Genomic DNA, 62,871 nt, shown 5'->3' with positions numbered 1-62,871 from the left:
GGCAAACTTTTTGGCCCAAGGGCCACATCGGGGTTATGCAACTGTATGGAGAGCCGGGTAGGGAAGGCTGTGACTCCCCTAACAGCCTGGCCCCTGCCCCCTATCTGCCCCCTCCCACATCCTGCCCCCTGACTGCCCCCCTCAGAACCAACGATACATCCAACCCCCCCTGCTCCTTGACCCCGACCACCACCCCCCAGGACCCCACCCCCCATCCAACCTCCCCTGCTCCCTGTCCCCTAACTGTCCCCACCGAACCCCTGACCCAGCCAACCCCCTTGCTCCCCGTCCCCTGACTGCCCTGACCCCTAGCCACACCCCTTCCCCCTGACAGGCTCCCCGGGTCTCCCACGCCTATCCAGCCCTGTTCCCCATCCCCTGACCGCCCCCAGCCCAGAACCTCCTCCCCATCCAACCACTCCCTGCCCCCTTACCCAACCCCCCAGCTCCCTGCCCCCTTACCATGCCGCTCAGAGCAGCAGGAGCTTGCAGCCCCGCCCGGCGCCAGCCACGCCGCCCGGCAGGAGCAGTGGGCCAGAGCACTGGTGGCGCGGCGAAATGAGGCTGTGGGGGAGGGGCGACAGCAGGGGAGGGGCCGGGGACTAGCCTCCCCGGGTGCAGGACGGATGTGGCCCCGGGGGCTGTAGTTTGCTCACCTCTGGTCTTAGTTAACATTAGAATCTGTTCAGATCGCTCTCTTCCTTCTGGTGAGAAACAGAGGCTGTGGGGCTTGGTTTAGACTTTTTAAAAATTCTGCCAGGTGCCTAGTGAATATTAATCAGACACTTTGTCTTTTAATGTCTTTTTCCATGAACAGACTGTGCCATCTCCAAACCTGACGTCCTATCACCGACTGATCAGGAGGAAGAACCAGGTGTCGGGGTGCAGGGAAATCTGGAGGAGAGAGGAATCCCTGTGGGTCCCAGCACTGGTGAGTAATAGATCTGAAACGGACAGTGCTTTGTCAATTGACTAATTATATCTTCAGATTAAAAGATCACTAGCCAACAGTTTGCTTTCTTCAGCCTTTGTAAACTTACCAGTCGAAGGACTAAACTCTCTCGAAGAACTTGCATGGTGCCCCTCACTGTGTGTTTACCTGGTATCTCACCTTCCACTTCAACTTTCTTTTTGTGTAAACATATATATGATGTGGTTTCAGTGCTCCTGGAAGAGGCTAGATTGACAGCCCAGGACTCCACATTTGTCCTGTTTATTCATTTTATTTACGTAGCTAAAAATCGAATAAACCCTTTGGTAGCTCCTGCTGTTTCCGACAGGATCCCCTTGCCCGTGGATTTCTGTTGCCCTTGTCTCTGAGAGTTGTCACTCTTGGAATCTCCGCCGATCTCATTCCCAGCCGACTGTGAATCTAACCCTCTGAGTCCTCAGCATTCTGGGCATTCCACACGTCTGGTCCCTACAGTTTCCCTTTGTCCTATCTGGAGCCTTCTTAATGTCCCTGCCCATGTCCATTCAGTGCAGGCCTCACCCCAGCAAAGGTCTGAGATCCAGTTTTAATTTCTCAGAGACAGTTTAAAAAACAAAGCAATGTTTCTCCTATGTGTGAACAACAGTGTTTTACATTTATTAAGGGCCTTTCATCCAACAGCCGTCACAAACTACATGTGCACAGCACCACTGAAATGCAGCCACCTCTGGGATGGAATGCCATAACGACCACGTTGCATGCTTGACAGAAGTAGTAGAGAGAGGATACTTGGGCTAAGGATGAGTACTCCTGAGGAATGTGTCTGAGCTCCTACCATCTTCAGAGAGCACCTCTATTTTTAAGGTCTTCTCTGAAATACCTTCCGCAGAACCCACCCACCCACGTACATTGTAAACAGCATGAGGCTCCATTTCTCTATGTGAGAAGGATTAAGAGCTCAACTGACTCTCCTGGGATTTGAACCTGTGGTTCCAGAGTGTTTGGGTATTTCAGATCTGATTCTAAGCCAGGGGTCGGCAACCTTTCAGAAGTGCTGTGCCGAGTTTTCATTTATTCACTCTAATTTAAGGTTCCGTGTGCCAGTAATACATTTTAACATTTGTAGAAGGTCTCTTTCTATAAGTCTGTAATATATAACTAAACTATTGTATGTAAAGTAAATAAGGTTTTTAAAATGTTTAAGGAGCGTCATTTAAAATTAAATTAAAATGCAGAGCCCCCCGGACCGGTGGTCAGGACCTGGGCAGTGAGAGTGCCACTGAAAATCAGCTTGCGTGCCGCCTTCGGCACCCGTGCCATAGGTTGCCTACCCCTGTTCTAAGCCATCGCCTCTCATATGAGCTCACAGGAATGAGTGTGATAGAAGGAGCTAGTTAACATGGCCAAAAAGGCATGAATAAAAAAGTTTCCAAAGCTGAAGGAATGTACCTGATACCAAAGCATCCCATGGTTTGCAGTCAGTTTTGAAATCTGTTATAAAGTGTGCAGTGGTTTCTGTGGCTTAGTGGATCAGATTCAGGACTGGGACTCGGGAGGCTGGAATTCTCTTCCTGGTACACCACTGCCTTCCTTTGTGGCCTGAGGCAAGCCAGGTCATCCTCCTGGTGCCTTCGAAGTGGATGTGTATGAGAGGATAATAATGTGTACCCATCTTGGTACAGCACTTTGAGCCTTCTGCATGAAAAATAATATGCAAGTATTACTTTTAGTCTGGAGAGGAGAAGACTGAGAGGGGACATGATAACAGTTTTCAAGTACATAAAAGGTTGTTACAAGGAGGAGGGAGAAGAATTGTTCTTCTTAACCTCTGAGGACAGGACAAGAAGCAATGGGCTTAAATTGCAGCAAGGGAGGTTTAGGTTGGACATTAGGAAAAACTTCCTGTCAGGGTGGTTAAGCACTGGAATAAATTGCCTAGGGAGGTTGTGGAATCTCAGTCATCGGAGATTTTTAAGAGCAGGTTGGACAAACACCTGTCAGGGATGGTCTAGATAATACTTAGCCCTGCCGTGAGGGCAGGGGACTGGACCAGAGACCTCTCGAGGTCCCTTCCAGTTCTGTGATTCTGTGAAGCATTATAATTGCATTAGAAAGGTATATGCAAATCTGTGTTTGCACAGAACCTAGCAGGATGGGCTGCTAGGTGTTACAGCAATAAAATAACTCTGTTTACATGAACAGACTCTCCAGTTTCGACACCTGACGTTTTATCCCAGGTTAAACAAGAGGAGGGATCGTGCAGCAGAGATCAGCAAGAATTGGAAGAGAGAGAAATCCCTGCGGATCCCAGCCTGTGTGAGTTACAGAGTAACAGACTTCGTAAACTGGGACAGAAGTTAAATGAGAGTCTCCAGCAAATCTGTTATGGGTATCACACTGAGCAGGTGTGCGTGTGGGGGTGGGGGGAGATAGTTAGCACTTCCACAGCTCTTCTTTTATCCATAGGGACTTGGAAAAGGTGGGAAAATGCCATTATTCCCATTTTACAGACTGGGAGACTGAAGCACAAAAGGGACTTGCCCGAGGACATGCAGAGTCAGTGCTCAGTAGACTGGGGTCTCTGCCAGCTCCGAAATGTCAGCCCTGTGCCTTAGCCTGACCCGTGTGACGTTATTGATCAGTGCTGGGCTCTGGACTGGAGAAGGGGAGAGCTGAAACAGTCACTGTAGTATATCAGCTGCCCCTGTGAATCTGGCTGGTTGGGTAATTCAGCACGCGTTTGGGTTCGGGCAGCAGGTCGTGGCAGCGTTGGGCCAGCTGCCAGCCCAAGCCCCTGGAGTAACTTCATTAGCTGTCAGGAAGTAGGAAGCTCTTGTATTTGCTATGCCCAGCACAGGGGACGTGATCACATGTATTAAGCGAATGCATTCCCAGTGGTTTCTTACAGCCCAGCTAGATGAAATGGGGAAAAATAAAACCAGTGCTGGATTCTGTTCTGTTTTGTTGCAGCAGGTGATGGGCTTGTGATCAAAACAGAGGAGGGGCCTGTCGGGGAAGGCCACAACAGCCCAGAGCCACGTGGAGTGCAATTGGGGACATGCAGAGAGAGCGAGGGGCGGGCTCCCGAGTGGGGAGCACCCTGTGAGAGTCTGCCTGGCCCAGTGATGCATCTGAGGAGCGACCTGGGGCAGCCCAACGAATGCAGCGGGGGCCAGAATGAAATTGCTGAGCCCCAGGGCGGCAGCGCCGTCCCCCGGCTCAGCCAGCCTGCGGAGAGGCCCTTTCATTGCCTGCAGTGTGGCAAGAGCTTCACCCGGAAAGACACCCTGCTGTCCCACCAGCGCACCCACACCGGGGAGCGGCCCTACGCCTGCGCCCAGTGTGGCAAGACCTTTGCACAGCAGTCCAAACTCAGCAGCCACCGCCGCACCCACACGGGCGAGCGCCCCTACGCCTGCACCCAGTGTGCCAAGACCTTTGGCCGCAAGGAGCACTACACCCAGCACCAGAGGACCCACACGGAGGAGCGGCCCTTCATCTGCAGCCAGTGCGGGAAGAGCTTCCGCAGGTACTTCAACCTGACAGTGCACCAGCGCACCCACACCGGGGAGCGCCCCTACCCGTGCGCCCAGTGCGGCCGCCGCTTCAGCCGCAAGGAGCACTTCCTGCTGCACCAGCGCATCCACACCGGGGAGCGCCCCTACCAGTGCAGCCAGTGCAACAAAAGCTTCATCCACCAGTCGCGGCTCAACTACCACGCCCGCATCCACTCGGGGGAGCGGCCCTATGCCTGCGCCCAGTGTGCCAAGCGCTTTGCCGAACCCTCCAAGCTGGCAGTGCATTACCGAGTTCACACGGGCGAGCAGCCCTACTCCTGCCTCCAGTGTGGCAAGAGCTTCGGCTTGAAGAAAAGCCTCGTCGTCCACCAGCGGAGCCATGCCCAGGAGCGGCCCTACCAGTGCTCCGAATGCGGTATCCACTTCATCTGCCAGTCCTACCTCGTCCGGCACCAGCTGGTCCACACCGGGGAGCGCCCCTACAAATGCACCGAGTGCGGCAAAAGCTACAGCCGCAAGGAGCACCTGCAGAACCATCGGCGTATCCACACCGGGGAGCGGCCCTTCCAGTGTACCGCTTGCGGGAAGAGCTTCATCCAGAAACATCATCTCCTGAAGCACCAGCGCATCCACACTGGGGAGCGCCCCTACCAGTGCGGGGAGTGCGGGAGGAGCTTCCGCTGCAAGGAGTCCCTGAAGGATCACGCCAGAGTTCACGGCACAGAGCTGGGTCACCCGCAGGCTGCGCCCAATCCCAGACAGGTACTGAAGATGGGCACTGTGGGGTGAGAATAAATGCTGGTGCTGATGGCATCCCAGTGAACAGGCATTGAGAACAGCAACACGGGAACGCAACAGGAAACGGACAAACCCCAAGCACCTGTCTGTCCCTACGCACCAGGGGAAATTGCACAGTCCACGAGAACCTGTGTGCACTCCCGCCTGTCACAGCCGTGCGACCTGACAAAGAGCACTAGCCACGTGGGTGTGAGGGAGCGTGGCCACATCTTTAAACCAAAAAGCAAGAGCAATTTACCCGCAGGCTGTTTGTGCAGAGGAAGTATTGGCCAAGGGAATGTGGGCTGCCAGTCTGCCTTTCGATACAGGAAAACAACAACTCTTGCTTTACGTTTATAGTTGCATCCCCAGTATCTGAGTTAGAATTGGGAGCCATAGCGTGAAAGCCACATCCCTAAAGAGAACCATGCGGTGGGGTGAGGGAAACGGCTGTGGGGCATGAGGAAGACACGCTGAAGGGAAGAGAAGCTGAGGCACTCACCGAATGAGTGGGGCCAAATGAATCAGTAAATGACGGTGTAAGTTGTATGTTCCAGGCCTGGTGAGCCCATAGTTGCTTGTGAGAGATGAGAAGATGCCAGCAGTCAGTGGTTAGCAAATGGGGGTAACTGGCAAAATGATGTACTTTGGGGGGTTCCCCTGCAATACAGCCTGAGTGGAGATCTTGGCAGGTAAAAACCCTTTCAAGTTACCTTTTAAAAAATGTGTCTCTGTAATTTCAAGCCTGGCCATGTGTTCCCTTAATGGGCTGGGAACTCAAACCCTGTTGTTTTTATTTAATAATAATAATAATGTAATACGTTTAAATTGGGAAACACCCCTAATCACAGCCAAAAAATGGCTGCCTGAGCTCCCAGCCTGTCTATGGAGAAAGCTGTATATAAAACAAGAATAAGGTTTGAAATTTGTATCTACCTTGACACTAGCATGAAAGGCAAAAACAACAGCAAAAAGCCCTATCACTACAAACTCTGGGATTCTGCTGTTCCTACTATCCTTGTGAGTGCTGGAGAACCTGCTCCGGAGCCAGCACTTCGGGTCATCTATTTGCAGAAACGGCATCGTCCTTTATCTCTGGTTTAAAAAGTGGTGTGTTGTCACCATATGGCTTAACGTGTACGGTATGTGTGTGATCTAGAATGGTAATATTACCTCTATGTATGTGTTAAAAATAGTTTTCTAATAATGTTCTTTCACCTTAATAATAAACATTATTTTTAGCAAAGCGGTTCTGTTCCAGCGTTTGGGTCTTCAGCCTCTAGATGGCGCTGTTGGTGCTTAGGTTCTGTGATGAATATTTTTGCTTTGCTGTGTCTGAGCAGTGAGGGGCCCAAGGCAGCTTTGATAGGTGAGGTCAGAGCACAGGCCTGGGAGCAGGGAATTCCTGTCCTCGTGCGGACTCGTTCCCTCTGTGACTTTGGGTAAATCATTTCTCTCTCGCTCCCTCATTTTAACCACTGGGAAACAGAGAATTAGTTTCTGGCCCGCTGTGACGGTTAGTTTGTCGGGTGCTATACAGCCGTGGTTCTCAACCCCTGGGGGTACCTGAACTCATCTAGAGATTTGCCTGGTTTTACAGCAGGTTACATAAAAAGCACTAGTGAAGTCAGTACAAACTAAAACTTCATACAGACAATGACTTGTTTATACTGCTCTATATACTAGACATTGAAATATAAGTACAATATTTATATTCCAGCTGATTTATTTTATAATTATATGGTAAAAATAAGAAAGTCAGCAATTGTTCAGTAATGTGCTGTGACACGTTTGTGTTTTTATGTCTGATTTCGTAAGCAAGTGGTTTTTAAGTGAGGTGAAACTTGGGGCCCACAAGACAGATCCGACTCCTGAAAGGTTTTCTGGAAAGGTTGAGAGCCACTGCTCTAGAGCAACTGAGTAGTAAAACGATCCATCCCTGGAGGGCTGAGCACCCTGAGGATTTGATTCTGATCTTGTGGGTCTTAGGCCAGTGTAGTTTCACGGATTTTGGTGGCATTACCCCTGACTGACACTGGTGTGAGAGACAGGGATCAGGCCACCAGCTTTTATGTAGCTCTTTGCATATTTAAAGCGCTGTACAGACGCTAAGCTACTTCATCCTGGGGCCACTCCTGGAAGGTAGGTGGCTGAGTGTCATTATCCTCATTTTACAGATGGGTGAACTGTGACTGGCCTAAGTGAATCAGTGGAAAAGCCAGGATTCCCCCTCCCAACATTTCCATGGAACAGAGACTTCCTTCTGAGGCAGATACTGGCCCTGTCTCACTTTGTCACACCAGTGTGACTCCACTGGGTGAATTACACCAGCATAGCCTGTGAGGGAGTGTTGAATCAGGTCCACTAGCTACACACCATTATTCTGCTCATAGTGAGAAACTGAGGCACAGGTATCTCCGCTGGCTAGGGATTTATACCATCCTCAACCTCAGGAATCCTAGCACCTGCGGTCAGTGATTTGTCTGCTCCTGTTTTCATCAGAAAGCTCCGCTGTGAGAATGGGCAGCATCCCCCTTTCCCCTCCTCCCCCCGGGGATATGGTGGCTTAGGGCTGCACGAGCGAAATAGAAGACGTGACAGAGCAGTGAGTTATTCCCTGATTGCCAGTCATGTCGGTGCTTCAGTCCAGGCTGTTTATAACAGGAGCTGGGGATTGCTAGAATTCCTGGGCACCCCCCTTCATGGTCAGACAAGTGTATTGGAATAAATGGTTGGTGCTGGGTCTCCCAGGGTATGTCTACTTTGCAATAAAATGGGTTGGCCTGTGTCAGCTGACTCGGGCTTGCGAGGCTATAAAATCGCCATGTTGCCAACTGGGCTCCAGGATGCGGTGAGGGGCCCGGAGCCCAGTCAGCTGCCATGGGCCAGACCAGGGCATTTTATTGCAGTGCAGATGTACCCTGAGGGTCTGATCCTGGAAAGAGCTGGCTGCCCCCAACTCAGTAGGGATGGCGTGAGCACTGATGGGAGCGGGATCAAAGCTTGGCCCTAAGTATCAGTTATTTGTGTATATATTGATTTGCCTTCTTGTTGAGCCTGTCTCCAGGGGCTCCCCGGCCCAGCTTTTCTCTGCAGCCCCAGGGGCTAGAAACCCCCCGTTTCTTTTTCAATGAAAACAGCCTGAGGACGGCAGGAGCTGGGGCTTTGAGAGGAGCCCCCCAGGCCGGGGCTAACAGCCGGAGCGCTGCGCAGGGTGACCAGACAGCAAGTGTGAAAGCTCAGGCCGGGGATGGAGGGAATAGGAGCCGATATAAGAACAAGCCCCGGCTCTAGGGCCTGTCCCGGTAACATCAGGACACCCGGGCTGTGCGCGGGGACGAGGGGCTCTGCCCCCCGAGAGGAGACGGGGGCGGCGCTGCTGTGACTGTCGGTCCCAGGAGAGCGGGGGGCCGAGGGAGCCCCCCAGGCTGGCGGGGCCAGGCGGGTCCCTCCCCCCGCGGATAAAGGACAAGCCCCCGCTGCCGGGAGGCGGGCTCGGAGCTCGCTGCGCCCGTGCCCGGTAGGCGGCACTGCTCGGGCTCGCCGCCCCTGGCGCGCCGGCCGCCCGCGCTCTTCGCAGGACCAACGAGGCGGCGGCGGCGGCGGCGGGTCCCTCCCTCCCTCCGTCCCAGGCTGCACTCGGGCCGCTCCCTCCCCAGCATGGCAGCGGGACCCAGCCCACGCCCCTAGCGAGCCCCGGGCCGGGCCGCTTCCCCCGAGAGCCACCCAGCGCGGGGCCATGGCCGAGTGGGCGCCCGCCCAGGTAAGGCCACGCGGGGCCCGGCCCGGGGCTCGCAGCTCCCGGCAGGACGGGCTGGCCCCGGGGTCGCCCCCCCAGCATTGCCCGGGAGAGCGACCCGGCCCGGCCCCCCCGCTTCCCGCAGCGCCTCGGGGGGCAGAACAGCGGCGGGGGGGGCAGTGGGGTGAGGCCTCTCGGCTTTGGAGGGGCCCTGCCCCGCTCCTTGCCCACGCGGAACAGCGGCCGCGAGGGGCTGACTCGACCCTGCCGGGATCTGAACCTTGGGATCCAGGGTCGCTGGGGACTTCTGGGCCGGCCGGGGCCGCAGCTGAGGCCTGGGAAAGGGCCACGGGGGCAGGAAAGTGGTTTTCAGCTGAGCTGGGGAATCATCAGCGCTACAGACTCGTGCCCAGGTGGCTCGTTCCCTGAAGCACGAGTCCTGGTACATTTCCAGCCTTCTCGGGAGGCTTTTATGCTTCATGGGACTGTCCAGTCCTTTGTTCGTCCTCATGGAGCTCTTGGCTTCACACCCATGTTGTGGCAGGGAGTTCCGCCGGCTTGCGCAATTTTGCTCGCTTAACATAATTCACTTTTCACTTGAATTGACTGTCCCCGTGTTCTTATGATCTGAGAGAAGGTGACTAGGGGTTCCGGAGTGACTGTCTCGAGACCATTCGCTAGTCCGTAGACCTGTATCGTCTCCCGCTCTGCCTATACCAAGCAGCCCCAAGCGTTCCAATCTCTTCCCATAAGGAAGTCTCTTTCAGGCCTCTAATCGTTTGTTGTCCATCTCTAATCCCCTTCTGCTCTGCTTGTTTTCACTGAGAAAGTGACCAGGACCGACCCCAGGAGTCCAGCTGCGGGGGTCCCATTGACTAGTATGATGGTGTGAAAACTAGAGCTGGCGGAAAACACAAATTCAATTTCGCAAAAAAAAAAAAAATTGCGCTTTCAGAATTTATTTTCATTCTGCATCAGAAGGAAACCGGGACCTTTCGAAATGTTCTATGAAAAAACATGAATGAGAGAGTCCCTCTAGAATAGCCAATAGCCCCGTGGTGGGATGTCAGAGACCCCCGTTCAAATCCCTGTTCTAACCATTGGGGTGAGATGCTCTCTGGTTTTGACCAGAAATTCCATCCTAGACCTGGGAAAGCTTCTGGACAAAAGTTTCCTCAAAACAGATCCATTTCTGTGAAAAATTTCAGGTTAGACAAATCAGCATTTTCCAGCGGGAGGAAAATGTTTGTTGATAAATTCCCAGCCCACTAGAACAACAACCTGCTCAGTATTGTTTTGTGTCCTGCTCCTCATGCATCTGACATCGTGCTTGCGTTTTCTGACCACAGCTACATGTTGTTTTGCTAGACTGAACTTTGAATTTCACACAGCGTGCTCAGGAAGCTCAAAATACATCCTCCAGCGTGGGTGACGTTGCGTTTTTCAGCAAGGAATATCGTCTGCCCTTGTGCTGCCCATCCGCCTAGCCTGGAAAGGTCCCTCTTGAGTCTTCTATAGTCCTGACTAACCTGAATTTCTTTTGCCATCATCAGACCTTTGCCCCCTTCTTCCTAGTTAGTAAATATCTTAGTCACTGATCCTAGTGCAGATCCTTGGGGCACCTCACTCTTCACCATTTGCCATGATGGAAAATTAGCCATTCATGCCTAGTCAGGGCCGCCCAGAGAGGGGGCAAGTGGGGCAATTTGCCCCAGGCCCCACAGGGGCCCCGTGAACCCTGGCCCGGTGGCCGTCGGGGTCTTCGGCGGCATTTCGACGGCGAGGGGCCCTTCAGTCGCTACGGGTCTTCGGCAGCATTGCGGTGGTGGGTGGCCCTTCAGTCACTCTGGGTCTTTGGCGGCATTTTGGCGGCGGGTGGCCCTTCAGTGCTGCCGAAGACGTGGAGCGACTGAAGAGCCCCCCGCCATCGAAATGCCCCATGAGCCCTGGCCCGGCAGCAGTCCGGGTCTTCAGCGGCATTTCGGCAGCGGGGGGCCCTTCAGTTGCTCCGGGTCTTCGGCAGCATTGCGGCGGTGGGGGGCCTTTCAGTCGCTCCGGGATTTTGGCGGTGGCCCTTCAGTCGCTCCAGGTCTTTGGCGGCATTTCGGCAGCGGGGGGCCTTTCAGTCGCTCCGGGATTTTGGCGGTGGGGGGGCCCTTCAGTCGCTCTGGGTCTTCGGCAGCATTTCGGCGGTGGGGGGCCCTTCAGTGTGCCGAAGACCCGGAGCGACTGAAGGGCCCCCCACCGCCAAAATGCCGCCGAAGACCCGGACTGCTGCTGGGTGAGTACAAGTGCCACGGCTCTCCTGCTTTGCCCGAGGCCCCTGAATCCTCTGGGCAGCCCTGCTCCTAGTGGCGGTGAAAGGTCAGCCCAAAGCCAGTTAGAGTCCCCAGACTATGGCTTCTACTTTCCTGCTAAACTCTTTGGATCTGTGTTGCCCTCATCCTCCCAACCTGCGCCCTCCTCATTTGATTCGTCGTCTGTTGTGTCCTGTCTCTGCCCTGTAGATTGTGAGCTCACTGGAGCAAAGTCTCTCATTTTTCTGTGCAGCATCTGCCACTGCAGAACCTTGATCCGCGGTTCGGCTTCCTAACTCCCACTGGGATAACAATGACTGGAAAGACTCCCGTTGGTTTCAGCGGGCTTTGGATCAGATCCTAACTGGTGTTACTGGGAGCCAATGGCTATTCCAGCTGCCCCACTGGTGAGCATGGTATAAATCCCTAGCTAGGCTCCACTGAAATAACTGAGCGCAGGACAGGGACAATGTAACATCAGGGAGGTGTTTGTCTGGATGTCTCTCAAGTGCTGCTGCTTTGTTTGTTGTGACTGAAGCTAATTTCTGTTGTCTCCCCTGCACATGCTCCCTTGGCCTGTCGCGCTCTCTTCTCCCCACGCTGGCCTGGCCTGGCCTGGCTGGACATTCCTCTGCAGGGTAGAACGGTGTTGTGGGAGGAGGAATTAGCTACAATAAGAACTGACCTAATTTGCCTCTTTTCCTTGTGGCCTGTGGATTTTCGCCAGTCTCTGCACTTTCTTTCCAGTTGGGGTTGGAAGCCCAAGCAGTGAAGTACAGGGAGGGGGGAAGGGTGGCCTTGCATTTCTAGATTGGCTGGAAACAGGATGCGCTGGAATTCACAGCCGAGAGCTTGAGTTCCTTATTGATCCAGGCCAATTCCCAGCCAGTGAGGTTCAGACCAACACTGGGGTGTTTGGATCCTGAGCCGCATCCTCCCTGTCCCTTTAGCGTTTTGCCACTGAATAAACACGACTTCAGCCGCTGTCGCTCTCTCTCCCTGCAAACAGATTCAGGAATGGAACGTCGAGGCGCAGCATCTGCTGCCTTTGCAGCCGCCGCTGGTCCCCGAGCGCGCTCACATGAGAGAAGCACAGCTGCACACGGCAGAGGCCTCGCTCTGGACTGTGGTGGCTACAGTGCAGGCCATGGAGCGGAAGATCGATCTGCTGGCCACGCGCCTGCTGAGCCTGGAGGGGAGATCTGGGACGGCCGAGAAGAAATTAATAGACTGTGAAAAAACAGCAATGGAGTTCAATAACCAGCTGGAGAGTAAGTGGGCCGTGCTGGGAACTCTGATCCAGGAGTACGGGCTGCTGCAGAGGAGGCTGGAGAACGTGGAGAACCTGCTGAAGAACAGGAACTTCTGGGTCCTGAGACTCCCCCCTGGCACTAAAGGGGAGGTCCCCAAGGTAATGCACTCCCAGCTGGTGCTGAAATGTTCTGTACTATCCCCATGATGTGTAGGTCCTTGTGTTTACTGCTATGGAATGGCTTGGAATGAGGAGGAGTGGGAATGCTGCACAATACGGTGGGTCAGTGTAAGTCCCCTTTCTTTCCTGTGAATCTTTGCATGAAATGGACGTTGGGGGAAGGTGTTGGCTGGGTGGCACTGGAGACCGAAGTCTTCCCGAGCTTCCCTCCATTGCCTCACTGCAACCCTCTCCTGGAAGAACCATTGAACTAGGGCAGTTCAGTCTCCATGGCCCATTCGGTCTTTGGCCTGTTTGCTGAGACTGCCAACAAAGATGTCAGTTGGCACCAAAAGGGATGCTGACTTGGGCTGTGTGGACACTGTTCCCTGGGCGTTGGACTGAGACTGCCAGCTTACACAGGTAGATTTTTAGGGCCCATTGCGATTGTCTGGTGTGAACTCCTGCCTAACGCAGGCCAGTGCTACTGACCTCCCACACGCTTGTGATTGCAGATGCCGGTGACGTTCGTCGACGTGGCTGTCTATTTCTCCGCGGAGGAGTGGAAGAATTTGGAAGACTGGCAGAAGGAGCTGTACAATAACCTGATGAAGGAGAACTATGAATCCTTGAGCTCGCTGGGTAAACATGCGTTTTCACTTGCTTACCGGATGGTGTGTGTGACACCTGTGCAGCCCCAGCCCCCGCTCCAGGCAGAACCCCAGGCCTTTTCATTTCAGCTGGAGCAGTGGCTATACCCTCCCGAAGGCTAGAAATTAGACCTCAGATCCACACGTCCTCCCATTTAATGGGAGAGACTCACCTACCCTGTCGTGGGTCCAACCTGTCCGTCTCCAGGGTTTGTTATATCTGGAGTCGCGCTTGCTGACATCAGGCCTAAAATTGGCCCAGTGCTGATCTTTACTTGTGCACGTTCAGCATGGCCCTGATGAAAAATCTGCTTCGTTAATGCGGAGCCAGGTGAGTAAATGGTACCGGTGGGTGTTGCTTGCCCTGCCTTGGACTGGTTTAAGCTTCTGTAGTTTTATGAATAGGTGAGCGACTTATCATTTGTACTTTGTGAGCTTCTCTCTATGTGGAGATCTCTGAATTTAGAGCACAGCTTACCTTCCGCTGAATGCTTTCCTGGCCCACAGGCTCTTTGCCAATAGCTTTTGCTGCAAAGTTCCCCCCGTCGCCTCCAGTGATGAAAGGGGGTTGGCTTGAAATAAATGAAAAGTCTCTAACAATCGCATGCTGTAAAATGAACCACTGGGTTCCCCCGATATCTTTTCTGTGGACAGACCGTACCCGTTCCAAAGCGGACCCCGAGGCCCGGATTGAACGAAGGGAAGAGGCATGTGTCCAAGATCAGCAGGACTTAAAGGAGAGAGAAATCCCTCCAGAGCCCTGCACAGGTGAGGAATGAGATTCGAGCAAATCAGGGGCAGGGAGTGAAATGCGAATTGCAGCTGATGTGGCCGTATCCCGGTCATGGTATCACTCAGGGTTTTCCTCCAGTCCTGACTTCGTCCACTTCGGCTCTGTTTGGTCTTTTAACCATTCAGGACATCTGGCCGTTGGTGAACCCTTTTACTTGGCTACACTCCTCTGCCTCTCACTGCTCGCTCCTTATCTCTGGTGATGGCTGTACCTCGGGCGCTAGAGCACTTCTCTTGAGGCTTAACTCCTGCTCCGCTTCGCCAGGGGATGTTGTGAAGGCAAAACTGGGTTCAGAAAAGAACTGGATACACTCATGGAGGTCTGGCAGTGGCCATTAGCCAGGAGGGTCCTATGATCTGGGTGTCCCTAAACGTCTGGCTGTCAGAAGTTGAGAGTGGGAGACAGGTGGATCGAGCCTTGTTTTGTTCACTGCTCCTGAAGCTCTGGTATTGGCCACGGTTGGAGGCAGGACGCTGGGCTAGATGGCCCATTGGTCTGACCCAATACATCAGCTCTTACGTAACGGGAAAGCAGTACATTCTAGCTGGTGCGCGTTGAGGCTCGGCGTGAGGGCTCCTGGGTTCTGCTCCTAATTTTGCCACTGACTTGCTGTGGGATATTGAATTTTCAAAAGTGGCCTGATTTTGGGGGTCCCCATTTTTTAGTGCCCAGCTTGAGACCCCTCATACCTGGTTTTCAGAGATGCCGATCACCTGGAGCTCCCATTGACTTCAGATTAATGGATGCTCAGCACCTGGATAATTAATTACTTTAAAGTTAGGCCCCTATTGGAAAGTATAGGTGTAGCCGCTCTGTGCCTCAGTTTCCCCACCTGTGGAAGTGATCAGTGCTTAATACTGAACTACCTCACAGGGAGATTTTGGAGCTTAATGAATTAATATTTCTAAAGCACCTCAGCAGGTCCCGTGTTCCATATAGCTAATGTGAAACAGAACCCAGGAGCAGACTGGAACTGAGGAAGGTCTCACTCTCTGTCGTTACATATATTTACATAAGAATGATCAGACTGCGTCAGACCAATGGTCCATGCAGCCCATTCTCCTGACTCTGACAGTGGCCAGTGCCAGGTGCTTCAGAGGGAAGGAACAAAGCAGGCAATCATCAAGTGATCCATCCTTTGTCGTCCAGTCCCAGCTTCTGGCAGTCAGAGGCGTAGGGACACCCAGAGCGTGGGGCTGTGCCCCCTGATCATCTTGTAATCGCCATTGACGGACCTATCCTCAATCAACGTATCTCATTCTTTTTTTAACCCAGTTACGCTTTTTCCCTTCCCAACATCCCCTGGCGATGCGCTCCACGGGCTGACTGTGCGTGGTGGGAAGGAGTACGGCCTTCCGTTTGTTTTCAGCCTGCTGCCTGTTCATGTATCGGGTGACCCCTAGTTCTTGTGTTACGTGAAGGGGTAAATAACACGTCCCTGTTCGCGTTCTCCACACCAGCCATCGATGTTCTAGATGTCTGTCACAGCCTCCCTTAGTCGTCTCTTCTGAACAGTCCCAGGCTTTGTAGTCTCTCCTATGGAAGCTGTTCCACACCCCTAATCATGTTTGTTGCCCTTTTCTGTCCTTTCTCCAATTCTCATATTCCTTTTTTGAGGTGGGGCGACCAGAACTGCACCCTGTATTCAGTTCATAGTTGGTCACTTTTTTGAGGCCTCCTGGAGAAAGGGGACTTGTAGGGTACGTCTACATTGCAATAAAACACCGTCAGCTGGCCCGGGCTGCAGGGCTATAAAACTGTAGTGTAGACCTCTGGGCTCTGGGACCGTGGGAGGGAGAGGATCCCAGGCCCTAGGCCAGGTCAGCTGACATTGGGCCAGCTGCGTGTGTGTTACTGCAGAGTAGACACACTCTTAGGAAGGGATTCACCCCTGACTGTAATGTTCCCGCTGATGGCACTTCTACGCATAGCAAGATGATGTGTACCGTATTCACCCCTCGGCCAGGAGCCTGGCTAACACATGCGTGTCTGTTCAGAACATGCCCGGAAACGACATTGCTTTGAGATGGGTGTGAACGATTCAGTGGCTGATACGCGAACAGCTTCTAACTCTCTATCCCTCGAACAGAATCCCTGATGTCAACGCCTGACATCCTGTCCCGGATCAAACAAGAGGAGGGGCCTTTTGTCGGGGAGCAGCAATTCTCGGAGGAGAGAGGAATCCCCACGGACCCCTGCGCAGGTGACTCTTCGATTCAAACAACTTGCAAATAATGAGTGCGGCAAAGAGCAGGAAATTGGGCGTAGCTTCCTCTCAGAAGTCTGCTAGCTCTGTAGCTTTGCTCATCCATTTCATGGGTCTTGTCCTGACACTGACGTGTTGTACGACCTTGGGCAAGTCACTTGAGGCCCAAATTTAGCAACCTCTGACTTTTTTGGAGGGGAAGGGTGAGGAGGCCTCCATTTCCTCCTATTGCCAGCTTCTTCTGATTCTAATCCCTCCTTTTGGTGAGCAGTGTGACCTCCAGGGCACCGTACAGACCTGAATTGCCTCATGCACCTGTTTGCATCCCTTCTGGCTCCCCCCAACGCAGAGCCTGCCCATCAGTTTGAGAGCAGAGTGTTCCGTGGGTATTAGAACATAATGTGTTTCCACTTTCTCCCTCAGGAGCAGACGCTCTGATTTCTGCCCATGACTTTTTATCCTGGATTAAACAAGAGGAGGAGCCCTGTGTCCGGGATTCGTGGGAGCTGGCTGAAAGAGAAATCCTCACTGGCCCTGGCCCTGGCACAGGTGAGCAATGGCTTAAAAGAAGCCAGAACCAGTGAGTAAAGCGCAAAAGTCAGCAGTCCAGGTGCCCTTTGGGAGCTCTGCGGATGGGAAGGTTTGTTCTGTCTTCGTGGCAGACACCAGTTTGTAGATTTTAAGGCCGGAAGGGACTAGTGTGATTGGGTCGTCTGATCTCGTGTATAAGGCCAGTCAAAGAATCTCCCTCCAAGTGATCCTTGCAGAAGCTTCCTGCTAGGTCTAGCGCTGGGCAGCTTCTCTCTTCCTTCGTGCACACAGCCTTTCGCAGAGTCTTCAGCTGGCTGTGGCAGAAGCGGCGTCAGGCTGGGTCTACATCTGAATGTTCTGCAGGCATAGCTGTGTTGGTGAGAAGTGTGAAAAATCCCCCTCCACACACACAACCAACAGAGCTGTGCTATCAAAAGCCCCGTGTAGACACGGTTATGCCGACAAAAAGTCTCTTTGCTGGCATAGCTCATGTCATTTGAGGAACGGGGATCAGCACTACAGCAAAAGGACTCTGGCTGGTATAAGCTACATCTGCACAAAGAGGGTTTGCTGCTCAAGCCGGACAGGGATCCTTTCCTAGCACAGGGACGGACTCCAGGAGCTCAGCGGGTTTAGCTCAGCAAAGAGGACGTGAAGGGGATGACTTGATGACAGGCCGTAAGTACCTACCTGGGGAACAATATCCAGACTCGCAGAGACAGCAGGTCTAACACAACCCAGTGGCTGGAAGCTGAAACTAGACAAGTTCAGACAGGCAACGAGGTGCAGTTGTTAACAGTCAGGGTGGGTTGTGCAGGGGCGGCTCCAGGCCCCAGCACGCCAAGCGTGTGCTTGGGGCGGCAAGCCGCGGGGGGGCGCTCTGCCGGCGCCGCGGGGATGGCAGGCAGGGTGCCTTCGGCGGCTTGCCTGCGGGAGGTCCGCTGGTCCCGCGGCTCCTGGACCTTCCGCAGGCGCGGCTGTGGGAGGTCCCCCGAAGCCGCGGGACCAGCAGACCTCCCGCAGGCGCGCCGCTGGAGGCAGCCTGCCTGCCGTGCTTGGGGCGGCAGAATGCCCAGAGCCGCCCCTGGGGTTGTGGGTGGGTTTTACCAGGGGTTGTGGGGGGTTCTCCAGCACTGACCGTTTTAAATCGAGATGGGATGTTTTTAAAAAAAAAAAAAAAAAAATCTGCTCTAGGATTTTTTAGGGGCAGGTCTCTGTTATACAGGAGGTCAGAGGGGATGATCACAGTGGTCCCTTCTGGTCTCATGCAGACCAGGCCTTCGTCTCCTCTGTACAAGGGGATGCTGCCCAGTTGTTCCCTCTAGTTTTTATGTCCATGTGTGGAATGAATTTTGCTCTGTGCACCAGTGTGGAGGTTGGACTGACACCTTCGTGTCAGTGCACATAACAAAATTCATGTGGGGACGGGGCCGAGGGGTTTGCAGGGTGTGTGTGTGTGTGTGTGTGAAGGGAGGGGCGGGGCTCAGGGCTGGGGCAGAGGGTTGGGGTGCAGGGGTGTGAGGGCTCCGGCTGGGGGTGCCGGGCTCAGGGCTGGGGGAGGGGGTTGGGGTGCAGGGGTGTGAGGGCTGCGGCTGGGGTGCGGGCTCAGGGCTGGGGCAGTGAGTTGGGGTGCAGGGGTGTGAGGGCTCCGGCTGGGGGTGCGGGGCTCAGGGCTGGGGCAGAGGGTTGGGGTGCAGGGGTGTCAGGGCTCCGGCTGGGGGTGCAGGGCTCAGGGCTGGGGCAGAGGGTTGGGGTGCAGGGATGTAGGGCTCTGGGTGGGGGTGCAGGGCTCAGGGCTGGGGCAGAGGGTTGGGGTGCAGGGGTGTGAGGGCTCCGGCTGGGGGTGCAGGGCTCAGGGCTGGGGCAGGGGTTGGGGTGCAGGGATGTGAGGGCTCCGGCTGGGGTGCGGCTCAGGGCTGGGGCTGGGGGTTGGGGTGCAGGGGTGTGAGGGCTCCGGCTGGGGGTGCAGGGCTGGGGCAGGGGGTTGGGGTGCAGGGGTGTGAGGGCTCCGGCTGGGGGTGCAGGGCTGGGGTAGGGGGTTGGGGTGCAGGGGTGTGAGGGCTCTGGCTGGGGTAGGGGGTTGGGGTGCAGGGGTGTGAGGGTTCCGGCTGGGGGTGCAGGGCTGGGGTAGGGGGTTGGGGTGCAGGGGTGTGAGGGCTCCGGCTGGGGGTGCAGGGCTCAGGGCTGAGGCAGAGGGTTGGGGTGCAGGCTCTGGGGTGGGACCAGGGATGAGGGGTTTGGGGTTGCAGGCTGTCCCAGGGCTGCGGTGGGGAAAGAGGACGCCTTTTTCCCTCCCTCCTTCCCCCCAGCCCTCTCTCACCACAGCAGCTTGGGGCCGGGGGAGAGGCACCTCTCCCTGGGGCAGCTCCGGCGAGGCTGGGCTGAGCTGAGGGAGGGGCTCCTCTCCCCCAGCAGCAGCAAGTCCGGGGCAGGTCCACGCTGGGGCAGAGGCATCTCTCCTCGCCACCGCCCTGAGACCCTGCGTGGGGCTTAATAGGCAGCTGCGTGGCCACGCAGCGTAGAGGGGACTTAGATGCTGCCTCCTCTCCCACGCCCGGTCCTAGATGGCCCGGAGCTGATCCCTGCACAGAGCGCAAGCATGGGGCCTAGTGGGGACCTTCCCCCGCTGTTTAGTCCCAGGGCAGGGTTGTGCGGCTCAGGTGGTTAGAGCCTCAGTGATTGTAGCCTTGGAGTCTCGTGGCACATTTCCCCCACCTCCCAGCACCCGTTCAGCTCCATGTGTGCCCGAACTTTGGGAGCCGGCTGCCCCTGGCTAGGAATAGGCATACAGCGGGGAACTTTTGGCTTCAGCCTGCGACTGGTTAACGTGCTCAGCTGTGAAAATACGACGTTGGGTTGGTTGGTTTCGTGGCCGAGTGGCTGGCTTGGTGTTTGCAGTGAGGAGAGCACCTTTGGGTTTTGGTAGCACCTAGAGGCTCTAACTGAGATTGTGCTGGGTGCTGCACGGCCCCGCAGCGAGAGACGGCCCCGCCACCGAGCTCACGAGCGCCATAGACCAGACAGAGAAAATCCCCATTGAACAGATGCGGAACTGAGCTTCAGAGAGACAAATGCCTTGGCTGAGGTGGATGTGACAGAGCTGGGAATGAAACCCAGATCTCCCGAGTGCCAACCCGGTGCCTCTTTGACCGATCTTAGTAATATGCTTAGAGTGGACAATTGACACAAACAATCCCTTCCCAAGCCAGAAACCTTTATTCGCGCTCCACTGTCTGATCGCCACGTGACGGAGGGTCGTCCCACCGCTTAAAGCATGGCTGGAAGGCGCTCAGATGCTCTGGCGATGAGGATGGTGTAAGGACCTGCCCAGAACAGAGTAGAACTGGGACAGAAGATGCTCTCGAGGGAGGGATTTGGGACTCCTGGGTTCTCTCCCTACCCCCAGCCTCTCCTGGCAGGAAGTCGGGGGGGAGTGTACTGTAGGTGTTAGGAGCCGGGACCCGGCTCCCCTGGGCTGTTCAGAGATTGGGAGGCCAGTAGGGACTGTTAGCTCATCCAGCCGGAGGCGAAGTGGTTAACGTTTGCTGAGTTGTTTGAGCTCCTCGGTTGGGAGATGTGCTAGGAGGGGGAAGTACTGTTCTGACACATTCAAACGAACAGGGGGTTTTGCCCCGCTGCCCTGGCCCTGGCCCTGGCCCTGCGAGGACGTGTCGGGAATGATCTGCAAAGCCCTGTTTCCTACGTGGCTGGGACCAGAGGGTGCTTTGGGTGGCGGTGACCCAGTTCTCTCTGGATGAAGTCCACCCCTGAGCCAGTGGCTTGGGTCAATGGGACTTGAATGGTGCTCAGGCCTGGTACTGACCCCCCGTCCCTGTCTCCCGGGGCTGGGGCTGGCCTTCTGCAAACAGCTGGATGTAACCGAGAGAGCTCAAACCCTTCTCGCCGCCGGTCTCCATCCCAGCTTCAGCCTAGCCCAGGCCACTGAGACCCTCGGCTCCGTGGGACCGTGCTGTGGATCGGGGCCCTTTCCCCCAAAGAGCCAGGGATGAGATTCTCTTTCTTTCTTCCGGCAGGCGACGGGCTCATGGTGAAGTCGGAGGAGCAGCGTCACCGCCAGGCAGGCCCGGAAGAGCTGGGGCTGCTGGGGGGGTCTGGGGAGCCGCTGTACCAGGCCCCTGCCTACGGGAGCCAGCGTGGCTCGGTGACACAGCAAGCCGACCCTGGCGAGAACAGACTGGGTAAATCCTTCCGCTCGGACGCCAGCTTCGGCGAGTTCCCAGGCACCTTGACCCCACGGGGAGCCGGCGCGCTGGGGGAGGAGCGGCCGCACGGCTGCGCCGAGTGCGGGAAGAGCTTCAGCGTGAAGAAGAGCCTGAAGATCCACCAGCGGAGCCACGCCAAGGAGCGGCCCTACGCCTGTGGGGAGTGCGGCAAGAGCTTCAACTGCCACTCGGGGCTGGTGCGGCACCAGATGATCCACCGCGGCGAGCGGCCCTACAAGTGCGAGGAGTGCGGGAAGTGCTACAGCCGCAAGGAGCACCTCCAGAACCACCAGCGGCTGCACACCGGCGAGCGGCCCTTCCAGTGCGCCGCCTGTGGCAAGAGCTTCATCCGCAAGCAGAACCTGCTGAAGCACCAGCGCATCCACACCGGGGAGCGGCCCTACCAGTGCGGGGAGTGCGGGAGGAGCTTCCGCTACAAGGAGTCCCTCAAAGACCATCAGCGGGTTCACGGCGCGGAGCTGGGGGCCCCCCCTGGGCTCCCGCCGGCCCTGAGCAGTGGGGACTAGATCCCGGGACTCCGTGGCCTAGACCACATGGCAGCTCGGGACTGGGTCGTAACCGACCGCGAGTTAAATCCAAGGCAGCGAAGTGAAAACCAGTGCCAGAAACGAAGCTTTTACCAAATACGTCCGCGGGGCGCGAGGCAGCCGGGGTGTCTGGCACGTCCTCGGAGGGACCCCCCAGCACGTTTTTCATACCCATCTCCCATCCCCTGGACAAGCCCCTTCCATGCAACCTGCAGAGAGAGCCGGAAAGGCCGGTGCATGCGCCGAACGCTGCTCCCCGCCTCCTCCCGAGTCCCCACTAATGTCCTGCTCCGGTTCTAAACCCCCTCCTGGGGCTCTTCTCTAGAACCCGCTTCCTTTCTCCCGCTCCACACCCACAGCGGCACGATTGTGTGAGAGCCTTCTCCTCTGCAGCTCCTGCCCCCAGAGCCGCCTCTCCCCACATTTCTCCTCCCACTGGATGTAGATTGACTCTTTCTCACCCGTAGCTCTGTGTCCCGCCCTCCTCCCGCCCCCCTCCCCCGTTGTTTTTACATTTTAATTTCATAAGCGTGCAGTTAAACTCTGTCAAGTGTTTGGCGGTGTAGTTTTATATGGCAGATGCAATGCAAAATAAAGTTGTGTTGGGCTGTTCCTGGTGTTGGATCGTTCCTACAGCTAACCCTACGCAGCCGGCCGGCCCCAGGAAATCCTGTGGGAGACCATTGCCAAGAACGCAGCAATCGGGGTTTTTACACTGATGGTGGCCCACCAGGGCCAGTGCACCCTGGCCGGATTCTCGTTTACGCTAAAGCTCTGCTAGCATGAAGGGGCCGGGATAGCTCCACCCACTTTCCAAGCTCCTCTGTGCTGCTGGAGCGGGGGCAGGGCTTCTCATGTAAATGAGGATCGGGCCCCTTTTCTCATCAGAACCCAATGGAAAGTCCCTCCTCGCGGGTTTGCTTCTGCCCACGTTGGGTGCAGCGACAGCGCCACTGGCGTCCGCGGGGGTGGGCTCGTCTGACGGGTGCCACGCTAGGACGGCGCCCCCGCCGGGTCCCCACGAGCTGCCCGCTGGGATCACCGGAGCTGAAACGGACCAGCCGCCAGGCAGAGGCACATGGGAGTGGCTGGTTCTGGCCCTGTCGGGTTGGGCTGATCAGTGGTGTGATTAGAGTCCTCGCATGCTAACCAGGAACTGGGTATTGACCCAGCAACACGCTGCTCCTTTCCCCACGAGCTGGCAGCCCCTGCCCTCCTCTGCCGTTTCCTTATTTGTTAGCCCAGCGGGCGCGAGGAAACGCTCTGTGATCTCCAGTTAGAAGCCTCTTCACCTGCACAGCCCAGTGAGTGCATAGGAGGTCAGTGGTCCCTCGTCCCGGCCTCTGCACGCACAGAGAGGTAGCGGTGAGAGGAAGGCCCTGCTGCTGCTAGCTGCCTGAGATGCAGACTGCAGGGGGAGGGGTTACCACCAATCTCCCGTCCCCCCCCCAGTGCCCAAGAGGTGGTCCAGAGTCTCCGTGGACCTGACCAGCTGACGTGTGTCTGACCTTGGTCTGGTCTGGTCTGTGTTGGGCCTGCCACCGTGTTCTCCTGTTGGGTCCTTCTGGTGCATCTTGTCCCTGCCCTAGTCCTCACTGGCCTCAGTCACTGGCTCTCCTCAGTAGAGGCCTTTGGCCTCTGGCAATGACAGGTGCTTGGTTCCAAGGCCTCGTAAAGTGGCAGGGAGCCGGTGACTGATGGTGAAATGTAACCGTCTCTGATATCCTTTTCCAGATGGTGCTATTTCCAAACCGTACCTCCTGTCCTGGACGGAAGAGCCGTGTGTCCGGGACCCGGGGGGCTTAGCAGAGAGCGTGATCCCCACGGGACTCGGGACAGGTCAGTAATCACCCGCTGCAGCTGGAGCTGGAAAGAAAAACAGACCTAACCAAATCCTCATGAGCTCATATGTAATGAGGAAGGCCGGTGCAGCGGTCAGCGTGCTCGCCTATAACTCCGGAGATCCAAGTTCATTCCCTGCCTGCGTGACTCACGCTGTGCCACGGTTCCCCATCTGCGGAAGGAGGCTGCCTCTGTGTGAGGATAAACACAGGAAAGGTTGGGAGGTGCTTGGGGCCACAGGTGAAGTCAGTGTCCCCCCCCCCGCCAGGCCAACAGCTCATTGGGCTGAGGCCGTTAAGGCATGTCAGCTTCATAGCCAGCTGGACACGAGGGAGCTCTGCGGTCAGCATCACACACAGCCGCCTGTGACTGCCCGAAGCCAACCCGGGCGAGGTGGCCTGGCAAGGCCAAGCCCACGCCCATCAGCACCGTAGCCGCTCAGCCACCGCCCCTGATCCCGGGCAGAGCCAGAGGTAGAAATGGCGTTTGCTACAGAATTGCTTCCCGTAGCAGCTTCCTGATTGCTGTACTGCAGCAGCATCCACAAGTGCTAGTGCTTGACACAAGCCCTCCCCATAATGGACCATCACTCATGGCTTCCCACCAATCACAGCTGCTAAACCTGCCATTTTTTACCTTCCGACAGGTCTCGAGGCCCCCTGGTTTCCTTTGGCTCCGATCCCCAGGTGTGTCCGTTTAGCCCCCCCAGAGAGAACGCCGCTGGGCCGAGCCCTGTTTCGGGAACTGCTTTTCTGATCTCCGCGGGACGCTTTCTAACGTTGTTCTCTCTCCCGCCAACAGAATCTCTCGTTTCCCCAGCTGGAGCTGTGACCCGGACAGAACAAGGGGAGGAGGCCTGTGGGGGGAGCCAGCAGGACTCCGAGGAAAGAGAAACATCGGTGGCTCTGAGCACTGGTGAGCGATAGTTTGAATGTGGCCTTTTGGCCCATAGCTCCTAACGGGCTTCACGAACTCCAGCTAATGAGAGACGGCAGCACTGGGCTGGGACTCAGGATAGTGATCTGACCTTTCTCCGCAGTCCGCACTGGTCAGTTCAGAGTCTGTCTGTCCAGGTGGATTCTCAGGCGGCCCTTGAGCTGGAGCTGTGCAGAGCAAGGATGTCTCTTAGGATGTGTTTGGACCATGCCAGGCACAGTGGGGACCTGATTTCGGCTGGAGCCAAGCGGGGGCTCGTTCTCCTGGCACAAAGGTGGCTGGATTCTCTCTTTATGTTCCAGGTGGGATCATGACCAAAACAGAGACGCAGTGTCTTGAGGAGCATCACCCCCACCGCGAGCGGCGCCAGATGGCGTCGGGAAGGCGGGTTTTCTGGAGTCCTGAGCAGCGAGAGCCCCAGGATGCCCACAGGGCGGAGGATCAGTGTGGAGCTGCACTCAGTAATTCCCCTGAGCAGCCAGTCCTGCTCCCAGGGTCAGAACCTCCCTTGCCCTCTGCGGGGGCAGGATCAGGCCCTGGGTGGGCCAGAGTTCCCTGCGAGAGCCGAGAGGCGGCTGCCCCTCACGCCGCGCAGGCGGGGGAGCGGCCCCGTGCCTCGAGTGCCATGAAATCCCAGGCCCGCTCACCGGCAGATGAGCCGGTCCAGTGCCAAAGGAGCTTCCCCCAGCCCACGAGCCTGGCCGCCCACCAGCCCAAGCCCAGTGGGCAGAGGCCCCATGCCTGCAGCGAGGGCGGCCAGAGCTTCAAGCAGCAGCAGAACCTGATTATCCACCTGAGAACCCACAGCAAGGCCAAGCCACACCAGTGCAGCCAGTGCGGGCAGAGCTTCCTCCACCGCTCCCGGCTCACCTACCACGCCCGCATCCACACCGGCGAGCGGCCCTACGCCTGCGCCCAGTGCGGCAAGAGCTACAGCCGCAAGGAGCACCTCCAGAACCACCAGCGGCTGCACACCGGCGAGCGGCCGTTCCAGTGCCACGAGTGCGGGAAGTGCTACAGCCGCAAGGAGCACCTGCAGTACCACCAGCGCATCCACACCGGCGAGCGGCCCTTCCAGTGCGCCGCCTGCGGGAGGAGCTTCATCCGCAAGCAGAACCTGCTGAAGCACCAGCGCGTCCACACCGGGGAGCGGCCCTACCAGTGCGGGGAGTGCGGGAGGAGCTTCCGCTACAAGGAGTCCCTCAAAGACCATCAGAGAACTCACAAGGCTGAGCCAGGGCTGCCCCGTGGCCTGCACCCAGGATCCGGGCTTAGAAAGCAGACGCCTCTGTGTGAGCGGGGAGTCAAAGGGGAGTCTGGGAGCTGATAATACTCAGCCCTTGTGCAATGTTTGGGGAGCCTGGCTCTCCCTAAGCGTGGGGCAGGAAAAGTGAAAGGACTTGGTCACAGCACAGTGCCAGGAATCGAACTTGAGTCTCCTGAATCCCAGCCTCGTGCTCTAACCACTAGTCCACACTGCTTTCCTGTGGCAGGAAACTTCTTTTGGCTAAAACCCCCTCTGAACGTGAGCTGGGCACATTTCTCTGCTCGTGGAGCAGTGTCCCAGCTACGGGCATCACAGCCTTCTCCTCTGCAGCTCCTGCTGCCCTGAACCTCTCCAGCTGCTTTCAGATCTCCTGGGGTTGTAGGGAGCCAGCCTCGCTCCCATCCCGCTCTGTTCTCTTGCACAATGGAAAATAAAGTTTGGCTGAATTCTGCCGGACTGGGCCTTTTTTCTCCCCAAGCCAAAGGCAATTCAGGCAGCTCTTTCCTGTTCTCACAGCAGGGCTGTCAGCTCGGGGGAGCCAGCAGCTGCTTGACAACATAACCCTGCAGTGGAGCTGCCGGGATGGTGCAGCCGGCTGAATTTGCAGCTCACGTATCTCTCTGGCCCTTGGGCGCCTGGGAGCGCCCTGCATGTCGGTGCAAAGGTTGCCGTGCTCAGGAAAACCGCAGCCCCCTCCTGCGGGGACGCTGCCCTGGTGCAGCGCTGGGGAATGACTGGGGAAAGCCCCCCGTTTTGAACGGCTGCAGCCCTTCTGCGTTCGGGGTTTGCACTAGGGTAGCCACATGGGCGCACGTTGCCCCAATGCAGCCAGGCCTAACTCTCAGTGACGCGGGGACCACTGCCACCTTGTCCACACTAACACTCCCACCCCCGGGGGCAATGCTAAGGCTGGGGTCTGCAAGGCCCCAGAGTGATGTTCTTCCCAGCGGTGAACCGCTGCGGGCTGCCCAGCTGCCGTGCGTGCCAGGGAAGTTTCCCTGCAGAGGGTGCCCCGAGGTTGGCCTGCAGTGGTAGTCGTGCAATAGTCTGTGGCAAGGGGCTGTGGCTTGAGCATTGGCCTCCTAACCCAGGGGTGTGAGTTCAATCCTAGAGGGGGCCATTTAGAGATCTGGGGCAAAAACCTCTGTGGGGATTGGTCCTGCTTTGAGCAGGGGTTGGACTAGATGACCTCCTGAGGTCCCTTCCAACTCTGATATTCTATGATTATCAGGAGAAATGGAAAAAAGGGACCCGGCTAGCAGTCCTCTCTGGTGTCCCTCCCATGCGCAGACCCAGAGCAAGGAGAATGGGGCTTGCAGCGCTAGAAACGCCTGGTATAGCAAGGCCGGCAGCGCCCCCTAGTGGACACACGGGGTGTGCCAACAGGCAGATTTTTTTCTACCAGCAGGTACCCCATGTCCCTGAACACTGTTCGCTAGGCCAGGACAAGGCGGGGGAGGTCGTATCTTTCACTGGATTAACCTCTGCTGGGGGGAGAGACACGCTTCAAACCTGCGCAGAGCTCGTCACAGTTGAAAGCTCGTCTCTCTCCCCAACAGAAGTTGGTCCAACGAAAGATCTGACCTCCCCCAGCTTCTCTCTAATATCCTGGGACCGACGTGGCTATAGCAATACTGCACATGAGCTCTGCTGCCAGAAGCATTTCATACTTGCGCCTACGCTGGGGGTTTTGCCGGCACTCCCCCCACCCCGGCACTCCCTGCCCACATAGCTATGCCGCCAAAACTTCGTAGTGTAGACTAAGCCTGCGTGTGACAGGCACTTGGGAAAATGCAGCTGACGCATCTGGGGAAAGACGATCCAATGGGAGTGAGAGATTTAGGAACCAGCAATGACTGAATGGGATGTAGGGGAGGGAGCAGGCAGCAAATTAGACCCAAGTTTGCAATGTGATATGGCTGCAAAAAAGGCCGATCCGAGTCACCAGATCGCACTGCTTGGCATGGCCAGTACCCACCCTGATCTCTTTCCCCTGCCCATGCCTGTGCCCTACATGGGTGCTCCTGGAGCCAGTTGTTAGGAGCAGCAGTGCAGTATTGAGGTGCATATGGGAAGGCGGCCCTTCCTGGAGCAGGGTTGGGTCCTAACCCCTGGAGCCTTGTGGCCAGCTTTACGCATGGCAGAGCGGACTCCGCTAACCTGGAAGGCTTTAGAGAAATGCAGCTCCAGTAACCTGGGGGCTGGAGGAGCTGAGTTCTGAGGAATGACAGTGTGAAATGTGTAGTTTGGCTAAACAGGGACCCTAGAGGACTCCCCTGCCTCTTGTGATGCTTAGAGAACTTTTCAGCTCTGTGGCACAGGGCAGACGCAGCTCCCGTTCTGCCCTGCTCTCTAGCAGTGCGTCGGCCCTTCACCACTACAGACCATAAGAATGGCCAGAGGGTCAGAGCAAAGGTCCATCTAGCCCAGTATCCTGTCTGCCGACAGTGGTTAGTGCCAGGTGCCCCAGAGGGGATGAACGGAACAGGGCAATTCATAGAACCATGAATCAGACTCTCAGGGTTGGAAGGGACCTCAGGAGGTATCTAGTCCAACCCCCTGCTCAAAGCAGGACCAATCCCCAACTAAATCATCCCAGCCAGGGCTTTGTCAAGCCCGGCCTTAAAAACCTCTAAGGAAGGAGATTCCTCCACCTCCCTAGGGAACCCATTCCAGTGCTTCACCACCCTCCTAGTGAAAAAAGTTTTTCCCAATATCCAACCTAAACCTCCCCCACTGCAACTTGAGACCATTACTCCTTGTTCTGTCACCTGGTACCACTGAGAACAGTCTAGATCCACCCTCTTTGGAACCCCCCCTTCAGGTAGCTGAAGGCTGCTATCAAATCCCACCTCACTCTTCTCTTCTGCAGACTAAATAACGAAGTTCCCTCAGCCTCTCCTCTTAAATCATGTGCCCCAACCCCCTAATCATTTTTGTTGCCCTCCGCTGGACTCCAATTTGTCCACATCCCTTCTGTAGGGGGGGACCAAAACTGGACCCAATACTCCATATGTGGCCTGGCCTCACCAGTGCCAAATAGAGGGGAATAATCACTTCCCTCGATCTGCTGGCAATGCTCCTACTAATACAGCCCAATATGCTGTTGGCCTTCTTGGCAACAAAGGCACACTGCTGACACACATCCAGCTTCTTGTCCACTGTAATATCCAGGACTTTTCTGCAGAAGTGCTGCTTAGCCAGTCGGTCCCCAGCCTGTAGCAGTGCATGGGATTCTCCCAGCCTAAGTGCAGGACTCTGCACTTGGCCTTGTTGAACCTCATCAGATTTCTTTTGGCTCAATCCTCCAACTTGTCTAGGTCCCTCAGTATCCTATCCCTACCCTGCAGTGTATCTACCTCTTCCCCCAGCTTAGTGTCATCTGAGAACTTGTTGAGGGTGCAATTAATCCCATTATACAGATAATTGATACCGGCTGCCAACTAGACATCGAGCCGTTGATCACTACTGATTGAGCCCGACCATCTAGCCAGTTTTCTGTCCACCTTATAGTCCATTCATCCAGCTCATACTTCTTTAACTTGCTGGCAAGAATACTGTGGCAGACTGTATCAAAAGCTTTGCTAAAGTCCAGAAATAGCACATCCACTGCTTTCCCCTCATCCACAGAGCCGGTTATCTCCTCATAGAAGGCAATTAGGTTAGTCAGGCATGACTTGCTCTTGGTGAATCCATGCTGACTGTCCCTGATCACTTTCCTCTCCTCTAAGTGCTTCAGAATTGATTCCTTGAGGACCTGCTCCATGATTTTTCCAGGGCCCTGAGGTGAGGCTGACTGGCCTGTAGTTCCCCAGATCCTCCTCCTTCCCCTTTTTAAAGATGGGCACTACATTAGCCTTTTTCCAGTCATCCGGGACCTCCCCCGATCGCCGCAAGTTTTCAAAGATAATGGCCAATGGCTCTGCAATCACATCAGCCAGCTCCCTCGGATGCATTAGATCCGGCCCCATGGATTTGTGCATGTCCAGCTTTTCTAAATAGTCCTTAACCGGTTCTTTCACCACTGAGGGCTGCTCACCTCCTCCCCACACTGTGCTGCCCAGTGCAGCAGTCTGGGGGCTGACCTTGTCTGTGAAGACTGAGGCAAAAAAAAGCATTGAGTAATTCAGCTTTTTCCACATCATCTGTCACTAGGTTGCCTCCCCCATTCAGTTAGGGGCCCACACTTTCCCTGACCACCTTCCTGTTAACATACCTGTAGAAACCCTTCTTGTTACCAGGGGCGGCTCCAGGCCCCAGCACGCCAAGCGCGTGCCTGGGGCGGCAAGCCGCAGGGGGCGCTCTGCCGGTTGCCGCGAGGGTGGCAGGCAGGTTGCCTGCGGAGGGTCTGCTGGTCCTGCGGCTTCGGCAGACCTCCTGCAGGCAAGCCACCAAAGGCAGCCTGCCTGCCGTGCTTGGGGCAGCAAAACTCCTAGAGCCGCCTCTGCTTGTAACCCTTCATATCCCCCGCTAGCTGCAACTCCAAGTGTGCCTTGGCCTTCCTGATTACACCCCTGTGTGCTTGAGCAATATTTTTATACTCCTCCCTAGTCATCTGTCCAAGCTTCCGCTTCTTTTAAGCTTCCTTTTTGAGTTTAAGCTCACAGAATATTTCACTGTTAAGCCAAGCTGGTCCCTGCCATATTTGCTATTCTTTCTGCACATTGGGATGGTTTGTTCCTGTGCCCTCAATAAAGCTTCTTTAAAATACAGCCAGCTCTCCTGGACTCCTTTCCCCCTCATATTAGCCTCCCAGGGGATCCTGCCCATCAGTTCTCTCAGGGAGTCAGTCTGCTTCTCTGAGGTCCAGGGTCGATGTTTTGCTACTCTTGTTTCTTCCTTTTGTCAGGATCCTGAATTCAACCATCTTGTGGTCACTGCTGCTAGGTTGCCACCCACTTCTACTTCCCCTACCAGTTCTTCCCTGTTTGTGAGCAGCAGGTCAAGAGGAGCATGGCCCCTAGTTGGTTGCTCCAGCACTTGTACCAGGAAGTTGTCCCCAACACTCTGAAACACTTCCTGGATTGTCTGTGCACTGCTGTATTGCTCTCCCAGCAGATGTCAGGGTGACTGAAGTCCCCCATTAGTATCATGGCCTGTGATCTGGAAACTTCAGTTAGTTGTCCAAAGAAAGCCTAGTCTACCTAATCCTCCTGGTCTGTTGGTCTATAGCACACGCCCACCACGACATCACCCTTGTTGCTCTTGCCTCTAAATGTAACCCAAAGACTCTCAACAGGCTTTTCTCCAGTTTCATACTGGAGCTCTGAGCAATCATACTGCTCCCTTATATACAATGCAATTCCTCCTGTACCTGTCCTTCCTGAACAGTTTATACCCATCCATGACAGTGCTCCAGTCATGTGAACTGCCCGACCAAGTTTCTGTTATTCCAATCACGTCATAGTTCCTTGATTGTGCCAGGACTTCCAATTCTTCCTGCTGGTTTCCCAGGCTGCTTGTGTTTGTGTACATGCACCTAAGAGAACTAGCTGATGGCCCTGCTTTCTCAGTATGAATCAAGAGGCTTCCCATCTTGTACCCTCCTCGTGTTTCCTCCCAGTGTCCCACTCACCTCTGAGTTTAGGTCACCATCCCCCGGCGAACCTAGTTCAAAGCCCTCCTCACTAGGTTAGCCAGCCTGCCTGTGAAGATGCTCTTCCCTCTCTTCGTTAGGTGGTTCCCACTTCTTCCTAGCAATCCTTCTTCCCGGAGCAACATCCCATGGTCAAAGAATCCAAAGCCCCCTCTCCAACACCACCTGCGTAACCACGCATTCACCTCCACAATTCGATGGTCCCTACCTGGGCCTTTTCCTTCGACAGGAAGGATGGACGAGAACACAACTTGCACCTCAGACTCCTTTATCCTTCTTCCCAGAGCAACACAGTCTGCAGTATCATTGGTGCCTACATGGAGAAGTAGGAAGGGGTAGCAGTCCGAGGTCTTGATCAGTCTCGGCAGACACTCCGTCACATCCTGGATTCTAGCTCCAGGCAAGCAGCACACGTCTCAAATCTCCCAGTCTGGTTGGCAGATGGATGACTCCCTCCCCCTTAGGAGGAGTTCCCTCCTCCTCTTGTGGGTGGTGGTCATGTAACCCCCATCCCTAGGGCAATACATCTCATGCCTTCCGGCCAATGGGGTCTCCTTCTGATACCTTCCCTCAGAGGGCTCTTCCAAATCATTCTCCGCTGTAGTACCTGTGCAGAGAGCCTGAAAACGGTTTCTTACCTCTGTCTGCGTTGGGGATACATGAGTTCTCCTCTGTCTTCTTCTGGAGGTCACATGCTGCCAATTTTCTTCCCTGCTCTGCTCCGCACTCCCGGATTCTTCAGCATGTTTTGCTTCCAGAACCAAACGCTGGCTTCTATCCAGAAAATCTTCATTTTCTCTGATGAAACGCAGGGTTGATACTTGGTTCTCTAGTCCTCTAACTTTCTCTTCCAATATGCAGACCAGCTTGCACTTCATACAGATTAAGTCGTGTCTGTCCTCTGGGAGAAAGACAAACATGATACATTCTGACCAGGTCACAACAGCTGATCGCTCACTATCCATGTCTTCCTTCTAAGAGGCTCCTCAGATGTTGTATGTACTGCTCCCAGGAGCCTGAAAGGCAGAAACACTCTGTGCAAACTCCCCGCAGGCAAACTCCCTCTGTTAGCCTGTCCTCTGTTCGCTGCTCACTCGGTTCGCAACTGGCTGCCTTTTTATAAGGCTGCTGGCTTGAAGCAGGTGGCCCGGCTCAAAGCCTTCCCTCCAATCAACCACTCAAGGCCATCGAGTGATGACTCAGTTATCAAGTGATGTCCCCATCTTCCACTTCTGGCTTCTGAGGATTTCACAGTCCATTTCTCCCAGGAGGAGTGGGGGATTTTAGAAGAATGGCAGGAGCTATACCAAGACGTGACAAGGGAGATCTATGAAGCATTGATCTTACTAGGTAAGCAGTAATTTATCTATGTAAGTACTTAAGAACAGCCAGACTAGGTCAGACCAGTGGTCCATCTAGCCCAGTGTCCTGTTTCTGACCGTGGCCGGTGCTAGATGCTTCAGAGGGAATGAACAGAACAGTCAATTTATCAAGTGATCCATCCCGTCATCCACTCCCAGCTTCTGGCAGAGCTTGGGGTTGCGTCTCTGACCATCTGGGCTAATAGCCATTGATGGATCTGTCCTCCAGGAAAGTATCTACTTCTGTTCTGAACCCAGTTGTAGTTTTAGCCTTCACAACATCCCCAGGCAATGAGTTCCACAGGTTGACTGGATGTTGTGTAAAGAAGTACTTCCTTTTGTTTGTTTAAAACCTGCTGCCTATTAATTTAATTGGGTGACCCTTAATTTTTGTGCTATGTGAAGGGGGTAAATAACACTTTCTTATTCACTGTCTCCACACCAGTCATGATTTTATAGACCTTTATCATATCCCCCCTTAGTTGTCTCTTTTCTAAGATAAACAGTTCCAGTCTTCTTAATCTCTCCTCATGTGGAAGCTGTTCCATACCCCTAATCATTTTTGTTGTTGTTCTCTGTACTTTTTCCAGTTCTAATATATCTTTTTTGAGATGAGGCAACCAGAACTGCAGGCAGTATTCAGAGTGTGGGCGTACCATGGATTTATATAGAAGCAATATGATATTTTCTGTTTTATTATCTATCCCTTTCCTAATGATTCCTAACAGTCTGTTAGCTTTTTTGACTGCCACTGCACGTTGGACAGAAGTTTTCAAAGAACTTGGGGGTTGGACTAGATGACCTCCTGAGGTCCCTTCCAACCCTGAGATTCTATGAACTATCCATGATCATGATTCCAAGATCTCTTTCTTGAGTGGTAACAGCTAATTTAGACCCCATCATTTTGTATGTATAGTTGGGATTATGTTTTCCAATGTGCATTACTTTGCATTTATCAACCAGATGGTATTAACATGAGTTCTGAAGGAACTTAGATATGAAATTGCAGAACTACTAGCTGTAATTTGTAACCTATCGCTTAAATCGGATTCTGTACCAGATGACTGAAGGGTAGTTAATGTAATACTGATTTTAAAAAAAAGTCTCCAGAGGTGATTCTGGGAATTACAGGCCAGTAAGCCTAACTTCAGTACCTGGCAAATTGATTGAAACTATAGTAAAGAACAGAATCATCTGACACACAAACACAATTTGTTGGGGAAGAGTCAACATGGCTTTTGTAAAGGGAAATCATACCTCACCAATCTAGTAAGATTCTTTGAGGACATGGGACAAGGGTGATCCAGTGGATATAGTGTACTTTATTGAAGAGTGTTCTTGCCATGCATGAGAAAAGTCACCTGCAGGAGATTGTGCATAAATGCCTGGTCTGTGGGAACACCTTTGTAAGTGGTACCTTCAACTGCACTATACATCCCACACAGGGGAGAGCCAATGGAACGAGTGTGGGAAAACCTTTAGCTCCAAGTAATACCTGAAGGCACAGCAGAGAATTCGCTGGGGGAGTAGCCCTTCCAGTGTACTGAGTGTGGGCAAACGTTCACATTCCAACAAAACCCGTAATCCCACCCAAGTTGTCCCCAAGGGCAGCCACTGCACAAAGGCTCTGAATGTGGGAAAAGTTTAAATCCTGTCACACCAGAGACTTCACTGCAAAAAGGAAGCCTATAGATTTCTGGTGTGTGGTAACCGCTACAGTTCCCAGCATTATCTTTTATGCACCAGAGATCTCCTGCCGGGGAAAACACGTGTACAGAGTATGGTAGGAGTGTCATCTCCAAGAGTTATCGGTGCAAGCACCAGCAGTGGTCACCTTATCTAGTTCAGAGCCACTGACACACACTCACACCCCCCGCCGCCATGTTGTTACCATCCCCGCTTCAACTTGACCGCGTGGCTGGGGAGGGGCGGCCGGGGCTGCTGGTTTCCTTTGGCCCCAGGAGCAGGTCTAGCTGAAGCGGCTGCATTGTCAGAGGCCCTGTTAGCCGCCGGCAGTGTCCACTTACACCAAGAGAATTCAGAGAGCAGCGGCTGAAACGAGGGACGGCCCCCATCCAAACCAAACATGCCAGATCGCTAAGCCTCAACCAGCTCTGAATACTGGGAATCGGTGGCGCCTCCTTCGGCTGAAGTGGGTGAAATCGCTCCCTCCCTCCCTCTCACTCTTTATCTCTCTGTCTATTAACTGAGACCCAAAAGCACAAGAAGTCACTGGCTTAATTCCCCTTCCTCCTTCCCTGAAGCAGGCCGGGACATGGGGGTTTGTTTCTTTATGTATCTCCACCTTCGTTCTCCCCTCCTCCTATTGCTCCCCATCCCCACCCTTTCCTCCTTTGCCTTATTTCCCTCCTCCAGGCATGGGGGAGGCAGGAGCCTCAGAAACAGGGACAGCCTGGGGAAAATGGGGGACAGCGGGAAGTGTTGGGGGATATGGGGGAGCCAGGGGGGACTAGGCGTGGTGGGGTTAGTCTAATATCATTCTGGGGTGTATTAGCAGGAGTGTCAGAGGTAAGACACAGGAGGTCAGTGTCCTGCTGTCTTCAGCACTGGCAAGACCCCAGCTGGAGAACTGTGCCGCTTTGGGTGCCACCGTTTAAGAAAGAGGTGGACAAACTGGAGAGAGTCCAGAGGAGCGCAACAAAAACGATCAAAGGCTTAGAAAACCCGACCTGTGAGGGAAGGTTAAAAAAAACCTGGAGATATTTAGTCTTCAGAAAAGAAGACTGAGGGGGACCTGGTAACAGCCTTTAAATATGCTCACGGCTGTTCTGAAGAGGACAGTGAGCAATTGTTCTCCAGGTCTCCTGAAGGCAGGACAGGAAGCAGTCGGCTTAATCTGCTGCAAGGGCGATTTAGGTTCGATATTAGGAAAAACTTCCCAGCTGTAAGGATAATGAAGAACCAGAAAAGGCCCCAGGGAGGCTGTGGAATCCCCAGCAGTGGAGGTTTTGAAGAACCCCTGTCACGGATGGACTGGCCCTGCCTCAGCACCGGCGGCAGGACTAGGTGACCGCTTGAGGTCCCTTCCAGCCCTACGGCTCTCTGATTCCAGGATTACCAGTGCCTCCTATAATGTCGTCTTGACCCTCTTTTTATTGCAGCAGGTGAGAGGTTCACCAAATAAATAAACCAAAACAAAGAGCCACCACAGGGAATGTGCTGAACAATGAGACCTACTCAAAATGGCCTCAGAGAGAGCCCGTGAAGCCATTATGGGAAGTTCTGAGGGGGAGAGAGCCTGCGAGAGTCACAAGAAATCCAAAAAGTGGTCAGAGAAACCCGGCAAGAGAAATGGACCCAAAGGCCGTGCAACATGAAAGGGGAAGCCACGCAACGGTGACGCCTTATAAATGCGGGGGAATGTGGGAAAAGGTTCAGACCAGGGGCGGCTCCTGGCACCAGCGCAGCAAGCGCGTGCCTGGAGTGACAAGCCACGGGGGGGCGGTGTGCCGGTCGCCATGAGGGCGGCAGTCAGGCTGCCTTCGGTGGCTTGCCTGCGGGAGGTCCGCCGGTCCTGCGGCTTCGGCGGTAATTCAGCAGTGGGTACGCCGAAGGCGCGGGACTGGCAGATCACCCGCAGGCGTGCCGCCGCAAGGCACCTGACTGCCGTGCTTGGAGCAGCAAAATACATAGCACTGCCCCTATGACTGAAACCACTTCTGCAAATTCACCAACGAATCCGTGCTCAAGAGAGGCCCGTTCCTCAGACGGCGAGTGGGAAAAGGGTTGGTAGGAAACCAGGTCTTGAAGAACCCCGGGGAATGGATACAGGAGAGTCTACAAATGTCCCGAGTGTGGGAAATGCTGCAGGCCCTCAGCCGAGCGGGCAATCGGGCTCGAGGCAGTTCGTGTTAGGCAAGCAAAAACTGTGGCCCATAATTATTAATGCTCCAAAGCCAAAGCCCACCGCATTTCCTGGGGCCTAGATCCCAGCAGGGCCAGTGTACGTGGCTGGCTGGCTGACTTCACTGGGGGCTTGGCTACACTTACAAATTTGCAGCGCTGCAGCAGGGTGTGAAAACACACCCTCTCCAGCGCTGCAAATTGCGGTGCTGCAAAGCGCCAGTGTGGTCAAAGCCCCAGCGCTCGGAGCACGGCTCCCAGCGCTGTCCGTCATTCCCCACAGGGAGGTGGAGTACGGACAGCGCTGGGAGAGCTCTCTCAAGGCGCTGGCGCTTTGACTACACTTAGCGCTACCGCGGCAGTGCTTTGAAGTGCTAAGTGTAGCCACAGCCTGGGAGTTGTGGGGCTCAAAACCCCTGACAATTTGGCTCAGTCTTTGAACTTCCCCAACTCCCATCTATTACATATGGAACGTGGGAAATATAGAGTGAGTCTTGTCGCTCTTTATTCCAGTGGGTGATGAGTTCACTGACAGAAAACAGACAAGGAAGCCTCATGGGGCAGAGGGGAACCGTTCAGCTTTCAAGCTCTGGCCAGAGGCTTAAGTATTTCTCCCAGACAGTCAACGCAGGAATCGCCAGACCTGCTCAGACCACTGCTCCGTCCACTTGCATGTCCCCTCGGCTACCAAGGCCAGTGCCAGATACTTTGGTGAAGAGTGAGAGAAACCCTATACTGGACAAGGATATAAAAACGGGCCCATACCATGGAGGAAAATTTGTCCTAAACCCCTAATAGTTGGGTTACGCCCTGAAGTGCAATATTTTATCACTCACATAAAAAACCCTGCCTTTAGCTAACTGTGGGTGTTTGCTAATATACAGCCCTGTTTTGAGTCTTAGCCTCTGTGATATTGTTAGCCAAAAGGGCTCGTTTCCCCCTGGAGCTTACCTAATTACACCAAGGAGGCACGGAGACAGGAAGACGAGTACCACACCCTTTATTGATCAGTCAGCTGAGCGGGTGTTCCTCTCGGCTAGTGCCAGAGAAAGAGACACACCTTTCATGGCCAAACGGCCTACCTTTATAGCCGGTAACAAACAACTTAGCCTACGTTTGTCTACGTCATTTGGTTGACCTATAGACCCTGTACATGTATCTGTTAGGGGATAATTGGATATGCAGGATACATATATCATTTTGTGGGGGCTACAAGATACATACAGCTGTTGAGGATACATTTGTCATTCTGAAGGGGAAACAAGATACACCCGTCGACCCTTTGTGCTATATACTTTGGAAACATTCATGGGAACACAGCTGCATTTACTGGGGAGCCAACATATACTTGGGGAGCCAAATAAAACTGATAAGCAAAATAGCTGACTTAGGTAGATACACGGCCTTCAGTCTAATAAGTTCTGTAAGCTTTCCAACACGGTTTGGGCAAGCATAGCATAACTTTGGTTCACTCAGGCCTAATACAAAAAGGCTTCATTAGCACTATGATTTTCCAACAATATCTTGGGCTAATGAGTTCCACAGGTGAATTACGCCTTGTGCTTTTAAAACAAACAAAGTTTCTTTTATTCATTCATATTTCTGTAAATAACTCCATCTGTAAAGAAAATGCAAGCACACTGCACCTTTTAAACATTCGATTTATATCCCTAACAGCTAACACAAAAGAACAAGAGGGTCCTACTGATAGCATGACAAAAATAGGATGGGTGTTGGGTTTGGTTTGGTTTTTATTTAAAGCACTTGCCTTTATCACACGCACAAAAGAAATCGTAATGATCCCTGGCCTGACATTCACACATGATTACTTATGGGTTTTGCATTACTTATACTCCACTGGAGCATTAAAAAGAAACCCAGGCAGAGGCACTGGGAGGAAAAAATCACTTTTAAAGCAGCAGCTGGTCAGTTTAATCTCCAGGTTATATTTGCAGTGAAATTCATTAACATCAATGACCAAGATAGAAACAACCATTTGATTATTCACTGAAATTAAATATCAGAAATTAAGTGAGGTTAGATATACCCAGAAATATTTAAAATACAATTCAATACATTTCTCAGCACATAATCCTTTAAAAACGGAAGTACCCCCCCCAATACACAAATACCAGATCATCCTTATTCCTGACTTGAGTTCGTATATTTACTTACATCCAGTTTTAAACCCAGAGATCAAAAGCTATGACCCTTCCCCACTCTCCCTAGCCATCCCGTGGCTTTGTAAGCAGCAAGAAGATCCTCTCTCTACAACCAGTGCTTGGGCTGCGAAGGGCCAAAAAACCCAGACTAAAGGAGCAGGCCCCAGCAGCAGCCATTTTGAATGTTCACATGCTTGCTGTAATGTCCTATGTTCAGGGCTGGTGTGACAATGCAAAATGGCTGCCACACAATTCCGTTGTAGTGGAGGGGCTTAAGAGGGGGTTAGAACGAGACAGAGATTAAACAGCTAATGGAAAGGCAGGGGGCTGGGATAAAGCAATTTTCCATTATGCAAACTGGCTACAGCTTTGAATTCTGGGATGCAGCAGGTGCATTTGCAGTTCTGTTCACGTCTCAGTTTTGAGGGAGGACCAAGGGGTCCTGCTTTAAGATAAACTAGTGAGGCTGCCAAAGAGCTTTTGGGCTACTAGATAATTACCACCAGACGTTTGGGGCCATTATCACACTCAAAAACAGAGCCCAAGAGATTCCAGATTGGACTGACACACGCACTCCCATACCACGAGAAGGAAATGCGCCCAATCGTTACATGCTTATAAAGGACTGAGCGTCGCGTCTGACCTCAGGTTCTGCCTGATGCCTTAGGAGGGGTCACTGCAGAGTTATATTGGCATAACTGAGATCAGATGCTGGCCCCACGTGTCTGCCTTAAACTTAGGAAAGCAAGTAAACAGCGTGTCCGTCCTAAAGGCTCCAGCCCCTGCCAGAAGAGGCGTTACAGTCAGCCCTAGCAAGGCCTCTGTGCTCACTGAAATGTCGGCAAACAGTCTAGTACCGGAAACAAAGTCAAGCAACAGGCCGCCCGTGCACCCCTCAGACAGCCAGCTAGCAAACATCATTGTGTCTGTTTAGTGTTAGTAGTAGTCACGCTTCATCAGCATCATGAATACTTTGCATTTTCTGCCTCTAAACGCAGGGTGGACTCGCTGGTACTCAAAAATGCCATGTTTTGAAACACCGACCCCCATGGTTAATGGCACTGAAGATTCCCTCCGTTTCCTGACACCGCAGCGATTCAGGGCCAAAGGATCTATGGGCAGAAACTGAGGCAGCTCTGTGGAGTTCAGTGGCAGTGGCCCTCCCTGGCCCCCAGAGCCCTGAGCCAAGCACTAGTGAATCTCCAGGCCAGCTCTCCCCCAGGGCTAATCCCCAGAGGAGGGAGTGGTGGGACAGAGTGGTTCAGTGACAGGCGCCCGGTAGCATGGGCAGCGCCAGGGTCAGAACTCAGCCGTTTCTGTGGTCTAATCCCTGAGCTGTGTCTCTCCCCACGTTACAGGGCGGCTAGTGCATGAAAACGGTAGGAACTTAGCACCACGTGAAAAGCAGCGCGATGGGGGAACCCACCTCTGACGCTGCAGAGGCTGCATGGCCAGGGCTGCATAGAAATCAGCTCATTGCTGCCTCCAGTCGCTTTCCAACGCACTAGGGACACAAGTTTCTTACCCCTGACTTGGGCGCTAGTTTAAGACCATCAGAACGGCCACACTGGGTCAGACCAATGGGCCGTCTGGCCCAGTGTCCTGTCTTGTGACAGCAGCCAGGGCCAGGTGCCCCAGAGGGAATTAACTCCCCAGGGCAATTTTTGGGTGATCCAGCCCGTTAGCCAGTGCCAGCTTCTAGCAGGGACACCCAGAGCCTGTCTCTGAAGTCACTGCAGCCTGGCCTGGCAAAGGCCTGGAGCATAAGAGCAGGGCACAGCTTTGTGTTGCCCCGGGATAAACATGATGTGATTTTACTAGGTCCTTCTATCACCCACTTTCGGGATTCTAAATCCCAGTAAAACGGTTGACGTCAATTGCATTTGGATATTGCAGGTTGATATAGCTGGGAGATGAGACATCTCGTCATCGTCAGTGTCCTAAGGGTGAGTGAAAACGCCCTAATACTCTGCTAGCCAAGGAGGGGGTCTCCCCCACAGTCTTGTAACAGGAGGCGTGTGATTGGCCTGCCTGCCTAGCAGGGGTAGGGGGGATGAACTGGCCGGACCAAGCAGGGCCTGTGCACGGAAAAGGCGACTGTATATTTTCCCGGGTCTGGCTGTCCCCCCCCGCCCCCTTGCTAAGGACTGACGCTGAGCCTGTGTTGTGTTTGGGAGCAGCCATTTGGCAACACGTCTGCTAAGAGAAGACTCCCCAGCGAGGAGCACGGGCCAGGAGGCGGGGCCCGAAGGGGGCTGAGGTAGCTCTCGCTTGGTTGTTGAGGTAGCTTGTTGTGAGGTGAGCGAAAACTAAAGCAGCACAGGGGGCAGCAGCCTGGCTGGGAAGGAGGCGCCCTGGTGCCCACACGGAGAGCCCAGCTGGAGGACCTACTGCATCTGCAGTGCACACCTCCCCCACCCCTCCCAGAGAGCGACGGGACTCAGACCCCCGCCTGGCTAATGTGTGCTAGCTCAAGCAGAGGGCAATGCAGGGCCTGGGGAGTGGAGCTCAATGCAGATAAACTACGACTGAGCCCTTCCTTGGGTGGGTTTTGCAGTGCTGGAGGCGTTACAAGTGCAAGAAGGAGAGAGCGGGAGGAGTTCGGGCCCCGAGCCTGTATGCACGGCTCGCTGCAGCGGAGGTGGTAAAGGGCAGCGGCAGCTCCAGGCACCAGCGCTCCAAGCGTGGTGGGGAGGTCCGCCGGTCCTGTGGAGACGGCGGCAATTCGGCGGTGGGTACGCTGAAGCTGCGGGACCGGGGACCTCCCGCAGGCAAGCCGCCGAATCCGCGGGACCGGGGGCCTCCCGCAGGCAAGCCGCCGAATCCGCGGGACCAGGGGCCTCCCGCAGGCAAGCCGCCGAATCCGCGGGACCGGGGGCCTCCCGCAGGCGTGCCGCCGAATCCGCGGGACCGGGGACCTCCCGCAGGCGTGCCGCCGAATCCACGGGACCGGGGGCCTCCCGCAGGCGTGCCGCCGAATCCGCGGGACCGGGGACCTCCCGCAGGCGTGCCGCCGAATCCGCGGGACTGGGGACCTCCCGCAGGCGCGCAGCTGAAAGCAGCCTGCTGTGCTTGGGGCGGCAAAAAAGCTAGAGCCGCCCCCGGTAAAGGTCATAGACAGATGAAAGGTCCCGTGGGAGACAAAAACGCTATAGGAAACCTGGCACCGGTTCGGCAGTGGGTGTGCTGCCCGCTGACCAGTACCGACTCATTGTTTCCCTGGGCGCCCCGGCCCGTCTGTCTGTCTGTAGCTGTTTGTTTTCTCCTGTCCTAGCAGTAAGCTCGCTGGGGCAGGGATGGCCTTTCTATTCTGTGTTGTACAGCACCTGGCCCAGGACTAGATGATTCTGCAATACAAAGAAATAATCACAGCAGCAAGACAGGACCACGTGTGTGCTCACACCCGTTCACAGAGAGGCCCGTGGTGCTGTGACGGAGACCCCCACCCCACACGCATGCTACCGCCTACCCAGGCACGCTGAGCGGCTGAGCTGAGATTAACTAGGAATTTCCTTGTAAGTCTGGCCGAGAGACAGACCCTCCCCATCACTGCCATGGTCCCTTGCAGGATAACAACGGACGCTGGGGGGAGCTCGCAGCTGCCATTAAAGCATTCAGAGTGTGGCTGTCCCCAGGACCCCAGTGGCTGCAGGGATCCCCGGTGTTACACGGTCCCGTGCCACGCTCTGGGGGGCGGGGAAGGTACAGTGCTTGGCTGGATGTCGCCCAGTTTCCAGAGGAATGTAGGCCTGGCTGAACAGGAGCAGGCTCCAGCAGCCTCCGACCGCGTCGGCTGCGTCCCTCCTAGGTGCTCTCCCTGGGGCTCAGCAAGGCACAGGCAGGCTGGCTGCACGGCAGGGCCCTCTCCGCCAGGTGAGTCCGCTGGTGAGCGGCCAGGCTGGTCGGCTGGTGGAAGCCCTTGCCGCACTTGAGGCAGCGGTAGGGGCGCTCCCCAGTGTGGCTGCGCTGGTGCACCGTGAGCTGGGAGTGGCGGATGAATCCCTTCGGGCACTGGGCGCAGCGGTAGGGGCGCTCGCCGGAGTGGGTGCGCAGGTGCAGCACCAGGTTGGAGCGCTGGATGAAGGGCCGGTCGCACTCGGTGCAGCGGTACGGCTTCTCCCCGGTGTGCGTGCGCTGGTGCACCAGGAGGTTGCACTGCTTGATGAAGCTCTTGCTGCACTGGGCGCAGGCGTAGGGCTTCTCGCCCGTGTGCGTGCGCTGGTGCATGATGAGATGGGAGCGGTGGCTGAAGCGCTTCTCGCAGGCCGGGCACGGGAAGGGGCGCTCGCCCGTGTGGTTGCGGCGGTGCACCACGAAGACCGAGTGCTTGCCGAAGGTCTTGCCGCAGTCCAGGCACTTGAAGGGCCTGTCGCCCGAGTGCGTCCGCAGGTGCTCGGTGAGCCTGGGCCGGGCGGTGAAGCTCTTCACGCAGTGGGGGCACTGCAATGGCCTCGCCTGCCGCTCAGCTCTCGGGTGGTGCTGCATGGCCACGCTGCCCTTCCCTCTGGGGCGCCGCTGCCGCTGCTCCTCTGCCTGGCTCTGCTGGCGGTTCAGCAGCAGCCCGGAGGTGTCCTCATGCCCGTCGTGCATTGCTCCAGAGCCAGTTCCCCAGCAGCCCAGGAGCTCAGGAGCCTTCCCCAGCTGGCAGCCAGGCTGCGCCCGCGGGCCGAACTCACTGCAGCTGCGACGGCCCCACTGGACACGTGCATCACAGCTGGGTAGAGAGGGGGCTTCTCTAGGCTGCTGCGGCTCCTCAGCAGCCCGATCAATGGTGTCCGCTTCTTGGTCAGGGCCTAGGAAGCCATTTCCTGAAAGGTTCAAATACAGCATGATGCCGCTGAAGCAGCCCAGCCCCAGCCCCAGCCCTCACTGCTCAGCCCCCGTGCTGCAAACCCCCCTGTTGGGGGCGCTGTCCTGGCCACTCACCTCCTGGGGCAGGAGGGAGCTTGGACAGTGGGGGCAGGTCCATCACTGAGCGTTAGCTAAAGGTGCTCGGGGACGTCGCTCTGTCTTACCCGTTCAGGGGTAACCCCAGCCCTGGGGCCGGGGTGACTGTGGGCATGGCCAGTCCTTTTGCACTCGTTTGAGGGTTACGGCCTTGGCTCTCAGAGCCCAGGATTTTATAAATGCAGCCACCGTATCGCTCACCATGTCCCACTACAATTCAGCCCCTGGGCTTCCTAGGGGTACGCGCGGGAATATGGTCCCGCTCCACCAGGATTTTGTCTGAGATGCTGGGTACAGATTTTGTAGTAGCCCAGCGGTGGCCAAACTTACTGGCCCTCCGAGCCGCAGGCGACAATCTTCAGACATGAGAGACGGGGTTCAGCTCCCGCGGACGCCCCGAGCCCCAGCAGACATGCCCCCCCGGGACTGCATTCCTGAGACACACCCCCACCTGTGGGGCAGAAGCCAGAGGCGATGTATGGGGGGCCTATGGGGGCACATGCCTCCCCAGATTTTTGCCAGGGTTTGTTGGTCACATGGTGAAGCAGGGCCCCCTCCCTGCACAGCAGCTGCTGGAGCTGGGAGCTGCGGCTGTGGGGAAAGCTGCAGGTTTTGCGGCTGCCGCTCCCCACAGAGCTGAAGCAGTGGCCCCTCCCTGCAGCTCCCGTCCCAGCTGTTTGCGCTGCCTCTCCATGGGAGTTAACACCCCGCTGAGGATAAGAGAAGGGGCGTGCCTGGCGCGGCATGACTTAAGCTATGGGGGGGAATCTTTAAATCGTGCCCCCTCTCAGCAGGCACCAGTCGTCTCTGGCAGAAGCCCCTAGCCCCACCACTCCCCCGCAGGGCAGAAGCCCTGAGCTCTCCCCCAACCCCCAGTGTGGTAGGCAGAGAATGGGAGAGGCTTGGGGGGCTCTGCAAGCCGCACTTGAATGGTAAAAGAGCCGCAGTTCAGCCACCCCTGACATAGCCTGTGCAAAACCTTTGGGAGAGAGAACTGGGCCCCCGTCAGATTTGCCCACAGAACCTTGTGAGCCACACACTCACCCTCAAAGTGGGTCTCAGGTGCAGGGTCCCTGGGATACTGGACACAGGCCTCTCCCCCTCGCTCCATCAGGGACACGACGTCTGGTCTGGGGAGCTGGAATCCTTCCCGAGAAAGACGATGACAAGCTTTAGGGTTCAGACTGAGGAGTCTCAGAGAACCTCAGCAGAGCTTTTCTCTGTGACCCGGAGGGCTAGACACGTACTTTTTCCTTTAAGGAAAGCTGAGACTCTCCTGTAATCACCTGATTCCAGGAGTTGGGGCTTTAAGAAGAACAGCAAATATCACAAGCTGCATGATAATATCACGCGAGTTGGTAATGCCGGCTCTTTCGTGAGACGCCCTTCTTCCACTCAGTCTAACCACCTATGCTCCGCAGTGGGAGTTTAGCTGGGGGACATTTCGTTACGCTAGAGAGAGATTTTTGAATTTCCTTGAACGTCGCTGGGAGGAACGTGAGAAGGAGCGTGTATAATTCTATACCTGCATTGTAACAGAGCCAGGGCCATTTGGGACTTCACTGTTCTAACTAGTTTGCTTGTTACAGCCAGCTGGAATTTGGGGGTGGGATGGCACTAGGACCTGGATCCCCCTGCTCCAAAATCACAGTCTACTACTACCTAAGCCAAAGGACAATCTCATTTAGCTGTTAGCAGTATGGGCCCTAGGACACGCAATTGGCCAGTTCTAGTCCCATCCACTAGAGGGCAGTGTGCACCTCCGCACCAGAGCCAGTTCATTACAGTGTAACACAAAACACTAGAGAATCCTGCCCAAAGTAATGCAGGAGGGAGGGACCGGGTACAGGGAAGGCAGATTGGTGCCTTACCTAGAGAAAGCACAGTCTCCAGGTTCTCCTTCATCACCTCCTTGTAAAGCTCCCTCTGCCATTCTGCCAAAATCTCCCACTCCTCCGCAGAGAAATAGACGGCAACGTCGTCAAACGTCACCGGGACCTGAAACAGCAACGAGTGCACGTATGGTATGATTAGTCTCATAGGACAGCAGCACCCAATCGCGCATGGGCCAGGGGCAAACAAACGCATGGGGAAACCGTCCTGGCCCCGGGCGTGCACAATCCAATTTTAAGACAAGATATGGTTCAATGGGCAGAGGGCTGGGCTGGGATACAGGAGAACCGGGCTCAGTTCCTGGCTCTTCTGCTGCCTTGCTGGGCGATTTGTACAAGTCCCTGCCTCTCGCTGTGCCTCTGTTTCCCCTTCCAGCCACTGCCTGTGTTGTCTGTTAGACTACGGTCTTTGGGGAAGGGTCAGTCTCTTTCAGCTGGGGCCTCTAGGTGCTATGAGCGACTGTACTGCCAACAGCCGGCGCGAGGAGTGACTGGCCCAGACGGGGAGAAGAGGGAGATGGCAGCGGGACGGAGTCACACTGAAATCAGAGCTGCTTTTTTTAACCGCTGCCTTTGTCTCTTGGCATGTTTTAAAACCTCAGCTTTTGCCAGTTCCTGGATTTTTTTTCAGTTCCCCTCTAGTTCAACCCGATGGCTCCTGGGGCGGCGACCCATCCGGGGCCTTTCCAGCCTGCCAAACAGAGAACTGACAGTGGAGACTTTCCAGGGCATTTCACCTCAACAGCACGGACCTGTGGCTGGGGCAGGAAGTACGAAGAATCTTGTCTCCTGCTGAAGCGGCCGAGGGAATTCAGGGAGGCCGGCGAGAATGATCAGAGCTGGAATTTGGCCAGGATGCCAGGACAGGGGCGTCGGAACGGCCGGGGGAGCCAGGGGACCATGGCCCATCACTTTCAAAGTGGGAGGGCCTTTTTACCAGCTCTATGGGTGAGCGACGGGGGGAGCAGGGGCAGGTTCTTGGGGAGAAGGGGGGTGGGGGCTTCAGGGAGACGGGGCAGCGGGAGTGGGAGTTGGGGGGATGGGGCAGGGCCAAGGTTTGGCCGACGGTGGCCCCCCACTTTTAGGGAGTTTCCATCGCTCCTGCGCCAGCATCACACTTTGCTACCAATCTATGACTGGACACTATGCTCGTTCCCAGCACTGCTCGATTCAGCGGGTTCCTCCCAACCCCGGTTCTGAGAATTTGGGGGCAAAGTAGGGGTGGATCCGTCCGCCTCAGTCCTAATGAGAACAGGCCAAAGCCTAAGGTTCTTACTCAGCCATTTTTCTGGTTCCTTGAGTCAGTGAGCATCAGGATTGAATGAGGAGGCAGGAGCACTGGGGCTGTCCCGCTGCCCAGTCTATTCTGAACTACCCCAAGCCCCAGGGCCCCCCCCCCGAACAGCCTGCCGGAGCTCAGCGCAGGCCCCTTTCCTTTCCCCCGGTTTATCCTGTGCGGGGAGGGGGGCGGGCTCCGTGTGCGCGGGGGCAAGTGAGCCGTGGCACCAGGCCAGCTGAGACGAGACGCTGAGAGGCAGACGGGACCCACCCGCTCGCTGTTTTAAAGCCTCAGCGAATGAGATAAAGGTTCACGGTCAGGGCGGCTGCTCCATTAGCTGCCACAGCAATGACTCAAGGGCAGGTTCTGACAGCCAGGGGTGGGGACACAGGCCGGGGCTGCTTTCCGGCCCCCCCACCCAGGACAGGTGCAGGGTCCGGGGCTCCCCACAGCAGCCCTGGCTCCCTAGACGGCTCGTATCACTGCCCGGCTCAGGCTTCTCTCCTGGCCAGAGGGCGGGGCCTCGGGGGGGGAGAGGCGGAGCAGGGGGCAGGGCCTAGAGAGGAAAAGCCAGAGCAGGGGCGGGGCCACAGAGGTGGGCGGGGCTTCTGCACATGTCCCACTTTTGCCTTTTGAAAAGATGGGCCCCGACCAGCGCAGGCAGCGCCGCACGCCGGGTTTGCCGCTCTGGAAGCCAAGTCAGACCCTGCCGCCCCCCGTATCCTTCTCTCACTGAAAGCAAAGAGAGCTAGGGAGCGGGAGACGAGCAGAGCCTCTCTCTAGACACAATCCCAGCAATGCCTTGGCCTTTCAATGCATCTGCCAGAGGCTCGCTGGGGATCTCCCCCAACCTTTGTGGAAGGGGAGCTTGGGCAGTTTATCGTCTATGATGGAGATGGGCAAAAGCCTGGGTCAGATTCATCCCTGGGATAGCTCCAGTGAAGCGAATGGGATTAGCATCGTTCTGGCCCTGCCCATTCACTCCTTGCCTAATCATAGGTCCCGGTTGGCCATTAACTAGATCGCATTCAACAAGCTTCCGTCCGTCTTGTCTCCTTACCAATCTCTTACCCTGGTTTTTCTACATACCCAAGGTGCTACAGGGACAGTGCTGGATTTGGGTCTGGAGTTCACCATCTGAGTGTGCGGGATGATGATAACCCCTGAGAATCCCTGTCCTATTAGAAACCTCTCTTTAGAAAGGATGGGGAGAGAGAGGGCAATAGATTTACAAGGGATACAAAGACAGCCCTTTTTTTAAAAAAATGCAACATCTAATTAATCTGTGGAACTCATTGGCACAGGATATTCTTGAGGCCAAGAACTGAATAAGGTTCAGAACCGGTGAGAAAAGTACAGGTGAAATTCACCCCCTGTAGGGACCAGCACAAAGACCAGTTACGTTCCATTTCAGCCCTACAAGATCTATGCACCACTCAAATGCCATTTGTGCTGGTCCCCTGCACAGGGGGAATTTCACCCTATCCAGATAACTGAGATCTGCCCATTCATGTACAATAAGAAACACTTTTGCATTGTCATGGATGGACTCAAAATATTAAAAACATAAGAACGGCCATACTGGGTCAGACAAATGGTCCATCTAGCCACAGACACCGACTTGCCAAAGTTCCGGGGGTGCTCGACATCCAGCTGTGCCCCAGGCCCCATCCCCACTCCACCCTTTCCCCCAAGACCCCACCCCTGCCCCATCTGCTCCTGCCCCCGCTCCATCCTGCACCACCTCTTCCTGCCCAGTTCCGCCCCCTCCCCCGAGCGCCTCATCCTTACTCGCCTCCCCGCAGCCTCCTGCAGGCCGCGAAACAGCTGATCGCAGCATGCAGGAGGCTGTGGGGGAGGGGATGATCAGTGGGACTTGCCGGTGGGCGGGAGGTGCTAGGGGGTGGGAGGGAGCTGATAGGGGGGCTGCTGGTGGGTGCTCAGCACCCACCATTTTTTTCCCCATGGATGCTCCAGCCCCAGAGCACCCATGGAGTTGGCGCCTATGCATCTAGCCCAGTATCCTTTCTCTGACAGGGGCCAGTGCCAGATGCTTATGGCAGTTGGAGGGTTAGGGACACCCAGATCATGGTGCTGTGTCCTTGACCATCTTGGCTAATAGCTGTTGATGGAGCTATCTGCTATGAACTTATCTAATTCTTTTTTGAACCCAGATGTACTTTTGGCCTTCACAATATCCCATGGCAATGAGTTCCACAGGTTAATTGTGGCTTGTCTGAAGAAGAATGTCCTTTGGTTTGGTTTAAACCTGGTGCCCATTAATTTCACAGGGTGACCCTGGTTCTTGTGTTATGTAATGGGGTATATATTTACTTTCTCCATGCCAATCATGATTGTATAGACCTCTGTCATATCCCCCCTCACTCACCTCTATTTTATACTGAGCAGTCCCAGCCTTTTTTCCTCTCTCCTCCCGTGTCTAATGTTCATGAGGCCATGGAAAGCTCCGTTTGTGATCTATCCCAATGAGAAGGTGCCTGTTCCTATTGCACATAAAGCCCCACTCGTGGCAAACAGACTTGGCTGAAAGGCACTTTCCCAGAGCCAGAGCACACTGACGCTGTTTCTACCAGCCGAGCAGTGTGCAGCCCTGTCAGTCCATGGCAAGTGATCAATGCAGGGAGAAGGGCGGGGAGGAACATTTCAAGCCAGTGGACAGGTAGGTCAGAAAAGACTGTCCCTGGCTCCCCACCTACGGGAAAGCCTAGGGCCACAAGAGCTCTGCAGAAGCCAGTCAGGGCCCTGGGCTATAAGGCAACGGGGCTGATCCTGAGCAGTGCACCTTTCCCCCGAGCACGCTCTGCTCCCTGTGCAGCTACTGGGAGCTGAGGGAGGCTCTGTTCCCGGCAGACTCGACCCCCATAATAAGAGCAAAGAGAGGGAAAGGCACAGCTGATGCTGGGGATTTATATACAGAGCTGCCTGAGCTACCCGGTCCTTTGCCTCCTGTTGCTGGGCTGGAGATTTGTGTTTAAAACACAGGCAAAGGGACCACACGCGTCTTGTCTCTCAGGCTGTCTGGATGGGGAGTGAGGAGTGCATGTGGGAGTGTTGGTTTAAGCCTTGCGATGCTGGGGGGATTCAGAGGAATGGCTCCTGCTCATGCGGCCAGGTCTCGATCCCCCACCCCACTGCCCAGCATGGAAATTAACCACCAGGGAACGTTGCCCATCACCCAGAGCCCTGGCCTCCGGCACTTTCAGATCAGATGCCTACTGACATGTCAGCCATGTTGCTTAATTTACCCCTGTCAGGGCCGGGCAGCGGCCCTGGTCTGTGAGGTGCTGGGGCCACGACCGACTGGCACCTGCCAACGTCTGAAAGCTGCCAAGAGAGGCAGATGGGGCAGGGCTTTTCGCTCCATTGGACTAGGCCATCCGGGAGGGGGGATGGGACAATGACAAACATTGGTGACTTGGGGACTGTTCTCCTCAGTCGGGGGCGAGGCCTGGGTGAGCTTGGGGTGTCCGGTTAAGAAAACTGGGAATGGCCACAGGGAACCCCGGGCATTGATCCTGTCCAACAGGGACCAGTAACCACAAGCTGCTCGGGTCTGACCGTACACCCAACCCTTACCTTGCGAGAGAGCCCTTCAGACATGTCGGCAGGTGAGGTGAGGTGTCCGGGGCTGGGAGCCGGTCAGCAGCCTTCACCCAGATCTCTCCACCTTGCAGGGCTCCATCGCTCACGTTTTCACGTGACTGCAAGAGCCAGCTCCCAGTCAGCCGGTGCAGGCCGCCCCCTGCCCCGCTCCACAAGCTGATGGATACAGAGCTGGGGAAGATTAGCTGTCACAGCTCATAGCAGGGGCTGGGGATATGGGGAGGGGGTGGCCCTCAGAGCCAGTGAGGGGGACAAACAGGAGCACCCCAAACAGAGCTCCAGATGGTCACTGCTTTGGCTGATCAAATCCCCCTCTGCCGAGATGGTCCTCAAATCAGAGGGGCATCTCCCTACATCAGAGCCAGCTCCCTTTGTAAGAGCCTGGCGGAAGGGGCCGCGTGGGCTGCTGCTGGAGGGGGACGCTGGGAGATGTAGTTCTTCTGCCCAGGCCTAGCTGTGGGATGCCTGCGTGTGCCAGCCGCAGTCCCCAGCACAGACCCTCCCCAGCTTCCTACAGGAAGAGGGGATTTTACATCTCCCAGTCGGGCCTGGGCTGAGAGCTGGGCACTGGATAGGGGAGGGGCGCTGCTGAAGCACCTGTTCCTGTCCCACTCGCTCGCCCCTCTGCCGGAGCGGGCCCCGGGGCCAGCGCTGAGCCGGTGGCTTGGGGCACCTCGGAGTGTGTGGGAATCGCTCAGATGAGACCGAAATGCTAGGTCCCATCTCCCTGGTGTGGACATTAATGAGCCTGGGGATGAGACCAGGGATTTGCCCTGATCTCCTGAGCTCATATTTCAACCCCACCTCCACAGGGTGCCGTGCATTGTGCCGCTAGTTGTGTTGCCAAATCACGGACATTTCCTGCCTCAGCTCCCTGGTGCCCTGAGACCTCAGCACTAGGAGGAGCCCTTCGCGTGCCTCAGTTTCCCATCTATAAAACAGGGCCGATGATACTTACCCACCTCGTAATATGCTTTGGGACCCACCGATGATAAAAGACCAGTGTTTCCAACCACAGGCAGGCCCCTGAATGCATTTACAGGCAGCTTATCTGAGAGTGGGCTGATTTCCAGAGGGCGTGCTGGGTGCTTAGCTCTGCAGAAAGCCTGACTAATTGTATTTAGAATATACATTAAATATGTATTTTGGTGTCTAAGATGTAGGCTCACAGGTTTGAAACGATTGGCACAAGACTTTACTATTAATGTTTTTCATTATCGTAACCATCGGCCCCCATGTCCCGGCTTCCTGGTGTTCGTCTCTCCCCTGACCTGACATCTGAGTAACTTCTTGTGGTTCTGAACCCAACACCCAACGCTCAAGCCCTAAGACAGGCCCATTTCCTCATTGCCGGGGGGTCTGGCCCCACTGAAATTAGTGGAGGTTTTGTCATTGGGGTCACTGAGGCCACAGTTCCAGTCAGGGCTCTGACGCTGCTGGCCAAGAGTAACGGGAAACGTTTAATGCGTTGGCCTGTCAGGCAGCCAGATCGCAGTGGCTCGTTTCATAGGCTCAGCTGGCAGAATAATTTGCATCTGTGTGTGATCGTGGGTGAAGTTCTCGGGCCAAGCCCTGAAGGCCTGGCTGTGGCCAAACACTCACTGAAGTCAGTGGCGGTTTTGTCTGCCCCAGGATTTGGCACTTTGAGTTTGTGGACTTGATGCTTTTCCTCCAGTGAAGCCCCCTGGGGTTTCACAGCTGACTCCAGCACCAGCAGGCTCTGATAAGGCCACCTGAGACAGGTGTAAGGGAGACTCTGCTACTGCACTAGGTGCAAGGGGACTCTGCCCCCCCGCCAAGCCTGCGCCCCGCTCAGCCGTTGGGCACCATCGGCATAAGTAGCTGGGGAGGCTGGAGCTGGGAGCAGAGTCCCTGCGTCGAGGGGCGGGGCAAGGGCAGGTGCCATGTTCTCATTGCCTCCACCCAGGTCGGCCCCGTCTCAGAGGGTGGCCCAGATCCCACTCCAGCTTAGGCTCCCTCTGGGCACCAGAGGCCGAGTCAGCAGGAAAACTTCCTGGAGATGCTGCTGCTCGCTGCACCTTCCCTGGGCCTGGGCTCGAAGCCCTAAAGCCTTAGGGCAGATGAGATCTCATGGAGAGCACGTCCGTGTGCTGAGTCGGACCCTACAGACCATCCTCCAAGCCGCCTTGTCTGATGGGACAGAGTCTCAAAGAGGAAGGTGCCCCCCCGCCCAGCTCAGTCACCCCACTTTATCTGGGCATGTTGCTCCCAGTCAACAGCTTCGTTTAGAGGGCTCAGAACCTCGGGCCTACATGGCAGGGAAACAGCTGGTCCCGCAGATCTTGTACCGGTCGGCGCGTTCAATCAGCAGCCACGCTAGGAAGTGAGGCAGGCTGCCGATTGCCTGGGAAAGCCGGGCGGTGAATGCAGCCAAGTGGAGTAACCGTCCTGGAGGACAAGGCACCCGGTGCATTCCTGTAAACCCCTTCAGAGTTCGCGGAATGACCCAGAACTCGGGTGGCCCCCAAGGTTTTTGAGTGAGGAGCTGAACAGGAAGGTGGTGGCGGAGACTTGAGCAATAGTAGAGACAGGGCCAGCGAGCTGGAGAGGCCAGGAGGTAAAGGCAGCTGGTGATATATAGCTGGAAGCTGGACCTCGCAGGGTCCCAGAGCCCCCGTCTGAGCCCAGACATCTACACGGCAATTTTACTGCCCCACAGCCCGAGCCCCATGAGCCCAAGTGGGCTGACCCGGGCCAGCTGCGGGTGTTTCATTGCTGTGTAGACATAACCTTGGAGCCATCCAGCCATGGCACTGCCCACACAGAGCTGTTCCCTGCAGCCTTCACCAGTGTTTCACCAGTTTTGTCGCTTGGGAGACTATCCCACCAGCCTGTCGGGAAGGCTCCCCGGCCGTTCAGCTGAAATTCTCCTTTCCTGAACTTCCTCTCACTTCTCGTGCTCATAGCAGCATGCGCCACGTCGAACAACTCTCCTGCCTGGGTGCTAACAGCCTACGTCAGCTGTTACGTGTCCCCTTAGCCACCACTTCGCCGGGTGGCACAGGCCCTGCTCTGTCGATCACTGCTCAGATCCCAACCCCCACATCACTTGTGTCGCTCTGCTCCAAACTCACTTCCATTTGTCAGTAGCCCACATTGACCTAAACTGAACGGTACATTCCAGGTGTGCTCGCACCACAGCTGTATGGACAGAGTCTATCGCCTTCCTTCTCCTGGATGGGACATCTTTGTGGGGAGGGAGGGAGCCAGCCTGGATTCTTCTGGCCTTACTTCAGCCAGACCATGTTGTACATTCAGGTCAAATCTGCTGTTTATTATGACATGTCTGTCTCCATTGGTCATTCCTGCTTTCCCAGTTTCTATCATTCCTTCCGCTTGAAGATCTCAAAAGAAGTTCTAAATATACCCCTTCCGTTGTACAGGTTGGGAAACTGAGGCACAGAGTGATTAAGTGAATTGGCCAAGATGATGCAGCGAGCTAAGGATCAGAACCCAGGAGTGCCGTCTCCTGGCCCTGTGTTCTGACATCTAAACAATACTGCCTCTTTGTAGTTTTCCAGAAGGTCTTTTCCAGAGGGTCTCGCCATCATTCTGTTGTCAAGTTTGCCATCATTGGAAAGCAGGTTCATCTAATCCAGGGTCTTGGCTCTGACAGCAGCCAGCGCCTGCTGCTTCAGAGGAAGGTGCAAGAAATCCTGTAATAGACAATTATGGAATAACCTGACCAAGATGTGTTCCAGTTAAAACACAGTTATGCTGACCAGCCTGGATGACTGCTTGGATCACAAACCTCTTTGAGAGTGGGGGGGTGAACGCACCCTTCAGATAGTTGCAAGGAACACTTTAAGAGGCCACATCTAAAACAAGGCCTAATCGAGTCTGCCCAGAAAGTGGCACCATGTGGGTGGGGGTATTGTGGCCAGGGTGTGTGTGTGTCTGTCTGAAGGAAGGCAGAACGCACAGAAACTGAGAACCCACAGAACAGAGAGAGATGCAGTGGCAGAAAGCAAGAAAGCCAAGCAGGAGCCAGCGAGCACGGTATGTGACCCTGGGAAAGCTACAGAGAGTTTGAGACCTGTTGGCTAAAGAGGTTTGGAACTGTAAGAAACTGCTCCTTCTGTTCTTGGGGTACGTCCAGACTGTTGCCGGCACAGAGGCCCGAGGACAGCATCAGTGGGGGTTCGTTGCCCAGTGTGCTTTGCTCCAATAAACACACCAAGGTGGAGAAGCAGACAAAGTTTATTTGAGATCTCAAAGTGGTGCCAGGAGACAGACACGTCTCAAATCAAGCACCCAGCTACAAGCAGTTTTTCTCTTTTTATACATAACTTTAACTAAGCCTCTTCTATCTCCCCAACTCCCCCTTTCTCCCCACCTTTCATTCCCATGTAGCAGATACACTTTGCAGTAGCAATTACATTAAGCGGTTAAGTTATACTTGGCGGCAACCAATCTAGCTCGTTAGTAACTCTTCTGTGAACCGTTATCTTGTCCTACTTTCTTTGATCTGTTATTTTGCCCCTTAGCCAGGAGCAAGCAGGACTCATTATAGCAGGCCTCATTATTACCTTCTGGAACAGGTGTTGCAACTGATAACCATTCTCTGTTGCTGGCCTGTTAGGTCGATTAAAGTTCAAACATGGACGGGCTTTGATTAGACATGGAATAACTTTGGTTCATTCAGGCCTAGTGCAGAAAGGCTTCATTGAAACTTGTGGTCTTCCACCCTCCCGAGCTACCTAGATTTATGCCTAATGACACCAACAAGACTACCCGCCGTTTCGGCGGGTAGCGATTGATTTATCACACAGTGTACACCCACACTGGGCCAGCTATGGGGGGGTCCTCACCCAGGCCCCAGTTCTCCATTCCTGTATGTGGTGGTGGTGTGGTGTGAAAAGAAGTGACTGTAAGCCACTCTTTCACTTCCCAGGCAAGTTAGAGCAGCTCTGCCTGCAGCAGCCCTCTATGGGCCATTTGTCAGCCATGAATAGCCGGAGCACCAGGCATTCCTGGTCACATTCCCTCCCTGTGCGCGCCACGTTCCCTTGCTGGGCACTGTCTTAGAGCCCTTTCAGTCGCTCAGTGCTGGCCAGGGCACCCTCTTATGCTGGACTTAGCTCCCTAGGGGCCAGTTCTGTTCAGTTTGTGGCTCCTTTCTGCTGCCAAGATGGCACAAGGGGTATGAAACAGACCAGAGAGATAGCTCAGTGGTTTGAGCATTGCCCTGCTAAACCCAGGGTTGTGAGCTCAATCCTTGAGGGGGCCATTTAGGGATCTGGGGCAAAAATCTGTCTGGGGTTGGTCCTGCTTTGAGCAGGGGGTTGGACTAGATACCTCCTGTGGTCCCTTCCAACCCTGAGATTCTATGAGTCTAAATTGGGGGTGACCCACTGGTGTCAACAGGGCATTTCTGTAGAACTCCTCCCTGCAGCAGAATTATTCCAGATTTAGCCCCTGAGCTCACAATCTGGCCTCAGTTTTCACTCAGTCTCCCTGCCCCTGGGAATTTGCCCATGCAGCAGAACCTGGAGTTTACAAACACCGACCTGCCGAACGAGTCATTACACCGACAGAAAAAAAGAAGTAACCCACCTAACAATAAAGTCCCATTCCAACATCTCCAGGCCACTGGAGACCAACGTGCGGTGATTTGAAGGACAAGAAGAAAGTGACACAATAGTCCATACTGCAGTGTTTGCAGCAGCCCAACTGTTATTTTGAGATGTTCAATTTTATGAACTCCTCAGCCCCACATTAGGTTGTAAGAGAGGAGCTCTATTCTCTGAGATCTGAGTAACGCCTCCTGGGTTTATCCCACTGCTTCGCTGCAGCAAGGGACGCTCAAGGAATGGGGCCTTGAGATGTTTGTGAGTTTTCCAACCACGTTATTGTACCAAGGTCATCTTGATGGGCTCAGGATCCAAAACGTGGCTCTGCTTCCAAACAGCCCCACAGACTTGAGGCACTTGCAGCGTCGGAGTTTCATTTCACACCATCCCTTATACAGACACAAGCCCAGATTCTGCTGTCGGTTGCAGGGACATAAACATGCAGTAATGCCACTTGATTTCAGGCAGTTATCCCAGGCTAACACAAGAGGGAGGGCAGCAAACCACACTAGGAATTTCTGTCTGGCCACAGAGGTGAGAGAAAGGAAACAGTCACTGCTAAGGTGCAGTTAAGGATTCACAAGACTGTTAAATTTCCCAGGTTTTTAATCCATATGCGGTTCAAAAAGAGACCCAGCTGTAACTATGTACGTATTCCTTAAAATGGAGGAAAGGAATGCAAATAATTAAATGCATCAGCACATGGATCCGCTCCTCCCAAAGTTAAAATCTAAGGTTGTCCCAGGCCACCCGAGTCTGTTACCAAAGGTGGTCATTAACCCATGGGGAATCCTCTTATTATTTCAGTCTAATGTTTCCATTTCCTCACCGCTCGCTGTTAGTCTGAAACTCTCTTGTGGGCCGAGAAACCAAAGTTCAGCTGTCACTCCAAGAGGCCGGTGCCTGCTTTTCCCATATGTCTTGATGGGCAGCACCATTGCTACACCCAGGGCCGGCTCCAGACCCCAGCACGCCAAGCAGGTGTGTGGGGCGGCATTGTCCTGGAAGGGCGGCATTTGGCTCCGGCGGACCTTCCGCAGTCATGCCTGCGGGAGGTCCACTGGAGCCCCAGGACGAGCGGACCTGCCGCAGGCATGCCTGCGGAGGGTCCCCTCTTCCCGCGGCTCCGCTTGAGCTCCCGCAGGCATGACTGCGGTGGGCGCGCTGGCCCCGCGGCTCGGACGGAGCTCCTGCAGGCATGCCTGCGCATGCTCCACCGGAGCCGCGGGACCACGGGACCATCCGCAGGCACTTCTGCCCCGGCCGCGGGACCGGGGAAGGACGGCGCGAGCGGCGCGGCACGCCGCCCTGCTTGGGGCGGCGGAATTTCTAGAGCCGCCCCTGGCTACACCATAGTTCTCCTTGAGTACCAGGGACTGTTTAATGGGGATTTCTCAGATGCGTTGTCAGACGTCACCAGTGTGGTGCTAAAACTATCCATGATTACCAACAAAAATCTGTTTCCCCTAGGGGTAGTATCATAGAATCATAGAATAGCAGGATTGGAAGGGACCTCAGGAGGTATCTAGTCCAACCCCCTACTCAAAGCAGGACCAATCCCCAACTAAATCATCCCAGTCAGGGCTTTGTCAAGCCTGATCTTAAAAACCTCTAAGGAAGGAGATTCAACCACCTCCCTAGGTAACCCATTCCAGTGCTTCACCACCCTCCTAGTGAAAAAGTTTTTCCTACTATCCAGCCTAAACCTCCCTTCCTGCAACTTGAGACCATTACGCCTTGTTCTGTCATTGGGTACCACTGAGAACAGTCTAGATCCATCCTCTTTGGAACCCTCTTTCAGGTAGTTGAAAGCAGCTATCGAACCCCCCCCTCATTCTTCTCTTCTGCAGACTAAACAATCCCAGTTCCCTCAGCCTCTCCTCGTAAGTCATGTGCTCCAGCCCCCTAATCATTTTTGTTGCCCTCCGCTGGACTCTTTCCAATTTTTCCACATCCTTCTTGTAGTGTGGGGCCCAAAACTGGACACAGTATCCAGATGAGGCCTCACCAATGCGGAATAGAGGGGAATGATCACGTCCCTCGATCTGCTGGCAATGCCCCAACTTACACAAGAGGGGCAAGGGTCCTACAAAATCAGCCTGTAAACGTTGGAGGGAACCTTTTAACGTTTGATGCATTAACTCTCCAAGTCTTTTCCTTCTAGCAGGGTCTTGCTTAGCACACGTTAAACAGCTATGAATAGGCAGGTTTAAATCCTCTTTCATTCCAGGCCACCATCCCAGTTTTTTAAGTTTTTCTAACGCCTCTTCCTGTCTCGAGTGACCTCCCACAATTGAACCATGCCCCCATCCTAAAAGGAGGTGCTGCATCCGCTGAGGGATTACCAGGACCCAGTCATTTTCTGGTTTTGCCAGAATTAGGTCTCCCTCCTTTCTCAATGGGACCCCCTGCCCCTGTGAGGGGCATTCCACTATCCACGGCTGTATTCAGTCATCTTCTGCCTGCAGGTCCTGTAAAAACCGTGGCTCTTTCTGGTTGTTCTCTTCACTTTCTTGTTCTTGTTTTGCTTGTGCCCGGGTGGTTACTGCCACGGGCGTGGGCTCCCACAGCATTCCAATGAGGGCTGCTTCCTTAGCCAATTTACCTACTTGTTTATTTCCCTTTTTCAATGGACCTGTCCCCTTAAGGGCTTTTATTTTAACCTTCCGAATCCTCTGATACCGCCCTGCCAATTGCTCTGTTTGCTGCCATAAGGTCTTGTGTTAATTTTGGATCCATCGGTTCCTGTAAAACCTACACTATTGCGCCATGGTAGATAGAGGGTGGTTCCCTTGTAAACACAATCTGAATCCGTTCCTATTATTAGCTCCATTTGCCTGTTCCTCATTCTAGCTAAAACTTCTAAGGCCGCTGACTATTCTCCAGACTGCGTTCCTCCTTTGATCAGTTTGTACTGGAAGAAGTTAACTCTTTGCAGGTTTCCAGTTAAACAAATCCCTGCAAAGCCAGTGACTCGTTTCCCTTCGGAGTAATATGAGCTACCATCCACAAACCAAATGGTTTTTCCAATCACCTGTTCAGTTGGGGTTGCTTTACAGACTTACAGGGTGCACTTTGGATTCCCATTGGAGTTCACAAACATGTTCTCGACTGTTTATAGTCAATCCCCATCCAGATATTTCAGGTTCTTTTAGTGGGACCAATTGACCATTCTCGGACATGAGAGCAAAGACCCATTGAATGGTCTTATCTCCTCTCACACGTCCTTCAGACAGATTGTTCTGATCTAGTAATTTTCCCAGCACATGGTAACTCTGTACAATCACCTCGCTTGCTCTGATGATTGCCGGAGCTTTCTGTAGTGTCCAGCTGGCAGCGAGAGCAGTTTGCTCAAACTTCCCCGTTTGTTTTCTGGAGCTGCTAATGCTCTGCTATAATAAGGAATGAGTCTCTCCCCAGCACCAGCACCCTGTGTCAGCACACTAACAATACAGACATTCTTCACACTGGGGTACAATACAAAGGGGAATTCGTTGTTAGGGTGGCCAAGGTAGGTGCCTCCATTAACCCTTTTTTTCAGGCTTTCCCATGCATTAGTTGCCTCCTCTGTCCAGGTGCACTGTGGTCTTTTAAGTACCTCGTACAGGGAACCTGCCTTCTCTGCTACCCAACCATAAACTTTCTGCAGAAGATAGTGAGCCCCCAAAAAGATTGCAAAGATTTAGTATCTACCGGCATAGGGAGGTTAACAATACCCTTCACCCTTTCCTTGTCCACAGACCTTCCCCCTGCACTGAGTCGAACTCCAAGATACTGCACTTCTCTCTGTTCACCTGGGATGTAGAGGGGTTACGTTTCAAGCCAGGCTTGGCAGCTAGTCAGTAACTGCCGCATTAACGCTTCATGTGCCTGTTCTGTTTCACTGACTATTAAAATGTCATTTATGTACTGGACTATCCTTCCCGTTTGTAACAGTCCCTCCTTCTCTAGCATATTTCTCTACAGCACGAAAACTACAGCATAAAATATTGTGAGTGCATCACAGTGCCCCATAGGCAGAACACTCCAGCCATATTGCATACGCTGGACTACACCAGCTGTTCTGTATTGAGACTCTGGGTTTCAATGTAAAGTCCAAAAGCCGTTTGCCACGTCGAGTACTGAGAACCACTTCATGTCAGGGGTTACCACCTCCAACAGTGCTGGGTAGCAGCCATGACTGGTGCCCCCCGCTTGGCAGTTCTGTTTGAACCCGACAGTCAATCAATCTCCATGTTCCATCAGGTTTTTTGACTGGTCAGATTGGTGCCGCATTAGGCACTGGACACCTTTGAATACATTTTTGTTTTTCCAATTCTTCTATAACTTGCCTTAAAGATTCTTTTGTTTCCTGAGGTATTGGGCATTGTTTGATGTATGGGGGTGTGTCTCCTTCTGCTGTCACTGAGGTTTGTATTTTTCCTGTATCTAGGGCGTCCGCTGCCCAGATGGGTTGAATCGCAGCCCACCAGCCTTCCCAGCTTTCTGGTGCAGGACGGGACTGTTTAGGCTTTATGGCTTTCACCGTCTGAGTAGCCAGTCCCCTGGGGATCAGGTTAGTATCGTGTGTTTCTCCCGTTACAGTTTGTCTGATACACGTTTGGGAAGTCCAGGATTATTCCCAATCGTTTGACAGTTTCTGCCCCAATTAGATTTTCTCTCCCTGCACTAGCCCCCCTTCTCCTGAATGGTCCATACACCAAACTGGAGGGGGGGGGTTAACATCATATGTTTGCTTAGTTCCTGATATGCCCCGTATTTGTACGGAGCCCATGACTGGATAGACATTAAATAGATCTTTTACGATAGGAATTCCAGCCCCCGGGTCCAACAGAAAATCTGCAAGCCCATCCCTGACTCGGCTTCTTAGGTGGGGGTACCCCAGACATCTCTTGTCATGGGGTGCTGGAAAACGCATTCCGAGTTGCCGGGAGGACTGGCCTATGCTACGGAATTACTAACAATCAGATCATTCAAACCAGGCGCCTTGGCCACCTTCATCTCTGCCTTTTCTTCCTCCTTTTGAGACCCCCTTGCCAATCAGACATGCCTGTAGCTGCGCCCGCAGCTTCTCATTCTCTCCTTTAAGATCTAGATTCTCCTGTTTCAGAACTCCAGGCGACACCCATTCACTCTATTTACTCCTCTACCTCTGTTCGTTCCATGACCTCTCCAATCCAGGACCCTCTGTTTTCTACTGTTCTAACTATGTTCGCAGCTCATTGACAGGAGTTCCTTCCTGCTGTTTAACCGCAGGCTCCATGTTTCAATCCATTCATTCCAAGGTACGTCTCTGCTGCCATTCTCACACCAAGCATCCATCCCTTCTAGCACCCCAGAAAAGGATCGGGGGAGGGATAGCTCAGTGGTTTGAGCATTGGCCTGTTAAACCCAGGGTTGTGAGTTCAATCCTTGAGGAGGCCACTTGGGGATCTGGGGCAAAAATTGGTCCTGCTAGTGAAGGCAGGGGGCTGGACTCAATGACCTTTCAAGGTCCCTTCCAGTTCTCAGAGATTGGTATATCTCCTATTATTACCTTTACCTTTATTACCTATGGTACCAAGAACTCTCCGATATAGCACATTCCACACAGATAACAAGGAACAGGCTGACCCATCCTAAAGACAGAGGCAAAAGGATAATATGATGGATGCAGAGTCGGGGCAGCTCACAGAGGGAACACACGGATGCAGCCGACTATTATCAACATTGGATAGAGCAGAGCACCACACCGGTGACATCTGACAACATTGGTGACCCCGACTGCTGATCTGGTGAGTAAGTGAGCTGTCCTCTGCAGGAATCGCAATCTAACATGACAGAAAACCACAAGCTCGGGAACCCCTTTATCCCCTCCCTTCCAATCCCCACAGAGTTTGATAACTCGTGGACCCACTGAATTGCCAGTAAAGGGGGCCCATATACATTTTAAAAAGGAAGTGGGGAAACATGGACTGGCCTATGTAAGGCAATGGTAGAAACAGAAACTCTAAAGAATAATAATAAACGTAGAAAAGGCAATGGATTTTGCAATTAATGTCCATGGCAGTAAAATGGCTTAAACAACACGCTGACATACTGGCCAGGCAAGTAACTGAGAAAACCAGGGAAGTAGAAGAGATGACTAAAGACCTGGAGGAAGCAACCCAGGCAGTCGACCACTGGGAAGCCCAAGCTCTTTTAACAAGGCAACAAGTGGTCCAGAATCACGATCTGCTCAAACAGATAGAGCAGGAAAACAAAACATTGGAGACAGCTGTGGAGAACCTGCAGAAGAAAAAGGTACCATCCCCTGTTGCTCAACAGACTTCCAGTGCTTTTCCAGTCCCCCAAGGATGGGGGCAGAAATGGAAACAGGTGGTCTTGGCTAAATTAAAAGATGGACCATGGGACAGCTGGAATGGAGGCTGCACGGGGGACATGTGGAATGACCCAGCTGGACCATCCTCTCTTAACCCGTGGGCAGGGGCCACTGCACCACAACTGCCCCCTTATGCTGAGAACCAGGTTTTGGACAAACCCTCCCCAAAACCTAGATCAAGTCCTGTTAAAACAGGAGAATGGAGGGAAAATGGGAGAGAAAACCCTACCGCGGAACCTGACCGTGACACCCCGCCCACACCCCACTTTACCCCCCAAACTGGTGTTCCACCTCCATTGACGTTATGGAATGCTGTGGAAACTGCAACCAAAAAATTAACGGATACTTTAAAACAGCCAGGGCCCCGGGGCAATTATGCAGAAAGGGAAATGGAGGCACCCAAGTGCCGTACAGATACACTTCACCCACCTCGAGCGAGCGGCTTACCAGCCAGGCTCGACGCTTTAAAAAGTGATGAACTAACTGCGTTAGCTGGAGCTGTCGGCCCCCCGCCTGCTGAGA

General features: G+C 54.5%; 3 protein-coding genes across 3 annotated transcripts in view; 2 read left to right on the top strand and 1 right to left on the bottom strand.

The window, feature by feature from the left end:
- Positions 1-22,236, top strand: part of LOC120399386 — a 25,777-nt gene extending 3,541 nt beyond the window's left edge. The window contains exons 4-13 of the mRNA XM_039527590.1: positions 818-931; positions 3,134-3,247; positions 3,902-5,234; positions 8,716-8,989; positions 12,272-12,673; positions 13,189-13,315; positions 13,978-14,091; positions 16,206-16,319; positions 16,746-16,871; positions 20,888-22,236. Of these exons, the coding sequence (XP_039383524.1) occupies positions 818-931; positions 3,134-3,247; positions 3,902-5,234; positions 8,716-8,989; positions 12,272-12,673; positions 13,189-13,315; positions 13,978-14,091; positions 16,206-16,319; positions 16,746-16,871; positions 20,888-21,603 (3,434 nt within the window). The 3' untranslated portion in view covers positions 21,604-22,236. The remainder of the gene's footprint in view (positions 1-817; positions 932-3,133; positions 3,248-3,901; positions 5,235-8,715; positions 8,990-12,271; positions 12,674-13,188; positions 13,316-13,977; positions 14,092-16,205; positions 16,320-16,745; positions 16,872-20,887) is intronic.
- Positions 22,237-24,135: 1,899 nt separating this feature from the next.
- LOC120397125 (zinc finger protein 501-like) lies at positions 24,136-26,107 on the top strand. The gene is made up of 3 exons (XM_039522650.1): positions 24,136-24,152; positions 24,268-24,381; positions 24,705-26,107. The coding sequence occupies exon 3, from the start codon at positions 24,713-24,715 to the stop codon at positions 25,727-25,729; it is 1,017 nt and encodes a 338-aa protein (XP_039378584.1). The 5' UTR covers positions 24,136-24,152; positions 24,268-24,381; positions 24,705-24,712; the 3' UTR covers positions 25,730-26,107.
- Positions 26,108-42,456: 16,349 nt separating this feature from the next.
- On the bottom strand, positions 42,457-50,444 carry LOC120399384 (zinc finger protein 501-like). Its single transcript, XM_039527586.1, has 4 exons — positions 50,368-50,444; positions 45,471-45,597; positions 44,644-44,745; positions 42,457-43,460 (listed from the first exon to the last, which is right to left on the bottom strand). Exons 1-4 carry the CDS (start codon positions 50,389-50,391, stop codon positions 42,457-42,459), a joined length of 1,257 nt encoding a protein of 418 aa, XP_039383520.1. The 5' UTR covers positions 50,392-50,444.
- Between the last annotated feature and the right edge of the window lie 12,427 nt (positions 50,445-62,871).

Source organism: Mauremys reevesii, linkage group 2 (genome assembly GCF_016161935.1).
Source record: "Mauremys reevesii isolate NIE-2019 linkage group 2, ASM1616193v1, whole genome shotgun sequence".
In the NCBI taxonomy this organism is placed as follows: domain Eukaryota; kingdom Metazoa; phylum Chordata; order Testudines; family Geoemydidae; genus Mauremys; species Mauremys reevesii.
This window is presented reverse-complemented; position numbering and strand designations above follow the sequence as displayed.

Bases quoted from the DNA above. Each gene is read 5' to 3' on its own strand.
- LOC120399384 (XM_039527586.1), bottom strand. From the start codon at position 50,391: ATGTCTGAAGGGCTCTCTCGCAAG. The intron at 44,746-45,470 runs GTAAGGCACCAA...TTTCTCGGGAAG, and splicing joins GGAGACTGTGCTTTCTCTAG to GATTCCAGCTCCCCAGACCA. The intron at 43,461-44,643 runs GTGAGTGTGTGG...TGAACCTTTCAG, and splicing joins ACCTGAGACCCACTTTGAGG to GAAATGGCTTCCTAGGCCCT.
- LOC120397125 (XM_039522650.1), top strand. From the start codon at position 24,713: ATGACCAAAACAGAGACGCAGTGTCTTGAGGAGCATCACCCCCACCGC.